The sequence below is a fragment of the Lotus japonicus genome, chromosome 2 (assembly GCF_012489685.1).
Source record: "Lotus japonicus ecotype B-129 chromosome 2, LjGifu_v1.2".
NCBI lineage: Eukaryota > Viridiplantae > Streptophyta > Magnoliopsida > Fabales > Fabaceae > Lotus > Lotus japonicus.
In genome coordinates this window covers 71,937,016-71,997,963 of record NC_080042.1, presented here as the reverse complement: position 1 = coordinate 71,997,963, position 60,948 = coordinate 71,937,016, and the positions used below count along the sequence as shown (strand labels likewise).

At 35.8% G+C, this 60,948-nt stretch overlaps 10 protein-coding genes across 13 annotated transcripts; 5 read left to right on the top strand and 5 right to left on the bottom strand.

Moving 5' to 3' along the window:
- Positions 1-1,313: 1,313 nt before the first annotated feature.
- On the bottom strand, positions 1,314-2,063 carry LOC130736986 (uncharacterized). The gene has a single exon (XM_057588760.1). The coding sequence runs from the start codon at positions 2,061-2,063 to the stop codon at positions 1,314-1,316; it is 750 nt and encodes a 249-aa protein (XP_057444743.1).
- Positions 2,064-7,788: 5,725 nt separating this feature from the next.
- Positions 7,789-13,429, bottom strand: LOC130739309 (uncharacterized). 2 transcript variants are annotated; one of them, XM_057591570.1, is made up of 10 exons: positions 13,119-13,429; positions 12,814-12,885; positions 12,310-12,534; positions 11,764-11,899; positions 11,297-11,459; positions 10,931-11,059; positions 10,595-10,789; positions 10,092-10,214; positions 8,559-9,946; positions 7,789-8,268 (listed from the first exon to the last, which is right to left on the bottom strand). In XM_057591570.1, the coding sequence occupies exons 1-9, from the start codon at positions 13,285-13,287 to the stop codon at positions 9,854-9,856; spliced, it is 1,305 nt and encodes a 434-aa protein (XP_057447553.1). In that variant the 5' UTR covers positions 13,288-13,429; the 3' UTR covers positions 7,789-8,268; positions 8,559-9,853. The 2 variants fall into 2 exon arrangements, with proteins under 2 accessions (XP_057447553.1, XP_057447554.1); XM_057591571.1 differs by having other exon boundaries at positions 7,789-8,232.
- Positions 13,430-24,002: 10,573 nt separating this feature from the next.
- On the top strand, positions 24,003-29,370 carry LOC130739307 (uncharacterized). 2 transcript variants are annotated; one of them, XM_057591567.1, is made up of 9 exons: positions 24,004-24,345; positions 24,459-24,559; positions 24,699-24,800; positions 26,925-27,029; positions 27,124-27,228; positions 27,514-27,652; positions 27,982-28,097; positions 28,182-28,238; positions 28,446-29,370. In XM_057591567.1, exons 1-9 carry the CDS (start codon positions 24,192-24,194, stop codon positions 28,545-28,547), a joined length of 981 nt encoding a protein of 326 aa, XP_057447550.1. In that variant the 5' UTR covers positions 24,004-24,191; the 3' UTR covers positions 28,548-29,370. The 2 variants fall into 2 exon arrangements, with proteins under 2 accessions (XP_057447551.1, XP_057447550.1); XM_057591568.1 differs by lacking the exon at positions 24,699-24,800 and having other exon boundaries at positions 24,003-24,345.
- Positions 29,371-30,064: 694 nt separating this feature from the next.
- On the top strand, positions 30,065-31,817 carry LOC130739308 (CLAVATA3/ESR (CLE)-related protein 25). Its single transcript, XM_057591569.1, has 2 exons — positions 30,065-30,520; positions 31,508-31,817. Exons 1-2 carry the CDS (start codon positions 30,201-30,203, stop codon positions 31,545-31,547), a joined length of 360 nt encoding a protein of 119 aa, XP_057447552.1. The 5' UTR covers positions 30,065-30,200; the 3' UTR covers positions 31,548-31,817.
- A 2,526-nt stretch (positions 31,818-34,343) lies between these two features.
- On the bottom strand, positions 34,344-36,728 carry LOC130739306 (inactive LRR receptor-like serine/threonine-protein kinase BIR2). Its single transcript, XM_057591566.1, has one exon. It carries the CDS (start codon positions 36,539-36,541, stop codon positions 34,724-34,726), a length of 1,818 nt encoding a protein of 605 aa, XP_057447549.1. The 5' UTR covers positions 36,542-36,728; the 3' UTR covers positions 34,344-34,723.
- A 5,568-nt stretch (positions 36,729-42,296) lies between these two features.
- On the top strand, positions 42,297-46,490 carry LOC130739305 (uncharacterized). The gene is made up of 3 exons (XM_057591565.1): positions 42,297-42,429; positions 42,637-42,813; positions 45,007-46,490. The coding sequence occupies exons 1-3, from the start codon at positions 42,328-42,330 to the stop codon at positions 46,195-46,197; spliced, it is 1,470 nt and encodes a 489-aa protein (XP_057447548.1). The 5' UTR covers positions 42,297-42,327; the 3' UTR covers positions 46,198-46,490.
- A 2,439-nt stretch (positions 46,491-48,929) lies between these two features.
- LOC130736985 (uncharacterized) lies at positions 48,930-50,505 on the bottom strand. The gene is made up of 5 exons (XM_057588759.1): positions 50,477-50,505; positions 50,076-50,386; positions 49,621-49,993; positions 49,131-49,482; positions 48,930-49,025 (listed from the first exon to the last, which is right to left on the bottom strand). The coding sequence occupies exons 1-5, from the start codon at positions 50,503-50,505 to the stop codon at positions 48,930-48,932; spliced, it is 1,161 nt and encodes a 386-aa protein (XP_057444742.1).
- A 12-nt stretch (positions 50,506-50,517) lies between these two features.
- On the bottom strand, positions 50,518-52,066 carry LOC130736984 (protein FAR1-RELATED SEQUENCE 4-like). The gene is made up of 2 exons (XM_057588756.1): positions 51,740-52,066; positions 50,518-51,654 (listed from the first exon to the last, which is right to left on the bottom strand). The coding sequence occupies exons 1-2, from the start codon at positions 51,878-51,880 to the stop codon at positions 50,518-50,520; spliced, it is 1,278 nt and encodes a 425-aa protein (XP_057444739.1). The 5' UTR covers positions 51,881-52,066.
- A 462-nt stretch (positions 52,067-52,528) lies between these two features.
- On the top strand, positions 52,529-56,821 carry LOC130739304 (uncharacterized). 2 transcript variants are annotated; one of them, XM_057591562.1, is made up of 3 exons: positions 52,529-52,680; positions 52,889-53,065; positions 55,278-56,821. In XM_057591562.1, the coding sequence occupies exons 2-3, from the start codon at positions 52,892-52,894 to the stop codon at positions 56,466-56,468; spliced, it is 1,365 nt and encodes a 454-aa protein (XP_057447545.1). In that variant the 5' UTR covers positions 52,529-52,680; positions 52,889-52,891; the 3' UTR covers positions 56,469-56,821. The 2 variants fall into 2 exon arrangements, with proteins under 2 accessions (XP_057447545.1, XP_057447546.1); XM_057591563.1 differs by lacking the exon at positions 52,529-52,680 and having other exon boundaries at positions 52,688-53,065.
- A 1,743-nt stretch (positions 56,822-58,564) lies between these two features.
- LOC130735639 (uncharacterized) lies at positions 58,565-59,349 on the top strand. The gene has a single exon (XM_057587565.1). It carries the CDS (start codon positions 58,631-58,633, stop codon positions 59,165-59,167), a length of 537 nt encoding a protein of 178 aa, XP_057443548.1. The 5' UTR covers positions 58,565-58,630; the 3' UTR covers positions 59,168-59,349.
- The last annotated feature ends 1,599 nt before the right edge of the window (positions 59,350-60,948 follow it).

The window sequence follows — 60,948 nt, the reverse complement described above, 5'->3', positions numbered from 1 at the left end:
CTAATCTAACAATAACCGTAATTCTATTATAATATAAAAGTGATGATAATTATTAGAGATACACAATGAAAACAAACAAATTTAAAGAGTTTTAGATACTTTTAAAATTAATATGTGGTTAAGTTTCTAACAACTTCTGTTCAAAAGAAAAAAGTTTCTAACAACTTGAATCACATTAACAATGTTAATTACATAATTTACATTTACATAATTTACATCCTTCACATATAATTATTTTTTACACATACAAATTAGTGACCTCGTGCCCCGTGCATGGCACGGGTACAATCCTAGTATCTGTAAGTGAGAGTGTGAGACCAACCCCTTCTATGAGTTCTTTCTTTGCTAGGCGGCGCCCAACTTCTCCCCATCTTTCTTTTAGGTTTTATTTTTACTATTTTACTATTTCTTTTGCTTCTATATTAAAATATTATTATAAGAATTGGTCAATTTGAGATTTGGGCTATTAGCCCTTTTTGTCTCAGGGCCTTACGGCCTGGTGTTGTTCCATCCCTATTCTTTAAGAAATATTTTTTTGGTAGGTATTCTTTAAGAAAGATAATAATAATAACTAATTACTATGTAAACTATTAATTATTTAATTAAAAATAAGAAGATGATAACAGTGCTTGTTTTGTTTCATCGTAAATATGGGATTCATGTGTCATGTAGTTACTTATTTATGTAATTCCATTATATAAATGTGTTCAATTCTTATTTTCATCAAATCTCAATAAAAACTACTCTTTTATTCAAATCTAAGGGTGGAGACTTTATACATATTTTTATTTATTTTTTGAGTTTTTCACCGTCCCACCTTGGACTCATGTTGCAACACTAAATATATGATACTTATTTTTAAATTGCTAATAGTAATTCAGTTTACAATAATTAGCCACCATTATTAAAAAGTTAATTAAAATTAAGTATAATGAAAAGAGGTATAAGGTACTTCAAACCAATATTTGCTACAAATTATTTCATCATCGAGAGCTACAAATATAAGGAGTTCAATAGTCTTTGGTTTTCCTTTAATATTGTCAAGCTTGCTACAAATATATTATACATGTGGAAATTTGAATTTTTTTAAGCAACATATCATTTGGTCTTTAGTCACCCCCACAATTATATTCTGGCTCCACCCCTGGATAGAACCAATATCACTACATAACCGAACCACCACCAAAACAACACAGTACCCCTCCTAATAAACTCCACCCCAGTCAACATTCAGATACTGTCAGCAATAACAAAATAAGGAGAAAACCAGAAGATTAATGCACACCCTGCCCGTGGACAGTTAGATAATAAAACTATAACCCTCCAGTGATAGTAAAAGGTGTCCCTTCATCACACACTTGCCATGCCACTACACTTCCATCCCTGCCACTTTTTGCTAGAATATCCGCAACCCCATTACATTCCCTCAGCACATGAGTCACACTTAAACAATTCACCAGCTGCATAAGATGATCAATTTTGCTCAAAATTTGAAACAATTTCCACGGTCTTCGCCCTCTATTTGCAACCCACCCCACCGCAAGCGTCGAGTCACTTTCAATAACCAATGTTTTAAATTTGAATTGTTCAGAAAACAAAAGAGCCTGATAAATAGCATGCACCTCTGCCTCATACGCCCACATATCCTCCACATGAAGAGCAAAGTATCCCACCATCATTCCACGATGATTCCTCAACACCCCTCCGACGCCACTGCGTCCTGGCGTTCCTAAAGAAGAGCTATCCACATTAAGTTTTAGGATTGGCTCTGCCGGTGGTTTCCACTGCTGCTGTATTCGTGTTTTTACCGGCTTTGGCAGATAAACAAATTGTGGTCCTTGTGCAAAATGAACTGCACTATAAGGACAACTCTTCCAAGACGCCTTCACCCACCAAGCTACTCTTGCAATATGCAAGTCCCACATATACTGTACACTGAATTCTTTATTATTAAAAGTCACTGCATTGCGTTCCAACCAAATCGTCCAAACAAGTGCATAAGGAAACATATCCCATACCACACGATCAGATACATTTCTCAGCTCACTCCATTGAAGCATCATATCATTTACCTTACGGGGCACAACCCAACATACACCCTCACGCTGCAGAATAGCACACTAGCTTGGCCATATCATATTACACTGAATAAACAGATGCTCAGCGGATTCCAGCACCTGTCCACATAATCCACAAGCACCTGCATAACTATAATTTTTTTATCTAACTAAAAAGAGTAATAATTTATTCACACTTCTCTTTCTCTTTCATTTCTTTTTAATTTATTTCTCTTTTTATATCTCTACATTTTCTATCACATCAAATAACACTTTTTATTTACCTCTCTTCTCCTTTTATCATACTCTTAATGTAAGTGTGTACAAACCATTATATATTATGTTCAAATAAAAAGAGTAAGCTTTACATAACATTATTCAACTAATAATAGGAAGTGGTGGTGGAAAAGTAAGGTTTTCTCATTTCTTAAAAGTGCTAGAGGCTGTGTAGTATATTACACTATATAAGGACAGGGCCGGCCCTGGGCCTGTGCAAGCAGGCCCACAACCTAGGGCCTCCAAAAAGAAGGGGCCTCAAAAAAAATTCGAATATTTTTTACAGCGTTTTTGCTTAAACAAGCGCTGTAAATAGTCCATCTTTTACAGCGCTTCGTACCGCTGTATACTATTTTACAGCGGCTAGAGGTCCAAAGCGCCGTAAAAGGTCTTTTTTTTGGTTTAGTGCACCTATTAAACTTTCTCCAAAAAAAAATTTAGGGGTCCATTTTTATTATCAACCCAGGGCCTCCAAAATGTCGGGACCGGCCCTGTATAAGGAGTGGGGGGCGAATATAGATTTTACTATGGTATACACATATATTAACTTGTATGAGCACAGGGGCCAGCGCCCCAAATGCTTACAACCTAGTTCCGTCCTGATTGCTATATTTAAGATTATAGTGATTTAGGTGTTGTCGTTTGGACTTGAAGCACTCATTCATGTCATTGGGTTCTTTGTGGTTGGGTTTTGGTTTGGTAGGGATCTTTACGGTTGGGTTCTTGTCGATTCATGGTTGTTTCGAGGCTTTTTGGTTTTTAGTAATTTTATTCGGTTTTGTTTTTTTTGGGGCTTTATACTATTCAATCTTTTTTAGGATTGAGCTTTTATTAATATATATCATTTTGCTTTTGAAAAGAAAATGATTAATTAGGCCAAACTTTGCCTAGGGTCATTAAGACAATCCCAATCTGTTACTTTCAATTTTTTTTTTCGTTATAAAAATGCCTCTAATATCACTTTTGGTTTCACCAGAACCCTTTTGGTAAAATAAAAATTTACCAAACATGGAACAAAATATATACCCCAATAATTTTTAAGCAAATTTAGTTTTTTAACTTTTTAATTGCTGCAAATCAAGATCCCATATCATTATTAGGCTACATAAAACTTCAAATTTTTGTTTTTTTTAAGAAATATTCACAAATTGAATTAACTTATTCATTGTAGATGTTATTCCCATAAAAATTCACTAATCAAAATATCAAAATTCAATCAACAATTAAAAAAAACCACAATTTCCTTCAGAATTTAACAAATGTTTGCTACTTTTATTTTTTAACTTTTAAAATTGTATATAAAAAGAAATTGAGGATTTGATGGTTTTATACATATGAAAATTGAGAGAGTCACCAAATTTCTTAGTTTTAAGAGGGACTTAATTAACACGAAAAAAAACTAGGGCCCAAAATCACAAATAAACAAAACGGCTTACCAGAAAAAACATATAAACAAAAGGGACAAAAATCAATTAAGTAAATCTTTTTAAAACTTAAACTTCATTCAAAAAGATGAAATCCATACTTAGTTAAATGGAAAAGAAGTTTGACAAAAACAAAAGATAAAAGGAAAGAAAAAAAAAACAGAGAAGGAAACACATATTGTACTGTCGCTCTACTATTATTCACATCCCTGAAATATAGCATGAACAAAACAGTAGATGAAAGAAATTGTTGGATTCCAAATATAGAGACTGAATCAGACTGAAAATTAAAGGAATCAGTCAAAATTGTATGGATAAGACATAAATATAGAAAGTTATTTACTATATTTGCATTTCCAGGCCAAATGAATCAATTAGAGCCATATCCTTATAACCAGATAAAAATGCTTTATCCAGAGCTCATGCAATCATCTTTCCTAATCAAAATCAGTTATGTAATCCGTTTATTGAAAGAAGGGTGTTTTTTTCTTCATAAAATAACAGATTGGAGGAAATTCTAAAATCATGAACACTTTGCAGAGATCATCTTTTTCATTTCGAAGACAAGGATCTTCTGGGAAGATATGGCAAGATCATTTGCAATTCATAGAACCAAAGGGTACTACTAATGTTGCTGCCTCATCCACGGGGAAGAACAAAACAACCAAGGAAGATAATGTGTCACAATTGCAAAGTAACATTGTAGGAAGAAGAAGGTTACATGATGATGATGGAATTGCCCCCCATTCACCTTCTTCATCTAAAACTGAAAATAAGGTACATAGGAATTTTTTTACTTCCCTTTTTGGGAGATGTTTGAGTTCTCCAACAATTCATGATTGATCATCAGGCTTTGTTTCTCCTCAAATGTCAACCATTCCTTCTTCCTTTCTTAATGAATTTATTCATTATTTCCAATACAATCAATATTCTTTCATAATCGTTTTAGCATCTGTTTGATTTTCAATTCAAAATAATATTCGATACGCCGTAAATTGGAATCAAAATTTTCAATGCACATTCATCCGATGAAATGAACTTATTGAATTGAACAAATGTGTTTTCACATTCACCAACACAAATTCAAACAAAGTATTGTATGTCTAAATTTCAGTTAAATTCAATGTCGATTCATATTTGGATTAACGTGACAAAATCATACTTCTCTATCAATGAACTGGGATGGGTGTTTTCCATCACAAACGAGAAACAACGTTCTACTTAGGTGGATTCAGGCTAAATATATAATAATAAATAACAATAAAATTACAATGTATGATGTAGTGGTTAGCCCACTTCGTCCCTTAATCATGAAGTTGGAGGTTCGATCTTCATTCATAAGAATAGAACGCATATTGTGGTCAGTAATTTACCGCTTAATGCAAGCATTTACAGCAAGAGAATTAGTCACTACTATTATAGTGAATATGTTGAACTCTTAATGCAAGCATTTGCAGCAAGAGAATTAGTCACTACTTTTATAGTGAATATGCTGAACTAAGAAAAATAGAAAAAAAAAAAAAAAAAAAAGATAGGTGACAATGCAATGATTATGGGGCATAAATTTAAAGTATCAATGCAACAAATGAATAAAGAAGAAGATGGAGTGGTTGGTGGGCTTAAAGACAATATACTTGCAAACAATGCAAAGTAAAATAAATATCGAGCAGCAAACAATGAAAGTAGACAAAGGCAAAAGATTTGATTAAATAGAACAAATTAATCGTTCATAACTTAATGATTTGTTTTATAAATATGGTAGAAGTTATGCATCGTTCTTTTGTTTCAAGGGAGGAGGACCCATCATGGGAATGGAGATGAGTAAGAGATGGAAAAAGGTCATAGATTTTTTTATAATAAAGGTCATGGATATTTGAAACCATTGTTACCTTTATTACATGTCATGTGACTTCACTAATTAGGTGGCCTCAAAAGGAAGCCTTATTTTAAATTTAAACTTTATTTGATTGTAAAGTGTGCTTTTTCCATAACCTTATAACCATTCAATGATTTAGGATTATTATATACACTAACATCATTTTTTTACATAAAGTTCACTTACATTATTTTGATTCCTATTGTTTTAATAGGAATTTCTTTAAAAATATAACAATTCATTTAAAGCATTTGGTACCACACTACCACCCTCTTACATTCTTATCCCAATTTTACATTTTCCTACATTCTTATACCATCCCAATTTTACATTTGTCTGCAAATAAATAAATAAAATGAATGCGGTTTGTATGTTTTGTATTCAACACTCTTAAGTGCGGAGTGCAATTAGTTTCCGCAAACATAAATGCAATTAATTAATGCCTTCATTTTATCTTCAACATTATTTTTTAGGGAAAAACTTAGGGAGTAATGATATATACACACCTCATTTTTGAAACACTTCATTTCCACCTCCTTTTATTTTTATCTCTCTCCTCTTATCATCTATCACATTTAATACTTTCTCTCTCTTACTTTTTCTTTTCTTCCTATCTCTCTCTTCATTCCACCTCTCTCCACCTCAAAGAGAGGTGTGAAGATAATATTATTGAAACTTAGGTGCAGTTGTATACCTGCTGTTGGTGCTGTTTGCTAATAGGAATAAAACACGTGGATTATAATTAAACCTCACCAAAATCTAATTATATTAAATTTCACACCGTTAACCTCCGTTATCTCTTAAAAAGGGTTTCTTTCTCCCCCTTTTCACTCTGCCTCCCACCACAACAAACACCTTCTGGCTTCTGTACACCGATTACGGCAAACACGCTGGTCGTTGGGCATGTCTTCATTTGTGATTCTGCATTCACGCTGCTTCTTTCCTTCCCCTTCTTCCAAGCCTTCCATTCACTCTCTCTCTCTCTAACTTCACGTTATGCAGCAGACCCATTTCATATTGAGGTTATGCAGCAGACCCATTTATTGTTTTATGTGGAAAAGTTATAATTTGTTTGCCTGGAAGGGTTTGTAATTGGAAACGGAACGTGGGTACTTGGGCATTATGTTATTGTTTGAGCAGATCTGTGGGTGGAAGGAAGGTTTATGGAAGAATTGGAATCCATGATTAAAGGGAAGGTTTTAGATTTCTGTTGCTGGTGTTTGGCGTCAGAAGTCAGAACCCCAATTTGAAGGTCTGTGACAGAGCAGAGTAAAATTTGAAACTAAAATTCAAATGCAGCTGGGGTACTGAAGAGGAAAATCACACAAGGAAGGTGGTAGTTGAAGGCCTATAAGCTTCTGATATTAAAAGCTTTTGAGAGTGAATTTGGACCTTTGCCGCTTTGATGGTACCTGAGCTGGGCAAGGGCACTTGAATGTGTTGCAAGTCTATTATTGAGCAGAAGGGTGTGTCCAAATGCAGCTTGTGGCACTTTGAAGAGGAAAATCACACAAAGAAGGTGGCAGTGGTTAGCAAAGTGTATGGTAGTGTTAGAAACCTCTTTAAGTGTGCGGCTGCAATTATCACAATTATGGACCTCTTCCTATTTTTTGCTGGTTTAATTGGCTGTAGATTTTTTCATTTGCTGTAGATTTTTTTCTCTTTTTATTAGTTAGAATGAACTATGATAGTGTATGTTCTATGTAATGTAGGCTCTTTTGTACCAAATGGCAAGTGATATGGCTATATCATTAGCATGTAATGAAATGATTTTTATTTTCTATGATGAATGAGAATGGAAATTGATTTATATCCCGCAAAGTGGTTCATTGTAAGCCTTTATTTGTTAACTTCCAATTACATGAGACAAAGCCAAGCAAAATGCTTTGTTAGAGTTAACATGAGTATTCCAATAGCATGTCTAGTAAAAAGCTAAGTATAATCCTTCATGTACAGGACTGAATTAGCAATAGCATTCCAATATCTTCCTCTTAAAAATCAGTTCATAGTAGTACACAACAATGTTTGTGAACGTGAGGGATAGTCAGAGCATTTTCCCCTTAGTTAAGTTGTATTTCAAATTCAATGAAAACTTTGTTGTTACTAAAACACATTAACACTAAATTACTTTGTTATAGCAGCAAATCTTGAAATCTGAGAAACCAATGATAGAAATATATTAGAAAGCCATTCATGTCAGTGCTACACCCAGCAAACAAATTGAAACACCCAAAGCAGCACACTGATATAATTCTGCAGACATAGATAGCCATATCACTTGCCATTTGGTACAAAAGAGACTACATTACATAGAACCTAGACTACCATAGTTCACTCTAACTTATTACACTACTAGAAGCTTTAATACCCAATTTTCCTTGACCAGCTGCTCACCAAAATCCACCAAGTCATCCTAGTGAAATACTTTTCAACCAGCAACTTTGTGATTAAACCAAGTCATCCTGGATAAATTGTCATGTGTGTTTATACGCTTTGATCACTTCATTCTTGCATTGATACTTGAGCATAAGCTGTAAACTTGTAATAGCAGGGATAGATTCATGGAAAGCAACAATAGCCTTTCTAGCTAGCTTATTACCTAGAAGAGGAACAAGGACATTAGACAAACTTTAACCTGTAATTGAAAAATCAAAGTCAGAATTCCAAACTCAATTAGTTGAATACTTACAATTGTACCATATAAATTTCGAATTGTTATTTGAAAGAATCGGTTCTGAAATTTTGGGTAAGACAAATCAACAAACACCTTATGTTCAATTTACAAAACACTTATTTGCACAAAACAAAACAAAACAAAACAGTGATGGTTATCAAGCAGAAACAGAAGGGTAATAGAGAGCTGAGACATAATCCATTTAAGCCATGAATACAAAAACGCAAAGGGAAAGACAAACTTTGCAGAACCTGAAGTATCACGCAGCTAAAAGACCCGCGTCCCACCTCTTTTATCAAGCAATTCACCATTATGCAGAACTTACAGACTCAGCATCATAAACCAGTTCCTTACGCACCATATCAGCTGCAGGGAATGAAGCATAACCCAGGAATACGAAGGGAGCGGAGGTCAATCTGTGAGAAAAAAGAGATAATACTCTTTCAGAGGTTAACAAGAGGGTAACGGAGGGTGACGGTGTTAACTTCCTTTAGAATTGAGCATTGATGATGTGTATAAAATTATCCAGGTGTCCTATTACCACTTGTTAACAGTAAAAACAGCATGTAAGGCACTGCACCTAAGTTTTCCCCTATTTTTTAATCCTTCTTATTCCTTTGAGCTGTTGAACTCATTCATTGCTCTTGGCAACTTGTTTTTACCTTTTTTTTTTATTTATCAAAAGATAGATTCAAAGGCCCAATTTGACTCACATAATTAAAAAACATTTATGCATTGATATGCAGATAGGAGTATTAGATTTGGCTCTTGAGGAGTAAAAAACTAACCTCAAAAATAAATTTTTTGAGCTTATAATAGTACTAACAAAAAATGGACATATATCACAATATTATTTGTTATTTTTTCAGTCAATGATGGCTCAATACTTTATCTTTCTAAATACGTCATATTTATACCTTCAATTTAGATGAAGATCTGTAAGTATCAGTTGGTATTTAAAAGATACTTCCAAAATCTGATAAATCAATACGTGGCTTCCATGAAAAGTATTTTATCTGATAAATCAATAATGCTCCATACACATCAATATCTTTGTCATAACCAATATGTTTGGTACGCAATTCACATCCTCATAATTGCATAAACTTTTTTAAAAGCAACTATTTCATGCTTTTGAAATGTGTGGCAGTGCATTTTCCAAACATGAAATGTTAACAACTTCGGAAAGTTATGAAATGACTTGAATTGAGACTATGATAAGGGATAACTATTTCAACCATAAACAAAGAGATAACTACTAGGGAATGCTCTTATCTCTTGTGAGAGGACAAAATTACTCCTTGATTATTTCCTATAAGATTAAATAATATCATTCCTATCACTGTACATCTTACAATCTGGGGCTAGCTACAGAATCTGTCTTCAAAACAATCCAAGAGCAACACACTTGTAATCATTCTGGAAAGGTTAAAAACTCTCTCCGAGCCCCCGTTTGGATACCAATCAGAAAGTATGAAAAAATAGAAAATAACATGTCCCGATGCAATTTTTGTTATCCAAACTGGCTCTATGTTGAAGCTTTGACTTAAAACCCAATCTGGTTGAAATTGCTGTGATCAATTTTATTCAACCGTATTGCGCATAGTAAATGCTCTGGCAAGTCTTCTACCTTGTTTCCCTGTATATATCATGAATGCAAAAGAAATTAGTAACCTAAATGATAAGGAAGGAACAGAGAATAAGAATATACATGGAGTGAGCTTAAAACTTTGGTTATCATAGAAGAAAGTTTTATGTTGCCAATGTAATGGTAAGAAAATTACCTGAATCGTAAGACCAAAATCAAGGTTACATAGCTTCAGCCTATCAATGAAGCCTTCAAATCCTTTTCTTGCAATATAACTAAATCTGTGTACATCCAAATCTATCTCAAGATAGTTTTCTCCCTGTGAAAGAAATAGCATCAGATTAGGAATATTCTAGGCAACTTAAAAAAGTTTTCCAAGATAACTCAAGCAATCTAAAGATGGAGAAACACATGTTCATTAGTATGTCAACAAATTTGCATGCTCAAATGAGGCTGATTCCATAGCTCGAACCTGTGACCGCAAAGTCACATGACAACAACTTTACCGTTGCCCTCAATAATGAAAATAAGAACAAATTCTAAATAACCTTCTAAAAATGCTTACAGCAGCATGCATTAAAACTGAAATGCATTTAATAATACAACTCTCAACAAAATTTCACCGAAAATAGAAGCTTCTGCAATGATTGCTGCAGTGCAAAAATTAAATACGTAACTAGCGTACGTAAGAGTATTTACCAAGTAAAATTCATGTTGAGGGCGTGAGAGAACAGGTTTTTCATTGTATGCATTCATCAGCTTCTTTTCAGCTGCACCTAAAGAAAGATTATCTACATTCACCACTCTACCCAAAATTTTCAATCTTTCTCTGAAGGGTGCAATTGTATCTAGAGGAAAGCCTTTAACTCTCTCCACTTCATCGTTGATCAATTTCTGTCAAAGAGCAAAAGAACAGGCACACTTGTTAATGAAGTTTCTAAAAACTATCAGCATGATGCTATAGAGGCAACATTTTTTGTAACATGAGGCAGGATGATAGAGTTGAAAGCGATAAAATAGCATATCCCCCCTTACACTGATATTTTCTCGGAAATGGTCAGGAAGGTCTTTAGAATACTTTTCAGATAATTTAAAGTATAGAACCACATTCATTCCTTCACCATCATTTTCACTTTGAAAGATGGAGGCGGGATACAACGGTATCTGCATTTCAAAGAGCAAAACTATGTCACAATCTTCACAAAAAAAGACCAAATTCTCATGTATGTGTATTCCATTTTGACATTTTTTGATGCAAATGATACAAGGTTAACAATGAAGTTGCTATCCACAAACAGAATGTGAAGTGATTTTGGGGTCCAGCAGAATTTTTGCACCTCAGTGATAAGGAAGAGAAATTCTTGGTTCAAATTCAATCTAAACAAGGAAATAAGCAATTACCTGAAGATTCACAATAAGAATAGAAGGGACATCCCCAGGTATGTTAATTTGAGGAATTTGTATAAAGCGAGCAATATGATCAATTTTTCGGGGAGACAAAAAGAGGTCAGCACCCAGAGGATAGAAAGCAGCACTGTTTGGAGCAAACTCTTTCTTCTTATCCCTGCCACCAATGCAACAATGAATTATAGAACCATCAAGAATGGAACAATGCTTGATTGTTTAACATAATGACCTCTACAGGAGGGTCATTCCTAACAACATGTTTACTCCAGTGTTATCAAATATCCGCCATGGCAGAATCTCATGGTGGATTTTTGGCTCTCTGCCATGGCTGATATCCCGCCATATCAACCATCATTATTTGTCAAATATGGCGGATTTTTTACTCTCCGCCATCTGCCATTAACAACATCTGTCCAATCACCCAAAGAAAATATAGTCCAAAGTATGCATTTGGTGCCTACCTAAGGTAGTTCTTCCCTCTGACTCTGAAGGTACTTGGCTCAAGTGGTGACCAAGAACCAGGGGTTTGCTTCTCTATTGGACAAGATGGAATTGTTGAACCTGCTAATAGTTTTTGTCTCAATGACCTTGGGGAAACTGAAACAAAGGAGAAACCGCAAATTAGTAACAAGAAATACCATAAAAAGAACTAGCAGCAAAACATCTAAAAGTTCAAAAGTGTATAATACAACAAGCTCAACAGAAAGAGATAATAAACAAAGTTCAATCTTAAGCGAACTTGGTATCATCACTTTCAGTCATTCTAAATTCTAATCATTCCATTCATATAGAACAGGAACTCCTATTCTCTCCAGTCATATAATTCCGAAATTCACGCAGTCACAAATCTTAAGCTAATCTCTACCAGCAGATCTTTATAAAATATATGAGTTGACCAATGGAGCAGATTTCTTGACTGCATGAATCTACGATTGCCCTAAATGCAGAAAACCCAAATCCGAGTTTCAAAAGAATTGAAAGCAATGAAAAATACTGAGAACACTCACATAATGCCATGTCAGAACTCCCTTCCCTTAATTTAAAGGACAATTTGGAAAGCGACTTTCTCCGCGAACTTTGTGCATCGGGACTCGTTGGCCTTTTCTTCTCATTTACAGCAACTGCATTAGAAGAAAGGCAAGGCAAGCAGGTGTTTTGCAGCATCCCACAATGATCTGGGGTTAGCCTTCTGTCCTCTCCAATCTCATCTCCATGACTTGCAGACACTTCTCCTGTTCAAACAGAGTTTAGATCAGCTCAAGGGCCATCTGATTTCAATGTAGAATCTAAGTTTTTCTTAATTCTTAGCAATCTTAACAATAATTACAAGGGTGCACTCTTAACACAGAACCATCCCTGCTATCACCAGCATCCACTACCCATTCATAGATACATACCCAATCTATCAAACATTAAATGATTTTTTTTTTGAAATTAACATTAAATGATTAACCATGCTGCTAATCAAAGTAAAACAAATAGACAATTTGATACTAGAAAATGAAACATACCATCATAGACACTGTAAAATTCGTCATCACATTCAGAATCCAAAGCTGAAGTAGAATCAAACCAAGCAACATCTGAAAACAGAAAACAAGAAGCTTCACTTCAAAGTCAATCAAACTCACATCAAAAAAATTTATTAAAAAATAAAAATCATAAATTTCAACTCAAAAAAATTCAAACTGTACAAAACAAATCAAGCTAACCGCTTGCATTGAACTGATGAATCAAATAAAACTAAAAACAAAAAAAAAACAAAAGGGTCCTTAAAAATTATCAGTTTATCACCGATCCACCATTAACTAAGCACCTGAAGCACGATTAGAAGTCTGCAAAACCGAGTGAGAGTGAGCGGCATCAGCTTCAATCTTCTGAGAAGAAACGCGGCGGCGGAGGATTCTCCTTCTTCTCCGGCGATGCTTGTTCTTCTTCAATTTGAGGTCTTCAACGACCTTGGGTCTAGACCCGCAAACACCCATGAATTTGTTTTTTCTCAACGACCCTTTTCGAGATTCCTGGTGTTGTTCAAAAAAATCGATGCTTTTCGAAGTGGGTGTTCGGTGAATCAACAGAGATAGCTCACCAGCATCGATGATGTTGAGCTGGTAAAGAAACAATGATGATGGATGCAAGTGATAAATAGTTGTGTGCTTTGATCTAACGGTGGAGGATTTGACACGTGGAGGATCAGATCCGGGTTATGAGAAAAAGGATAAGAAAAAGTTATCAGTATTTATTACTTGCTGCTTTAAATATATTTTTTACCAATTAAGAAGATCTTCTCTCAAAACAAATCAGCATAAATAAGGATAAGGATAAAGTAATTTTGACTTGGTTAAAATATACTTTATGGTCTTGGTGTTATTTAATTAAAATTTAAAATAATTGGAACTTTTTTTTTGAAAAGAAATAATTGGAACTTTTTTTGAAAGGAAATAATTGGAACTTTATTACAAGGAAATATTTTCAGAAGATTTTCTCTATGTGATACTCCCTTTATTATTAAATCTTATTACATACTTTCTTAAGCAGGAGATTTAGTATATGTATAAAATATTTAAAAGTTTCTACTAATTGTGCTCTTGAGTCTTGAGTCAAGAGTAAGAGGAAGACCAAACTACCAAATGTATTTTATGAAATAATTAATTTTCTTAAAAAGCAATTACCTATGTTTTTTAAAACTGTTTGGGAATGTTTTTTATTAAAAAAATAGATATTTTTATTAAACAAAAGCAGAAAATTGATTTTTTTATAGTATCTTTTGAAATAATCAATTGTTTATAATTGATTTGTATAGTGAAAAAGTAATGTTTATATTTGCAAACAAAAATTAATTAATTTCTGCTTTTTGAAAAATCAATTTTTTATTCAAATTTAAAATAACTTATTTTTTAAGTGAGCACAAACCGGTAAATTATCTACCAAAATTTATTCACTTTCAAAAAAAAAACTACCAAAATTTATTTAATTTTTGCATTGGTATGTTGAGCAGTTTGTCTTTTCTTATTTTTTTAAAGAATCACTTATTTAGAAAAATCCCTTATGGAATAATCTTATTATTTTCTTAAGCTATTTTCTTAATTTAAAAAAAAAACAATTATAATTGAGGAGAGAGAAATTGGATCATGTGTTTATGGTAACACAGTTTTTTTTTTATTTACGGGTATGGTAACGCGACTTAAATTTAAATTAAAACAAAAACCAAATTTTTATTCAATTTTTTTAATATTTTAATAGGGAACAACGCAACAAACGGGTCTGTCGTTGTTGCTTTCAACCTTTTTTATGTGACTATTAAATTAAATATTTCATATTTTTATTTTTTATGTGACTATTAAATGTATTTGGAACTTTTGTTTGGTGGCTTTATTTTTATATCGACATAAAAAAAAGAAAGCGTGTGCAATTGAATTTGAAAGGCAATGTGTCGTGTGGTGTAGACATGTACATGCGAGTGAGTTACCGACATGGTCCCGGTCCCGGTGGGAGCACGTCTTCTTCTTCTTTGGAAAAATATCGTGCACGCACTTCCAGGTCACGTTCTTCTTTTAATTGTGTCAGTATCTGCACTTAATTGTTTTCAGATCACTATTTCATTTTATTCTGATGATTAATGTTGCTTTTACATCTCATTTTAAGATGAAAAGACTTAAAAGGATAAGAGAGATGGAAAAAAAAGAAAATGTATAAGATAAGATGACGACAAAAGGATAGAAATAGAAATAAATTAAAATGAGTGAAAATGAGATGTATTAAAAATAAGTTGTGAACATATCATGTTATTTACATCATTGAACTTACTAGTTACTAGTACTACTATGAACATATATGAAGTTAGCTTAGATACATTGCTCTTTCAAAGTTGGGCTAAATATGTTTATGTTATTTGGCCGGTTTTGATTTTTGTCTTTCGCTTGAAAAATTTTAAGTTAGGTTTCTAAGTTTAGGTTAGGTCCATATTTTAAGAAAAAGTTTATTTAATCTGTCATATAAATGTGTGGTGTGCTATGTCAACATCCCCGGTGAGTATTCTTTATTTACCAACCTGTGTCTCCATCTCCGGCCAAAGCCAACCGATCCCTTCATATTTAACCCTTCAAAGTTCAAAACAGAAATTAATTGTTACTCCCTCTGGTCTTATTTATAAGCATGAAAGAGAAGAAAAATCTTGGTCCTTTTTATAAGAACCAAATGAAAGTTTGAACTATATTAATTATTTTTTTCCAATGATGCCCTTATTAATTCTAACTTGTAAAATGTGTCTCATTAATTATTCTCTCTCTTTCCCACTTTCCAACATGAATAACAAAGGGTAATTTTAGAAGTTTATTTTGATTCAAGACAAATTTAATGCATTTTATCTAGTTTTACTACATTTCTTAAACTATGTGAATTTTTTTTTGTTGCTTATAAATAGGACCGAAGCGAATACTTTCCATACAATTTCACATTCTTTTGTAAAGCAGTAACGGGACGTACTAGGTGAGATATGATAAAAAATAAGGAATGGAATAAATTAAATATGGATAAGAGATTAACCAGATACAATGACAATTGACAACTAGGGTTTTCAAATGGTGTTGAATATGCTCTGGGGATATTATTGTAGTTTCCCTCTTTAATTCTTATTGTAATACGGTGTGCAGCTTTTTAAAATCAAAACATAAATAAATAAATGTTTGTTGAGAGCTAGTGAGCTTCCTCTCGAGATATTTATTAAAGTAATGTTTTTTGTGTGTGCCAAGTAATGCTCATTTTTTACGGTGAATGGAAAAAAATACAAGTAATGCCTTTTTAAAAACAAATTGCTCATATTAAAAAAATACAATTACTAGCAATTTCAAACTGGGTGAGACAATCATAGACCACAAAGCTCTCTCTCTATCAAGTATTTAGCATATCTACTATTTTTTTGTATTTTTCACAACCGTCTTTATAGACTGACGAAGTAGGTGATTATTATCTTTGCAAGATTTGTGGGTACCAACAATTTTTTGGCAGCTGTGAATCCTACAGATGTTCCAGTGGTTATAACTTTTAAATATAAACCATTACAAATTTCATGCACGAACAGTAAATAGCCAAAGTTATCTCATGTTATAATTTTTTTGTTTTTATCCCTCTTTTATGTATTAAATATATGAAATTATATGAATATTTATAAGACTACCCACAATGGTTTCAACATTCAACAACCTCAACATTCCACTTTTTCTCTTCCCAACACTCCACATCACCTTCTCTCTCCAGTTCAACACTTCATTCAACTTTTACCCACTCCAATGATTTTTCATTCAACACCCTACCCCCTACCCCACCACTTTTATTTCATATTTTAATTTAATTTTATATTTTTCTTTTTATGATTTCATAAAATTAAAATTTACGATAAAAATTAAATTAAATAAACTGATTTGGATGTTGATAATTGTTGGGAATTTGGTTAGAAGAATTCTGGGTGTTGAAATGATACTTGTTGGGATTCATTTCAAAGCAAAGGGAATAATAGAAAGATAATAAGATGAATAAGATGATGTAAAACTTGGTTTTTTTCTGTGTCCAAATCAAACGAACCAAGTCTCTATTTATAGAGAAAAAAAAATCATGAATTTTGGTAATTTTTTATATTTTTAAAATTTTTTTTTGAATGAAATAATTGAGTTGGAAAAATTAGGGAAAAAAAAAATCGTCCGGACCAATCAACGCGTGCCACGCGTCACCCTCAGACCGTCCTCTCTCTCCTCTGACGCGTGGCACGCACGCGCCTGTCGGTGCCCAACCGACGCGTGCCACGCGTCCCACCACGGTCCCGCCTGCTGCCACAACCTGCCCGTAACGCGCCCTGTCTGCGCGTGTGTGGCACGCGCCTGGCATCAACCAACCAGGCCGTGCCACGTGTCACCGCGGGCAGGTTTCAACACAGTTGAAAATTTTCAACACCTCTCTCCTCCTTCGAACTTTCAACACTCACTTTCAACACCATTAAAACCCACTTTCAACATTAAACTACCCACTTTCAACACCGTTGTGGGTAGTCTAAGGAGAAAGATAAACACAAACACTTTAACATAATATAATATGAGAGAATTTTTACATAATAAAAACTATCATAATTGTTGTCAAAATAATAACAAGAAAATAAACACGATCACAAATTTTTACACTTTACTTGCATCATTGCATGCGGCGCATTGGTTGACTAAGTATTCTTTATCTCACAAGAATGAATCTTGATTCAACTCAGTTCACCGTGTATTTAATAATTTTATGTTATTTTGGATATTCTTTCAAATATTTTTTTGAATGAAAGTACTTGTAAAAAATAAGAAGCTTGAGAAAACATTACTTAAGACACCCACGCAGATTATAAAAAAAAAACTCGCACTTTTCAAAATAAATATTTAGATTATATCTCATATATTTTAAAACAGGAATAACAGAAGAAAGTTATATAAACTTAAAAGTATATCTAAGTGGTGGTGCATTTGTATAAGAAATTTGAGGTTGTGTAATAGTAATATTGAACTTCATCTTTCACCAACTAAAATAATGTAAGACTTACAATTACAATCAATTCCAAGTAATTTGGATAAGGTAATGTTTAAAACCTTATTTTAGAACTAATAAGCTTTTGCCATAAAATAATTGAATAGTGTGAGACAGGAATAGTTGCTCATAGATTAAATAAGACGCATTGGTTTTTAATTGTAACACATTCCAACAAAATAATTGAATCTAATAGTTTAAATAAGTTTTTTTTTCCTTTCTCTAGGGTGAGAGAGGAAAAGTTTACAACTTACTTGCAACTTGCTTCACTTCGTCAACCCTTTAGGTTAGTCAAATAAATTTTGAAGTCATATTAGCATGTGATAAGCTCATTGAACTAAAATAAAAGTCTAATTAACGATAGTATTTCGAAATACAATTGAATAAGTACAGTGGTTTAACATATCGCTAGCTCTTTAAGCAAGTAATTAGAGATTTAAATTTTAACTATGTGAGTAAAAAAAAAATTGATCAACCCCGTACATGCGTTAACTATAGTATGAGAAATTAATCTCACAATTAATGAAGGCCTTTAACATACATAAGTAAAAACTTGTGTAAAGTTACACAAGCACCTTTTGACCCATTGTAGTAGGTTTCCAGGTTTTTATTTTAAAAAATAATTCAAAAAACATATTTATTAGTGAATTAGTTAAAAACGTAATTAAGAATTTAGGTTAATCTCATCACCATCTTCAATCTTTCATCATATATCTTCATCATCTAACAACACAAGACCCAGGAAACTAAATTTATTCACCATCAACTATATCATTCTTTCTTCATCTTTATTCTCCAACAATAGAAAAAACTGAAAATAAACAAATTATTAATTATTATCTTCATTATTCTAGAATGAACAACCCATTACAATCAATAAAAAACTAAAAAATACAAGAACAGGGGAGGATGAGAGAACCAGGGAAGGTTCACGAACAACCTGGAACCCATTTGCTATTATTTCAACTGTCAAACACAAGCTCCACCAGATTCCAAAATTGAATCACTAAACCCAACAAACACCAGATTATGAGAAATATCACCTCCCCAGATTATGAGAAATTTAAATAAAAAATCTATTCTTTCTTATCATTTAACTCTGTGTGTATCTTCTCTTCTTCCCCAACCTCTATCTTGCAACCTTCTTCTATTTTTCAGATCTGGAAATCAACATCCATAATCCTCATCAGCAGATTTGAATCATAGTCAAACAAATTGTGGAAAAAAAAGAAAACAAAATTGATGTTTAAGAAGATTTAATGGATCTTAGAAATCTGGAGATTTGGAAGATGATGAGGATACCTTGCTTGGACGAAGGATTTGAAGATGGGAGGGAATTAACAGTGAGACCCAGCGGTGGTGGTTGTGGGAGATAGCGACCATGCTCGAAGTTGTCGTCGTTTGCCTCTACACGCCCCACCGACTGCGAAACCTAGATCTGAACGGGGACGATGGATCTTCAAATTGGGGGAGGGGGTTCTTCGCACCAGACCCTCAGCCACCGTGCCGCTCCTCACTATCGTGTCTCGTGCCACCGCGGAAATAACCATGTGGGGCCAGCACTTCAACTACCCAGTAACCACCACCGCTTCACTCCACGCAGATCTGAAACTGGAAGTGGAGGAGGGAGAGGGTGTTATGGTCGCCAGGAAATGCGCCGACCGAGGAGAAGGAGAGAGGGCAAGGGTTGTGCTTGGAGGAAAGGGTTGTGGTGGGGTGCATGGTGGTTGATGGAAGGGATTTGTGGTGGAGAGGAGGTCTGGAGTAGATTCAGAGAAAAGATGAAAATGTGAGAGAAATGTTTTTGAAATTTTCTGATGATTAAAGGATTAATGATTGATTAAGAAAATAAGTATTTTTATTTTTGTTTTTACTTGTGTATATTAAAGATTTCCACAATTAATAACTATAAGAATACTTTTGATAAAAAAGTACAACAATGGAGGGGTGGGGGTATAGCCCGGCATCTCCAATGCGCCGTAGCTGAGCCTGAAAACTATATATAGCAAATAGTTCTTCATAGTCAAGTGGTAAAAAAAGGAAAACTGATATGTTTGAAAAGTTTGTTATTTTGATAACTTTTGATTTACTCAAACATTATTAATCAAAGCTTGCTAATCTGGACTGAAACTATTCTGCCAACATGTACAGCTATGAGCTAACTCAAGTAGTGGCCATCTTATTTGTCCAGACAGCTGCCACCTGCCATGTTACCCTCAAACATCTTGATAAATAAATGATAAATAAATGATGAGCAAATTAATTTATAAATTGCTAAAAGGTTAGAAAAAAATGAAATACTAAGTTTATCAAATATCGTAAGATGATTTTTCCGAAGAAAAACAAATATCGTAAGATGAGGGTAGTGTTTGGCCCAATTTATTTTAGACTTTTAAATTACTTTAAAGTTAAAGTTGGGTCAAACACAATTTTAAAAAAGATCTAAAATTTTAAGTAACTTATTTTTTATAACAGAAAAAAGGAATAAGTAAGTTAGGAAGATGGACTTTTTACTTAAAAGTAACTTATTTTTCTCTTCTCTCTCGTGACTTGTGTTTGCTTCCCTGTTCATCGATCTCTGCAGAAGTAAGAATAATTCGTTGAAGCTTTGCTTACTCATTCCACAACAAAGTTCGATCTAATCACCTCATCAATTCATCCTTATTTCAGACTTTGAGATTTCTATTTTAAAGTTTCAAACTCTGTTCACCCTTTTTTCAGATTTCATCTTTTTCAATTCACCAATTCACCTTGCAGCAATGTTCAGGCCCTTTCTTCACCTTTTTTTTGTGATTTTTGCTGGCTTTTTAAAAACAAAACATGATATGAAAGAGGTTAATTTTGATGGTTTTTCCCAAGAAATTATCATGTTAATGAAGATGAGTTCTTTATTTATGGAAAATGTTTTGAATGCTTCATCTATGGAAAATGTATCAGACGTTATCAAGTGTCAACATTTATGTACATATAAGGTTGCACACCAACCATTTGATAAAATGTTTAGATGAGTATATGTGAAAATACATAGCTTATTGTCAAACAATTTTTAGCTTAAAAGTTACATTTAAGTTGTAATAATATGAAAATCACCAAACAACTTTAGTTTTATTTTTAAAGCTCTTATTTTTAATTTTAACTTATAAGTAACTTTTAAGCTCTAAACAAGTTGGGTCAAACGTTACCGAAAATTTAAAGTAATTTATTACATATTGTATACTTTTAATTTGTATTTATAACGAAAATTACTTTTATAATTAATGGTGCATGGAATGGAAGATGAAACTTAATTTTATCTAAGCTAACAATTTTAGCGGCACTAGGAGGTGGGGTTACCCCTCGAGCTTTGATCTCCTATTTTGTTTGATCTCAGAGGCGGATGTACCGCCTGGCCATCCTGGGCCTGTGCCCAGGCTCTGGCCAAAAAAAAAAATTTCTTTGGCCCAAATCACAATTTGGGTAAAAAAAAAACAAAAAAGGGCAAATGTAAAGGTAAGGGAAAAATTCAGGGACTACTTCATAAATGTGCCCAGGCTTTCCAAAATTTCTGGTTCCGCCATTGGTTGATCTGGACCATGCCGCCATGCATGCAAATTTTGTGTTTTAGAGGGTGGATTTCGATTTGCACCAGGTGCTTACTGCTGCATTGCGTAATGCAGCTGGAGCATTCTCAATGTCGTGCAACTATTCAAAATGCTAGAGGGTACCGATTGGCTGAGGTGGGTCGGACCCCTCCCCTCTACCTGGATCAAGTATAATACAGTTGGTTTAGTGCAGGGTTCCATGAGCATGGCAGCTTGTGGTGGAGTTGGTCGGTCAAGATTCCAACTATCGATGATTGTTTGGTTTTTTACCGGAATTTGGGAACGTCTAATGTTTTGTGGGCGGAGCTTTGGGGTATTTTCACAGTTCTCTCCAAAGCCTAGTCCAAGGGCTTCCCCAAGGTGACCGTTGAGAGTGATTGAAGTGTTGCAGTCGGTCTCATCAACAACGGTTGCGACCCGAGTCATCCCTATGGTGGCCTTGTCAATTAGATTTGAGCTTGGAAGGAGATGGATTGGGAGTTCCTGTGCGTTCATGTTTGTCAGGTGGTCAATCAGGTTGCTAATTGCTTAGCGGGTTTGGCTCATGACTTAGGGCTTGGGAATCATGTGTTGGAGAGTCATCCGTCTAGCTGTTCCAACTTACTTTTGTATGATGTTGCATGTGTTTCGTTCCTCCGAGCTACCCGCGTGTAGTTTCCTCTTTCGAGCTTAGACCCTCCCCTCCAACCCAAAAAATAAGTTAAACACATTTTTTGAGGGATCAAATTAAATTTCACTTATATTACAAGGACTAAAAACACATTTTATTATCAAATTAAATAAACACTTTTTCTTTTCAACATCCATCTATTTGGTTTGATAACTCGCGCCAACAAGTTGAGTTCGTGAACATCCATAATAGAGATCTCAAAGTGCCGTGATTTTATAGATACAGACGACTAGAATTGTGACCTTATGTACACCAGGCTCCCTGAGGGCATAAGGGATGTGATCCTTTCCTTGAACAACACCATGAACCTGCACGTAGAGGATTGTATCATTTGGAAGGGTGAGTCTTATAGGATTTACTCTGCGAGTTTTGGTTATGGCTGGGTTAACCGGAAATATTTGAGTTGTATTAGGGTGGTGGTGGTGCAGATATGTCCTAGAGCTGGATTTGGAGGCTCCATGGCCCCCTTAAAGTAGTGTTGGTAGTATGGTTAATTTTCCATGATGCCCTGAATGCTAATGGTGTTCGGTTTCAGAGGATAAGACACCATCTCCAACCTGTAGAAGATGTAGTTTCTATTCGGAGTCCACTCTTCATTGCCTCAAAGATTTCTATATCGCGAAGAGGATTCAGGTTGGGCTCAGTCTTGGAGTGCATTATGCGAGCTTCTCTTTGGCGAACCTTGTTCAGTGGTTGAGGTGTCTCATTTGGGATATTGATTTCACATTGCTACTATAGCCCAGGTGCGTGAAGTGGCTTGGATTCCTCCTTCCCACCCTCGTATCTTGAGCTGTGATGGCAACAAGGTTGCCAACTTGAATAGTTATGGTTTTGGTGGGTGCCTGCAAAATATCAAGGGGGATTGGTTAGTGGGCTTTTGTGAATCGAGTTAGGATTGTTCCATCCTTCATATGGAGCTTCTAGCCATCCTGCATGGCCTTCAAGTGGCTTGAGACATGGTTTATAAGCAGGTGGTTTGTTACTCGGACTCCGTTCATGTGGTGTCTTTGATTGCGAGCCCCTCGAGTCCTCATATGTTAGCAGTCTTGATTTGGAACATCAAGGATTCTTTGAGTCGTCGGTGAGAGATTAGGTTGACCCACATTATGAGGAAAGGAACACGTGTGTTGATTTTATGGCAAAAATTGGAGCCAACAAGCTTTAGATTTTCTCCTTGTTTAGAACCCGCTACCCCTTGAGCTAGAATCTTTGCGATAGAGACTAGATATGTTCGGGGTAGTTGTTTGGGTGTGTTTCTTTTTATTGTTTATTTGTGTTTTTCATTCTATTCTTGTAAAAAAAAAGACCTTAAAACAAACCAACACTACATCTACATGAATCATCAATAGAATTTGGAATTTTCTATTAGTCGCTTCCTCCTTGAAAAAAAAACATCGCTTAAATATGTTTATGGTCCCTTCAAATATAGCTAATGTTAGACTTAGTCCCTAAAAATATATTTCTTAGTTTTTAATTCTAGAAATTAAGGAATACATGTTATACATATTGTTATCTGTTTTAGATTTTATCATTCACTTTTACTTACATGTTCAGAGAACGATGACTCCCCTCTCATACTTGATGTTTTTATCAAAATACTCACCCATTTATACAACTCATCGCTACCTAGGTTTTTGTTCATGAAAAACACATGTGAGTCACGTAAGTAAAACTTAACGACAATGATTGTGTTGGTGTAAATGAGTGAGTCACACAAAGCCAAATTAGATAAAAACACCAAACATGAAGCAAGAGTCATCATATCATTTTATGAGTTCCCATAAGAAGAACTTAACGACAAAAACTAAAACATATAACAATGTATATTTGTAGGGACTAAAACCAACATTAGGGACTAAAAACATATTTAAGCAAAACGACCATCGTTTATAAAAATGCTTTTGGAACCAAATGATGTTCTTCCTGTTGGTCGCTTGAGGTGGTTTTATCCAAACTCAACAACACTGGTTTCTCACAACGGTTGTGTCCACTGTTGCCACCGTTCTCAGAGTGAAACCATTGACACTGAACCTATCAACTCACACTCACTCCACTTCCAACAACTTCAACAATCTCACTACATTCAATGGCGGTTTTGTCCCCTCCAACACCATCACCACTCCTTCTAAACACCAAAGCAAATTTCGGGTCACCATCATCACCTTCACCTCTTCCTCTTATCACCTTCTCCTCCACACCCACCAACTACCCTTCTTCGCTACTCATATCCTCTTACACTAGTAAGTTCTCTATTGCCACTTCACAACACACAAAAAAAAGCAAAATTACAATTTTTACTTGAATTTGTTGTTTAACTATGGTTGCACTGTTGTGTTTCTTCATTTGTTTGCAGAATCCGGAAATGGGTTGGCGAGTGAAGACAAAAAAATCTTACTTGAGCGGTATGGTTATGATGCTGATGCTGACGAGTACTTTTCTCAATCATCTCCAAAGGTTCAATTTTTCTCTCTTTTTTCTAACTTTCATGCTTGAAAAATGAAAATACTGTGTCATATTGTGTCTCAATGAAAGCTTTGTGAGAATGGTGAATTTAGCTTTGTGTTTTCTTGTTCTTGGGGGTGTAACTGTTTAGTCTAAGAGGATAAAGGAGCAGCCAAGGACTAGAGGAGGGAAGCAAGTGCAGGACCCACCAGAGGGCCCTAAACCTCATCGTACTACGCATAAACTGCTTCAGGTACTCTCATTTTAGGAATTGGATCCTCTAACAGTGCTAATTGATAAGGAAATTAAGGAGGTTTGTTTTTGTATGTTTATAGACATTTTGCTTGGAGGTTGCTTGTACTTCATTAAAAAATGTATAGTGGAATTGATACATTCCATTTGAAGTGTGCCCCACAGTTTAGAGTAGCTTATCAGCCTTTTTCTGCAGCCTTTGCCTTCCAATGTCATTTAGGATGGATACACTTTACGTGTATGACGAATTGCCAACATTCTTAAAACTTTTAAGATGATAGTGATAAGCTTCCTTGCGCAGCATTGGGGGTTCTCAAATAGTTAGAACTTCAAAGCAGTGTTTAAATTTCGGATGTTTGACATATAGTAGTAACATCTTTGAGTATTAATTAACTAGTAAAAGTATTTGATCATTTATTAGATGGAGATGACAGTGATAACAGTGAATCTGATGAATTGATATTAGCCGGATGTGCTCTTGGACGGTTTTCTACTTCCTTGAGAAACTTATAAGTTATAACCTTTGTCTATACTGATAGGAGAGGATAAAGTAGAGAGGCTGCAAAAGAGTGGAACTTGATGAAATGCATTACGTTTCATTTCATCCAATATCTTTTTTTTTTATTCCCCCAATCCGGGAGATATGAAATGGAACTGCTCTATATGATGGTTAGCATTCCATCCACTTTCCACATAATGGAATGGAAATTTTACTACGTTCCATCATAAATATCCAAACAATGACACATAATTTTATTCTTCATTTCCATACCACTCCATCCCATCTTATTCCATCTAGGGCCGTTTATCTCTTTCTTTTTGTTTATTTTTAAGGCTCTCACATCTATTTAGGTTGTAAATCAATCTTTTGAGCTTGTTATCAACTTGTCAAGCTTTATCTATTGAACTTCTTACAGTTCTATTTCACCCTGAATATTATGCTTAAATGGTTAATTTATACTCTGAATATTATCCAAGTGGCGAGGAACTCGGTTCCTCTTGAATAAGATATCCGATTTGAGTCCTGTGTATAGAGAAAAAGATGCTGGAGAGCTTTACCCCTTTCGACTCGGCTCGAGTCAGATTCCAATGTGACTTCCGGATACTGAGGCTTCGTTTGGATTGATGGAGGAGGAGGGAGTGGAGTGGAAGGGAAGGGAAGGAGGGATGGGTCCATTGTTTGGTTTATTTAAAATAGGATGGAAGGGAGTGGTAAGTAATGGTCCAACATCCATCATGCTCCATTATATTCCATCAGATTTACTCCCTCCCAAATTGGATGGAAAGGAATGGAAAGGAAAATTGGTCACTTAATTAAATTATGAAAATACCATTCTACCCATGATAACCTCCATACATAATCACTACAACTAGATTTTTTCTTATATATTGTGAGGACAGGGAGATATATATACATTTATTTACACTCTGCAAGTATAGTTGCTCTTCAAATGTTTGCAACTGTACGGTTGCTGGTGATATTGGCCTCTTAATTACGTGGTTCTTGTGGCTGCTTAGTGTGCATCTCTCTTTTCAATGGCTGGTGGTGTACGTTGTGGCATTGTGACTTCTTCTCTTTGTCCAAGTGGTGGTGCCTTTGGTGACTGTTGCTGCATTTTTGTCCTTGTCTGTACGTTGCTGGTGATATTGGCCTCTTAATAGGAGCATTCATGTTCAATATTTAGACACACCAGATCTTAAGATATTGAACATTGGCTACCAATTTTTAACTGTTTTTTCAGCTTGTCTTTTATTTTAAAATGAGGGTAATATAGGAATAATAAAAATTATAACTCGTTCCGCTCTGTCCATTATCCAAACAACGCAGTGGTAACTTTGTTCCGCTCCGTCATAAAATATCCAAACAATGGAATGAAATTTTTATTCCATTCCGCTCCGCTCCATTCCGTTCCATTATATTCCATTCCGCTCCGCTCCGCTCCATTATGTTCCATCAATCCAAACGAAGCCTGAGGGTCTAGAACAAAACAGGGAAAAAAAAACTTTAAATAGTTTGATATTTCATTGTTGTCTTCCTTTTCTGAATTCTGATGTTAACGCCTTTCCTCAGTTAGTCATATGCTTTTTAATACCTCTTGCACATTGTAACCTTCCAATGATATAGGTTCTTGGGGGAACAGCTCGAAGAAAGAAGCTACTCTCACCTAAGGGCATGGATGTACGCCCCATGATGGAAGTTGTAAAAGGTGCAACGTTTGATATATTACAGGTACCAGTTGCATTTTTTATCTCGTAGTACAGTTGTTTGCTCATTAAGTAATAAGTATTGTTCATAGTAATAACTTTATTTTGTAATGCCAAAGGCGGCTGGTGGCTCTCCTGCATCCTTGAGACCTGGACGCTGGTTAGACTTATATAGTGGTACAGGTTCTGTTGGAATTGAAGCACTTAGCCGAGGATGTTGTGAGGTATTAATGTTTTCAATAAGCAGTTTGCAGTAACTCTATCATATGGACTGTGACCACATGTTGCAGTAACCCATTTGTAAAATATTGTGATCACATGTTGAATACCTAAGATATCTCCTCACTACTAAGTGATTGAATCAGCCTTCTATTAAGAAGTGGAATTAACAGATTTTTCATCAAGTTCAATGAGATGCACAAAAGGAATTTCAACAATTTGTTTTAAAATTTCCCGTTGATGCAACTTTTACTTGAATTCTTTTGTTTTTATGATTTAAAATATTTCAGGTGCATTTTGTCGAGATGGATCCTTGGGTTGTATCAGATGTTTTACGTCCTAACTTGGAGGGGACTGGATTCCTTGATGCTTCAGTCATACATACTGTCACTGTGGAAAAATTCTTTGAACGTGGAAAGCAATTTGTAGGCATGTACATTTTATCCCTTGTAATTCAGTTTTATGTATATCCACAAAGCATCTTCGTCAACTGGTACTAGGATTATGGAAAATTACAGGGTTACAAAATGATTTATAACTTCACCCTTCCCCTAAAAAATAATAACATATTATAGTCTGACATATGAGATATTTGATGCAAAAGTATTGCTGGCTGAGGAATTACCAGAAATTATTCTGGAAGCATTGTTTTTCTATGCAGTTATTTGCTAAGCATCTCAATGAAGGGAATTCAATGAATATTTCCATTGTTAGTAAGGGAGTGACTGCTTCTGTAAATTTGTCTTGTTTACATGCAGGAAACTATGGCCCATTTGATTACATTAGTGTCACCCCTCCATATACGCAAGTTGACTATGGGGTGCTGATGAGGCAAATCTCAGAATCATCCTTGGTTGGAGAAGACGCTTTTATTGTATGTAGTAGTTTCTTCCTTATTCTTGGTCTAAATGGTCTTCTGCTTACTAAGTTTATATTGAACTATCTTGTTCTGATATAGGTAGTTGAGTATCCTTCAAAAACTGATATGCTGGATTCTTGTGGACATCTTGTGAAGGTAACTCAAATAACCAACAGTACTGTGTTTGCATATCATCAACATGTGAAAATGTTTGGTATTCTTATTTTATCACATATAATCTAATTTCCAATCATTAGTTTTACTTGAAATTCTTTTGACCCTCCTTTCATGATTTTATTATGGATGTGAATTATAATGATATGCCCAAAACTTGAGCTGTGAAGCGGTTGTATGGAACTGCAGATAACTGATAGAAGGTTCGGCCGGACGCTCTTGGCAATTTATGGACCAACATGGGCCCAAAAGAAGAGGAGATCACACTTTCAAGTAACACAGTTGCAGTAAAGGCTGATGAACTTGCTGGTGGAATTTTTAATCTGTTATAGGGTTCAACAGGAATTAGTTTTGCACCTACTCACTTCTTCAAAAGGTGTCACAGGCAGTCCAATATTGGTCCCTGCCACATGTTATGTCATATGTGATGAATTATAAAAGCTTGAATTCTTTTCTACATGTAATGTGGAATTCCTCAGCTGAAAAATGATTTAGTACTTGTAGATTGAGGTCTCATTGCTAAACTTTTGCTTTAGTGATGAAACAAAGTCCACAAAAAGGTTTAAATTCGATCAGTTAACAGCTTTGCGTCCATCGAATTTTGCCTAAGTGTAGGAATAGGTGAATTATGTCACTAGTTGAAACTATGTTGAATCTCTGACGATTCATCTCAAGAAAGAATCATTGCCTATCATGTTGCTAAAGTAAACTCTGTCCATAATGTAAAAGCATCCTCAAAGAACTTCAAATGCCAAATTACGCTTGGTATTTGTGGCTTGTGTGCCTAATAACATGCTCGGTTCTGTGATAGGAAATTCTATAATCGCTTATAAGAAGAAGTTACGTAATGTAGTTTCTGTAGTCATTGTGTTTTAGATTGTGTCCACTGTAATTCCAAACAGGCTATTTCTTAGTTAGCACATAACCCCAAATGGACATATGTGTGAGAGAATCAAAATGTGAAGATTAAATCATGTAAAATTTTAGTATGATAGAATCTGTTTCCATAAAGGTGCTTTAAATTTTACTTTAATGAGATGTTGTAAATTTTTTTTAGCAAACTTCATGAGCATGAGTTAATCAAAGATTTCCTTTGTACTTCAAGGAAACAGGTACTGTCATCATTCTTTTACAATATTTAACTGTCATAGAAATAATGAGACCGCTTGAACTATATTTCTGCTGTTTATCCAACTTTGTTCCATAGTTTTGAGTGAAACATGTGGGGGAACCTGCATTATATTATATGAATCTCTGCTCTAAGTTTCATTTTATCAGCACTTCACATAAATAAACAGCAGACAGAGTATGTGAGAGTTAGAGAGATCATAGAGAGATCCCCTTTCCTTGTTGCATGAAAATGCACAAAGCCAGTAAAAGAGAGCTCAAGTGGACCCTTTTTTCACACCTAAAGAAGCTCAAATAACTAACTTTTCTGATTCATTGGCTTTTTATGTTTGTCCATGCTCTCTTCACCCTTTCTCCAATTACACTCTTTCAATGTCTCTCTCTCCTTCCTCACACACATACTTATCCACACACACCCGGGATTTGGATTTCGTGTCGTCAAAATTCCCTGAAGTCACCCGGTCATGGCTCTACAGCCGTTTGATCTTTAACTAACGGCTCAAATTTAAAGAGATCAATTTTATGCGTATAATTGTCATTTTAAATCTCAGTCATTAGATCTTAATCCGACGAATGCCAAACTATGATGCAGTGACTTTAGGAACTTTTGAGTGCAGGGAACCCGGATCCCACACACCACATAGAGAATAGTTTTTGGTGTCTGCCTTTAAATAGAGACACTCACTCCAAGCCCGCCAAGTCAGGAACCAGTTCATTAATTTGTCCTTTCATGTTGCTCTCTATTTATTTTCTTCTCTATCAGCTTCTTGTGTCATCTTTATGTGATCAATGCCAAAATGTTGTTGAAACACTCTAATGCCTTTGCCTTCAATTTCCACCAGCCATTGCCATTGGGTGGAAAGTCATAAGAGAAATCAAGATATGGGTGTTGGTGGTGTTAGCCTTAGAAGGTTGCTTCTTGGAGCTTTGGTGTCTGTGGGAGTTATCTGGTTTATGTTCCTTGTTGCAATCTCAGTGAACAGTAAAACCAAAAGGACAGTTCTAGTTCCAATAAATGTTATCTCCAAGCATTTGAAGTTGGTTGGCATGCAGAGACATGCCCTGCATTCAAATTCTGGAATGATCTTTGTGAGCAAGAGAAGAGTACCCAATGGACCTGATCCAATACATAACAGGTATACACTCACATCTATCAAATACTTTCTGATACTTTTGTTCATATGATCTGCATGGCCTAAGGGAATTGGGGTGATTAAGAGCCTTAGTGCATGTTTGGATACACAATGGAAAACCATGGTGAGACAAAATCACGTTGGACAAAAGCAACTTCCGTTAGCTTTTGTGGCTGTCTACCGTGATATCCAAACATGCACTTACTATAGATCCTGAACGAATGTACTAAAAATTCTTGGAGGGTCATAGTAGGGTAATTCAACTTGGGTTGAGGATTGAACTTTGTTTAGTATTGTTTATTCTGATTACCACAAGATTGAAAGACAAGTCCACTGCATGATATTTATCTGTCTCATTCTAAATTTGGTTTTGTGGTTAATATGCTAACACTAGCAGGTTGGTTTTCTGTACGTTCATAAAATGGTAAAACAAGAATAGACAATCTTGAATTGAAATCAATTTCATTTTATTCACTGTCATAAGCTTTTACAGTTTCTTTTGCTACTTAGCTAAAGCCTAAAGAGAAGCTGAAGCATGATGGGGGGGGGGGGGGGGGCTACACTTGAACACTCAAGAGAGGATGATAATATTCACTCTTTATCAAAAGCTTCTTTACCTAACAATCTTTCTCTTATTTTCATGAGAAACACAAAAAAGACATTGGGTGAAGAACTGTATCACTTTAGTTATTGGAGGGAAAAAAAGAATTGGGTAGCTCCTTTTCTTTCTATGGAAAGCTTGATTAATTTATTGGAGGATCATGACCAACTTTTAGCCACATTTGAATTTAACAATCCAATTCAAGTCTCAGGTCAAAATGGAAATTGCTACCTGTTGCTGATAAGTACTCTATTTTAGGACCCTTTGTGAATGATTACCTACCATGATTGCAGTGGAATTTCATGTCATTTCATTTCTATTCACATATTTTAGCTCACCCCTTCTTCTCTCTCATAATCTGAACATCATCATGTCATATATGAATTCAGGAAAGCAGTGAAATATAGACAGCCACCAACGCAAGCCTGATCGGTGTGAAGTTCCACAGCTAGTTTCAGGAAAAATCATAGAAGAAATCCTGATTTTTTTTGCTATTCTCTTATGGAAGAATTCAGTGTGTTCTATAAGATAATGTTGTTACATAGTATTGCAATTTGCAAGTGTTTTTGAAGGCTACAAGTGTGATCCTAATGTTCTCTTTCTGCATTATTTTAGAATTTGTATTATTTTAGAATGTACCTTTCATGTTGTTGTAAATCAAAGCCTTAGGTAATGAAGTAACCAAAATTTTGGATGCAATTCATATCTTCTGATTCTTAAAATACTTAGTTCAATTTATGGCTTCTGGAGAATGCATGAATAAGTGAAATTGTGGATGTTTTTATCACCATCCTTATCTTGCAAATTAGTATTACACTTACACGTGAGAATCTTGAGAAAGACTATACTTTTAAAGGCTACACAGTATACGATTTACTTTTCCCCTACTCAAACAGATAGAGAGAGATTTATGCATAGGAATTGGATTATACTATGTGAAAAAACAAGGTAAAAGAAAAACAAATTGGATAATTGGCGCGGCACACAAGAAAAAAGGCCTAGTCTCTCCATGTATCATGTAATTAGGCTTTAATTTTTTAGTAATCTTTGGGAATTCCTTTTATAGTGGCACCCTCTTTTAAGTGCCTTGTGTTCAACAAAGTACTTTCCTTATTTTAAAGGTTGCAATTTGCAAAATTAACAATTCTTTTTCATTCTCATGTTGCCTTGATTCCTGCATCAAAACAACCTGAGTTCTCTGTCTTGCCATGAGGACCTATAGTGATGTCACTTAGTGCATGTTAGCAAATCCTTCTACCAATAATTTTGAAGCCAAAGTCAATTCCGGGAAGAAGCTTATGTGAGTAGCTTTTGAGTTTCAGAATTTAATTTAGAGAAATAGAAGTTGGTCCAAACATGTCATGCATAATGAATATATAAATTATAAGCAGAAAATACACTGCATAACTGCTGGTCCAATTATAGGTTTCCATTGGCAGGAAGGTTCCTAGTTTCATATTTTATCTTGTGTCTTAATAAGATTTTGTTAGTTAAAAACTGAAAACCATATCTTTTGCAAGTCCTAAGCAAATGATTACAGATTAAGAAGAGATTGCAAATTCAGGTATCCCACTAAAGCCAAATCAGCAAAGGAGCAATCTCTGCTGCAACCTGCTTTTTCTTTATCTTTGCTTTTTCTTTCTGGTCTGATTTCAATTAGATTCGAGAAGGATGTGACTTGGTCCAAAGTAACTGAGATTCAAATCAAGAATCTGTTTTTCATTTTTTTTCTCCATTGCATGGGAGACAGATTCTCACCCCATGGCAGTTTATGTTTCTCTTTACTGAATATTTTGACAGATGCAGGAAACCAGAAAACTCTGCTCAATTGGATCACAAATTGTCATACATGTGTATGTTTATGGAGGTCCCACATCCTGGCTTGTCTACTTACTAATTAGTGCAACTTAAAATCAGGGTAGAATTCACTCAAAAACTTTATACTAAAACTGAATTTCAATTTTTTCTTTGTTTAAAGTGTCCATAGGTTCAAAATTCAAAGTCATTGGTTTGTTTTTATTTAAGTAATGGCTCAGCTAAATAACAATGGTCCACTTAAATTGCCGTCTTCCTTTACTTTTCAAAGCTAAGCAATTGAACATTGACTGCTTGATTTTCAATTTTTTATAGAAGAATTTTAACTAACTATGGTCTTGCCTTCTACACTAAGTATGTCTCTGACTCTATGCAAAAACACAACAGCTTTCACACAAAAGAAACAAAAAAAAGGTGATTTTCCATGCAATTTAAGTTAGACCAGCCCCATTGCTAGGTTTCTGTTAGGAAATTGAATCAACAATTCCCTCACAAATTAGAAAACAAGCCACTTATATGTTTGAGAATTCTTCTTTGCATTAAAGTCAGAACCAATCCTGGAGAAAACTCGTATGATTAGCCTCTGAGAAAACTCGTATGATTAGCCTCTAAGCGTTAGAATTGAATACAAGGGAAAAGAAGTTGATCCAAGAATGCTATGAATAACACCTCTATTGCACTGGAACATTTTCTAAAATGGTTTACATATTCTTAGTGATTGTAAAAGTTGACAAAATCTATCACAAACATAGTTTAGAAAAATGTTTTTCTTTTTATTTTCTGCTTTTACTAGAGATTTATGTTGTTGTTACCATTTCATACATAGCATTGAAAAATGAAAAGCAAGAGGAAAAATAGAAAAAAAGATAACATTTTATTAAAGATTTCACTAGTTATAGCAATTAATCAAACACCAAACTGTTGTGTGAGTCTGAACTAACATGCCTATTCCTTTTGGCAATAATCAGTGAAATTTCCCTTTAAGGGACATAGGTGACCTTCACAATGGCAATGATGAATTTGATCTTGGTTCATGTGGCAGGGTTAAGTGATTCAGTGGGAAGGAGTTTCGACTTTCGATCATCAGGCACAAGTTAAATAGATCAAATTAAGTTCTAACCCGGCCAAACTTGAAATCAAAGTTCTAGTTATGCAGAGTCCAGAATTTGAGAACAAATTTTCTACTTTCACTTTATATTAGAAACATAACACCTTAATTTTATGAATTTAATGTGTACGGTATTTTTTTTACTCAATCATCCAGTGATTGATTGCAAAATAAGAAAATAAACTTGTAGTTTGATTAAAATAAAACAGAATGTAGCTATTTTTGAATATGTGGCATTAAATGATTAGATATCAGTGTAAAGAAGTACACGTCATCAAAATGTGACATTTTTACACAAGAAACAACAAAAAGCCCTTAATGCTTCAAACTTGCAAAAAAACAAGATCTAGATGAATTAATCATCTAAGATTAAATATCTTCACAGAGCACAAGTAACATCCATTTCTTAATTTCTCAAGGACATAATATTAGAGGATTCAAATCCGAACCATGCTCCAAATATCTTGGACCACATTTGAGGTTGCATCTTCGTACAACAGAGAGAAATAAATAGATTTTCATAAAACGCATGCATAACCTACCATAAAGTTTATTATACCATATAAGTACAACTATACCTGATTAGTGTCACCCATTGAAATGCTCAAACCATAAACATTAGGATCAATCTGCAAAATCCCCACCATTAATACCTTTACATATTCCACACTGCCATCCATAGCTAAGCTGGTTCATTTTCTGGCTTACCAAAGATCAAGGGAAATTCATCATCATGTTCAGAGAAACTGTGGTCTTTCGATAAATTCTTCAACGCATGATAAACCTGGTACATAGACCACCTATCCTTGGGGCGAGAAAGCACACAATTAGATGCGATTTTCAGAAACTGCACAATCTCCTCATCATGTCCCCTTCCATATATGGCTTTATCAATGCAATCCTTGAGTCTACCGGAACTAGAATGCATATTCACCCAATCCACTAGGCTACCCTTAAATTCTTCCTCGTCGGCGGCGCTCACCTCAAGAGGCTTGCACCCCGTGACCAACTCCAAAAGCAAAACTCCGAATCCATACACATCCCCTTTCAATGAAGCAACCAGAGTACTTGGATATTCCGGAGCGATATACCCGAGCTCCCCTAGATCCCCATTCACAAAACTACCATTAGCGTCCGATGTCATAAGCCTTGCGAGTCCAAAGTCCATTAACCGCGCATCGAATTCTTCATCAACAAGAATCACATTGGAACAAACATTTTGCTGTATAATCGGAGGATGGCACCCGTGGTGCAGCCAAGCGAGGCCCCTAGCCGCGCCCAACCCTATCCTGAACCTCATCGGCCAATCCAACTCGTTATTCTTATGCAGCAACGAATAGAGAGTCCCGTTGGACATGTGCTTATAAACCAGCAGCTTCTCCTCTTCCACAACACAGTACCCCAGCAAAGGCGCCAAATTCGGATGCCTAACTTGGCCTAGCCGATTCATCTCCATCCGAAACTGCTTCTCCCCAATCTTACACGTGTTCAGCCGCTTCACCGCGAGCGTGGAGCCATCCGAAAGATCAGCCCTGTAAGTAGTCCCTGTCCTCGTGGCAATCAGAACATTCTCAGCACTGAAATTATTAGTCGCAGCCATCAAATCCCCAAGCTTCACCTTCACAATCGGCTTCTGAAAAAGAGTAACCTGAGCAAGCTTATGCCCCCTCAACCTCACAGCCCAATCATCAACCCCCCCAACCTCATACCCTCCTTTCCTCCTCCCACCACCACCACCACTCAACCTCAAATGATACCACCACCACAACCCAAAAGCCAAAAGCAAAGAAGCAGCAGCACCAAACACCCCAGCAGCAATAATAATAGCAAGATTCTTCTTACTCATCCCACCACATTTAGAAAGAGGACCCCCACACAACCCACTATTCCCAGCAAAATCCTCCTTATCAAACCCACTGAAAAACTCAGGAATACTCCCACTAAGCTTATTATTAGCCACAGAAAACCTCTTAAGCCTACCCAAACTCCCAAACTCATAAGGAATAGAACCAGAAAGATGATTATCAGACAACACCAACTCATTCAAATAAGAACAATTCACAAGAGTAGATGGAATAGGCCCAGAGAGATCATTACCAGACAAATCCATAGTTACCAAAAACGGCATCCAACTACAGATCTCAGCTGGAATCACCGAGGTAAACGAGTTCGACCCAAGAACCAGTTTCTGCAGATTCTTCCCACAGTACTTCAGAGACTCCGGGATCTGACCAGAAAGCTTGAAGTCCTGAAGCTGCAAACCCAGAACTCGATTCTCCCGGAGGTTCCAGCAGTCGACGCCGACGAAGTCACAGATGAAACCCACGGTGGTGTTGTCGAACCGCCACGTCTCGAGGCGATTACCGGGGTCCTTGACAGTGTCCTTGATGCCCTTCAAGCATCTCACGTCGTCTTCAACCTGCGATGAAGCGAGCGAGATGCAGATACCCAACAAGGTGAATAGGAAGAGGAGTGAGGGAGTGTTGCTCCGGTGATCCATTGAGGTGAAACGAGGTTGTATGGTGATAAAGTTCGGATTTTTATGGTGGGTTTTTTTGGGGTGTTAAAGGGAAGAAGAAGAAGAAGCCATTGACTTTTTGGGTGTGAAGAGAAGAAGGAAATTCAGAGAAGTTTGTTGTGATGAGAATGAATTTGTTGATTGTTGATTTTTTTTGAGGTTTGGTGTTCAAAAAAAATGATTAAATTGGTGAGGCTTAAATATGTTGGAGGCCCCTATAAAATAGGGTTCCTTTGGTTTAAGCCCCTACAAAATTTTTTCTTGGGAATAAGCCCCTAATGAGAAAATAATATATAGTGATAAGCCCCTGCCGTCAACTTCCGTTAAAAAATATATGAGTCAGCAAACGGAGCTGACGTGGACCTTTGCCACCTCATCAAGTGGGCCCACAAGCTGTTGACGTGGAAATGAGAAGAGAAATATGAAAATGTCAAATGTGGGATTTGAACCCAAGACCTAGAGCATAATGGGCAACATCCTTCCCACTAGGCTACAAGCTGCATCTTTAATACAAGTGCAAAATTTGATATATATCTCATTTAAACTAACAATTTTTTTTAAAAACACCATAATCAGGATTCGAACACCATAAATGGAGGATCATACTCAATGTCCTTACAATTGAGCCACTGGCTCATTTTGTTATTCATGCGCACAACAATATATATATATATATTATGTAAAAAAAAGAACAAGAATTCAACCCCACTTAAATCATAAAAAACTATTATTTTATTCTTTCAGTATATATACTCATTAGTACTTAAAAAAAGTCAATATATGAACTCTAATAAATTTGTAAGATTTAACTTTTTTACGTTTTAAAGTTTTGTAAATATGTTTTTCTATTTACATTTAATATTTTATTTTGTTTCAAATTGATACATTATATAAGAGCGTCTAAGAGCCTAAAAATGTAATTTTTAGATCTACCACATCAAATTTATTTAGCATTATCAGTTTGTTTTTAAATATATATTTAGTTTTGCGCTAAAAATACATGCATAAATTAGGCATTGACTTAGTGGTTAGAGCCTCCTCCATGAACCTCTATGTTTTGGGTTCAAATCATGCTTAGGACATTTTTAAATTTTTGGTTGAAATATTAGCAGCTTCAGTTTAAATAAGATATATATTAAATTTTGCACTTATACTAATGATGCAGCTTGTAGCCTAGTGGGAAGGATGTTGCCCATTATGTTCTAGGTCTTGGGTTCAAATCCCACATTTGGCATTTTCATATTTCTCTTCTCATTTCCACGTCAGCAGCTTGTGGGCCCACTTGATGAGGTGGCAAAGGTCCACGTCAGCTCCGTTTGCTGACTCATATATTTTTTAACGGAAGTTGACGGCAGGGGCTTATCACTATATATTATTTTCTCATTAGGGGCTTATTCCCAAGAAAAAATTTTGTAGGGGCTTAAACCAAAGGACCCCTATTTTATAGGGGCCCCCAACATATTTAAGCCAATTGGTGATTGAGAAGAACTTGTTTGACTGAAATTGGGTTTGACTAGGGTTTGGTTCTTTTTGGTTTGGTGCTGAGTCTATAACTCTATCCTGATTCAGTGATTCTTGAATCATGAGTGGTTTGGTACTTTGGTTAGTTGTACAAAACTACAAATGGAAATGGGCATTGGAATGGGTTTAGACCCTCTCATGTGTAAAAAATCTTGAGAGTGTCAAGTTTCATCATTTCACCATTAATTTTATTTTTCATTTATTATCTACACAAAAATTAATGGTGAGATAGTAAAACTTGACACTCTCAAGTTTTTTTACACTTGAGAGGATCTCGGCTCGCATTGGAATGGGCACACATTGTTCTTTTATCTTGATTTTATAGTTTTGGTTTTTTGAAATTAGTAAACAAGTTTTTCAGCTCAATCACCTTCTATTGTTGCCTAAAATGAACAGATTCTTGTAGTAATCTCCTAGAAGTAATTTTGAGCCCAAAATTATGTTCTAATATTGACCAAATTTTGTTTATCGTTTTAAGGATTTAGCTCATTTAATATAAGAAAGTGGTGAGTAAGTAATGTTAAACATTACTAAAAATGATTAGATGAAATGCAAGAGAGGCTGATTTATCACGTCATAAGAAAAACTTGGAAATTGCTAACTATTTAGGATGGTATTTGAAAACAAAATCGGATCGGATAGCTGATTTGTAATAACTGTGATTTTCCAAAAATGATCATTATATAGGCAAATAAAGTAAAATAAGTCAATATAATCATTAATATTAATTATTTATTTAGAAAAGTCAATAATACAAGTATACAACTCAATTAACTGTTATGATATTACAAAAAAAAATTAACTGTTATGATAGTTTTTTTTTTGATGGGAAACTGTTATGATAGTTATTTTATCATATAAAGTGTAAACTCTTTCTTTTTAAAATTTAAATATAACAGCATGGAAAAAGTTAAAATTAGGATAATAATATAACTCATCACGAAAAAACTATAGATAGCATCTCACGTTTATCCACACCCACCCTTATTTATTTCTCAGTTGAAGGTAGTCCAAATTAAACACCCGTTTGACCGATCATAGTGACACATAATTGGTTTACATGTCATAGAATGATAATCTTAATTAGGTTATATAGATGTTCATCTTTTAAACAAACAAGTTTCAAGTTGGTGAAGCAAAAAGATGTGGGCCGTGTTATCATCGTTGATTGATCATCTGCTATCATGTATTCATGTCCCGATCATATGCTAGCTGTAGAGACTCATTTTAGAGTTCCCCAACAATTTGATTAGTTTGCAACCTAAAATAAGGTAATAGCTCACCATCAAATATTTCACTTTTGATATCTTATGCTGATAATTCTCACTCTTGGGTAAATTATAAGATGTCTATATATACTTACCATACAGAGAAAATTGAACTAATTAATATAAACAATTTTCTATATATAACAATTCAATCACTTTTGGAAAGGGGATCAATTTATGATTGTTGTAGCTAGTATTAGAAATTGGGAGGCCTATACTCAACCACAAAAGCTAGCTCAAGAGTTGAGGTTTGCACAACCCTTATAAACACTTGATTGGCCTTATCTCTAGCCAATGTGGGACTTCTAACACACCCCCTCACGTCCAGGATTGAACAGACTGGAACGTGGGATCAACAACGGGTGGCCCAAATATGGGTGGTCTCCACAACAAATGGATCTAGGATAGGCTCTGATACCATATTAGAAATTGGGAGGCCTATACTCAACCACAAAAGCTAGCTCAAGAGTTGAGGTTTGCACAACCCTTATAAACACTTGATTGGCCTTATCTCTAGCCAATGTGGGACTTCTAACAGCTAGCACGTGAAGCGCATATGTTGAGTGTTTTATTACCAAGAACTAGTCCTATGCTTGGAAGATGGCCATGTGATTGGAGTGGTTCTTAAGTAAAGAAAATATGGAAGTGATTGTGATTTGGTATATAGAATGAATAATTGAGTAGAGACTGCTTTAGTGATCAGATTTGTATTCTTGCGAAATATATGGTTGTCGTCTTGTCGACTAAATGTACGGTTTGATTTTTAGTTTCTGATTTTTATGGTCTTGTAAACAAACCTCTTTCATCTGGATTTATCGGTTATTACTAATTCTTGTCTTGTTATCATCGGATAATTTATAACATAAGGTAAAGAAAAATGTGGGTTTTCCTCTTCCACGGTTTTACCTCCTCTTATATATATTCGTCTCTGTAATACATACATGATATTAATTTCGTTACTTTTGTGGTCACTAATTGTGCAATTATGTGAGATGTTTCATATTTGTTGTTAGGTTGTCGTGTCGAAAACCCAGATAAAAATTAGAAGAGGATGGCATTTGAAGAAAACTTTATGGAGTCTATTATTTTAATTTGTCATGGTGACTTCAGGTCTTTTGTTGACCAAAAAGTTGAGTTGGCCAGGCAGGTGAGAACGTAGAAAAAATACTTTAGAGTTTAGAAAAATAACTTATTTTTTTACAAGTAAATGTTAGTTGTTATAAATGTTAGTAAATTAATTTTTTTCCGATTTTAAATCCGGAACCCCTCACCCCACCCAAACTTTATCTCCCTAGTTCTTACTACTTGAACCTCTAGCTCTTACCACACTTGAGCTATCCTTCGGAAACTAGAAAAATAACTTATAAATTGGTGAAGTGAACAGTCAAATGCAAATGAATTTGGAGAAAATGTTAAACATGTAATATGATTTTCTTCAGAAATATATATCTTATTTTTTAGGGGTTAAAGAATTATACATCTGATGTACTTTCAATGATTAATTTTTTGGAGCATAAATAAGGAGTTTTTTTTTTTGGTCTGAAGCTCATTATATGATCATCGTCTTTTTTTTTTAAAGTATTATATGATCATGTATTGATATGGTTAGTGTTAGCAATGGGCCAAGTGGAGCACCCAAGCCCAAACGAGTTGTTACGAAGTCTTCTTGGCTGAGAGACTTCGTTTAATAAATTATGGGCTTAATTAAAAGGCCTAATTACATTTTTAGTCTCGAGTTTAGTCCCTCATTTTTTGTAGTTAATTTAGTCTCTTGTTGCTAATCAAGCCTGTATTATTATTATACTTAAAATTCTCAATTTCTTATTTTTATAGAAAAATCTTCACAAATTGAACGAAATTTATCATTGTAACCAATTTCCCACTTCTTTAAGGCCTAATCTCATTTTCTTGAACTTTGAGCACCTCTAATTTTCGGGTGGTGGTTGTATGCTTAATGCTCTATATGTGGTGGAAATGGCTACGACGAAGCATGATGAGGAACGACGGTGAGTATTCTTGCAATCGACATTCTAACGCTCTAGTAAGCTTCTATATCATAGATAAGCTCAAAGTCTAAGAAGAACTAACAAATTAACAAAATGAGTAATGCTTGATTAAATGTACAACCAAACCTATATTTATATACACATATCTTAATGTGTTAACCACATCCGTTAAGCCAATTCTTAAATGATGTTCTCTAACTTTGTCATCTAAGCTGATTTTTTGTGTGATAGGCAATGTTAGTTAATGTTAGTAAATTTCTTCACCAGGATTTGAACCCTAACCTCTTCACTCTTATGTCCCTAACTCTTATCACTTGAGTTAACTCGGGGACAAATTATTTGCTGATTATCATTTTAGACAATGGTTTGGACTTTGAAGGGACCTCCATGTATTAGTCTCAACAAGGAGCCTAGTCCAACCGCCAAAACCATACAAAATCACCAAAATTCAAGAATGTGATGAGCTTCCTCCAAATTTAAAACTTGAAATTTGAAGAGGAAATAAAAGAGTGTTTCAACTTACAATATACAGAATTCAAATAAAGCCTCAATCTGAAAAAAAAAGTGAGAAAAACTACAACCTTTTTCAAAGGCTTAAATAAAGTCTAAAATATTCTAAATCCCAGTTTAAGTATTTCACTCTTCTTAGAACAACCAAATTCATACTTGATTCAGCTAATTAAATTTAGATCAAGATTTTTTTTTGGATAAACATATTTTTTTTTTTTATACATCGGAAAGATAAATTGCAACCGCCAGAGATTGATCTCTGAACCTCCCCCACACAAACCGCATGTTTCATAGCTCTTACCACTTGAGCTAACCAACTACAGTTAATTATTTTATTTATTTTTCTAATTTTTTTATAAAAAATATTTCAAACCCAGAGATGTAAGGGCATAACCGTAAAAACACACTCACCCCTTTTATTCTTCAGTTAACATTCAAACACTGGTACAGAAGCAGAACAGCCATGGAGGGAAGAGAGAGAAAATCGTCTCTCATCTCACAAACCGCACCCATCAACAACTCCCATTCCCACTTCTCCACTCCAGCACATCAACACGAACCTCAGGTACAATGGGTTCTCTTCAAAATTTGAAATTTTCATCTCCAAAAAAATAAAATAACAACTACCTAGCGCCGCCGTTGCGGCCACCGCCATCTCCGTCGCCGTCACCGCGGCCACCGTCTCGGATGGCCTATTTTCCGTGATTCTAACACACCCATTTACTAAAAATTTAATTTTTTGAATTAATTTTTGATGTAATTGATTTTGCAGAAAATGATGGCTCTGAAGAAAGCTTATGCTGATGTGATTCTGAATACTGCGAAGGAGGCTGCGGCTCGGGTGATGGCGTCTGAACGGAGAGCTCTTCAGTACCAGACTGAGCTTGCTGCGGTGAAAGAAGAGGCTCTTCACATGTTACTCCGCTTGAAGCGCATGATTGATGCTAAGGTTTCATTCTTAAACCCAAATCATGTGGCTTTTGTGGTTATTTGATGATGTTTTTATGTTAACAGTTGATCAAATTGTTGGTTGGAAGTTTTAGGTTTTTATTTATGTGATTAGTTTAGATTTTAGTTGAATTGATTTTATCTGTGTTTTAGCAATGGTATTACTGAAGTTTGTTGACAAGAATTGGTTTTGTGATGATGGTAAAATATTAATGAAACCCTTTTGAAATACAAATTAGTTACTTTTGGAAGAGAGTGATTTGAGGACAACCAAGCAAATACTAAAGAGCTCATTGAGTTTTTTATTTGTGGTGTCCAACTCAAATTTTCTGTTGCTGTCTGTTTTTTGAGTTAGATTATGAATTTGAAACTGGAGATATTAAGGATCACATGTATATATGATCGGATGCAGATTTTGATTGTTCAAGTGAAATTGTTATGCATATGATTTTCTGAATGAAATGTTTTATGAAAATTCTTTGCTCCATTATTAGTTGGCAAATTGTATTTTGGCTTTTTAGGGACAAACTGTGGACTAGACTACTGGCTCTGATTGTATTCTGATCTAACTTTTTTCTTGTGCTTGCCTATTCTCCTGTGAATGTGATTAGTCTGTTTTGTTATCCTCAGAACTAATCTTGTTCCCCTTAAGATGCTTGATCTTGGACATGTGTCAGTAGTAACCTCTAAACCCTTTACTTGTGTCCATCGTATTTCAGGATATTGCCTCTCACCTTATCCATTTCCTGGCTACTGCTAATGGGCACATAATATACCTTTTATTTTATTAACTAGATATAAATCCCTTGCATCACGCTGACAACACCAACTTATCCTAAACAAGATGTGTATAGAAGGACCATTGTCAATTGAAAAATGGATTGGCGTCATTAAAACTTCCAAAACTTCTCCTTGAAGTGGCAAGTAGAGTGATACATTGAGCAATGCTATTATTATATCTTTTGTGATTGATTTTGTCATTTTTGGTCAGTCTCTCATCTGATAAACTACAGATGCCACAAAGCTAGGAAGAATAGGTTGAGAGAAGAGAATCCTTCTTCAAGATAAAGAAGTTACAAATTTAGCGTTGCCAACCTAAAAAATAAATCCTCAGTTCCTCACATTAACAGCTAAAAAATAACATGAATGTTGAATACATATTGCAGCCACCATGTGTTCAAGTATGCAAGGCACTCATCACAAGGGTATCAGTTAGTCTTTTTTCCCCCTATTTTAGTTTAGGTGGGAAGTTGGCTCATCCTAGTGTGCCTTTTTCCCTTTTCATTGTGGACAGGAAGAACTTACATTATCAAAAAAGAAGAAAATGCAGGTAGGAAGTGGAAAGGCTGGTACCTGCGAGGAACAAATAGAAATAGTTGACCAATAATTACCGGTCAAGTGAAGAACAGTTATTTAAGAGAGTAACTGAAGATATATGATAGAACTGGCTCATACTAATCACTAATCCTCAGCCACCTGCTTATCATGCCCAGACCCTTTAATTTCTAATTTCTTATTTGTTCTATCAATATTTGAGATTTCAAAGAGACTAACAAAACTCAGATGCATCATGCATGTCAATTTAAAGGACAGTCAATTAGGAGTGGAGAATGATCACAAATTGCAACCGTGTCTATTAGATAGGGGCATAATGTTGCTGATTTGTGATCTATACAATTTGTGCTTCAGATCTAATGCTTTAGCAATAGATTAATAGATTTATTACGTAACCTTCAAATCCAGTGAAAGCAGAGCATAAAGATAGGTTGACTTGACAGCATTGCATTATTTTCTAATCACTCTTTTGTTTTGATTAGTCAATGTTGTTTTCCCAGAAATGTCATGATTTAAGCCCTCTGGAAAGACACATTTTGGAGTGTTAGTGTGTGTGGTTGGGGTAGTCAGTAGTAGACAAGAAATTATGTTATTCCCCGGTCAGAATCTGTATAGCAAATAGCAATATGAACAATAACCAAGTCTTATAAAAGTGTGTACTTAGAAGAAAATTCAGTTTATTGCGAGACTCAAATTGTCAGTGTTACTGTACTTAAAATTTCCATCCTCATTAATGGAAGAATCTTTCGATATTTGCTTTGAAAAACCACTCTAACTTGCATTTCTTACTCAGACATGCTTTTGGGTATTTTATGTAATGCAGTACCAATACCATAAATAAATTTTTCTTCGTTTACAGACAGCTGAATCAGAGACGACATCATTGAACCAGCAAAGTAAAATTGAAGAGCTTGAAGCACAATTGAATGAGGCTGAGGATGTCATAACAGATCTTAGGGCAGAATTGGAACATGTACATCGTGAATTAGAAAAGACCAAGAATATCCAGATCAATTCCTTGGATGGACAAAGTGTAAAGCAAGTTGCATCTTTTCAGGACAGTGTACAACCTGATGCTTTGGCATTGTTTCCTAAGAAAGAACTTGAATGTGTCACAAGCTGTGATGTGAAGAACAAATCATTGACTGTGAATTCTCTAGATGAGAAGTGCTGTAATTCGAAAAAACAAACTGAGCAATTGTGCTGGTCTAATTTGGATGACTCTGACTTTGCTTCATTCCTCATGAGAAGCAAGGAAGCTGAACTTTGCAGAAATGGAGTTACTCAGAGAATCCTTGCACTAGAAGGAAACTTGCTGGATGAAAAGCTGCTCCCTCGAGATGTGCACAATCAAGATTACGGTAAAAAGGATGGGCTTGCCAAATATATTGAAGGGAAATTTGCTAAATTTAATGCACCGTCTGCCAAGACTGAGAAAATGGAAATTAAGAAGCACATTAAGCTTCATAAAAGACCAAAACGGAAGATTCTTTCGTATTGCAGGTATTACTTGCTTTCCTCTTGTAAAATACACACAAATGAGAACTTTAAATCTAGCAAAGGTGTGTGTTCTCTATCGACTATCAAGTCTTGTGCCATCAGTAAATGGAAAAGAAAGAAAAGAAGACACGGACATGTAGGAATGGTATCTTCTGTTTTAAAGAGTAGTAAACCATCATTTGTTCTCAGTGGTGTTACTGAAAGCATCGAGGCTGTTAAGAAATTTGAAATTGTGAAGGATCATGAGTTACTAAGTTTAGAAGGTTGTGCTGTGCAGAATTCAGCTGGCCCCAGTTCTAATATGATAGTTGAGGTTGTTGATACTCCGTCTACAAATACTGACTTGGAAGATGCTAAAGCATTTGAAGAAAATTATGGTTCTCCTGGTCAAGCAGATGACAATAGGCTTTTGAAGTATACCTTTCAAAGGAAGCGAAAAAAGGAATCCTTGGTAAACCTGTACAAAAAGTTTGATTCTGAGAAGAGCGCAACAAAGATGAAGGTGGAGGACAAGCAAAATGATGCATTAGGTCCCAAGAAATGTGCATGATAAATGGACCTTCTAGTGATATTCAGCACCTGGCCCAGGTCACTCATCAGGTCTGTCGAATTCTCCTATTGCAAAGTACCCTCAGCTGCTTGATTCAACACTTTGAACTTGGCAACGAAGCTTGATGGATGATAGTTAAGTTATTAGGATCTTTGTTAATTTTTCTTGTTCCTATTTTTGAAGTTTCTTCATTGTGAATTATAAACTTTTATAGGAAGAAAAGGCTTATTGCTGGTAGATTGAAACTTGTGCTGATTGTAATTGTCTCATTTCAAATGAACATCTCCAGAACACTTATTAGGTCTTAAAGAGAGCTTAAAAATTTGAAGCCACGGCGAGGGCGACAACTCGCAACGACGACATGGCTTCTCATAGGGTTTGAAGGTGAATGAGAATGTTGGATTGAAATGAGATTTCAACCCTATCTTTCTCTCGGTCTTTGTTGAAATATTTTCATGAAAACCTAAAATTATCCCTTTATAAAAATTCAATGATATAGTGCGTAATTCATTTACTCCGTGACTCGTAGACCCGGTGTGGGATCGTGAGTCGATGCAAGTTTACCGAGTCAGCTAGAGTTTGCTCGGTTCTAGGAATTTTAGAGTTTGCGTGCGAGTTGACTCGTTTTGGAGCCTAGAAATGTAGAATCGTAAGATTCTAAGAGTCAACTCGCGAGTATGACAACCATGGTTGTAGGCTTAATGCTCTAGATGAGTGGAAATGGCTACGACGAAGCATGATGAGGAATAACGGTGAGTATTCTTGCAATAGACATTCTTAACGCTCTAGTAAGCTTCTATATCATATAGATAATCTCAAAGTCTAAGAAGAACTAACAGATTAGCAAAATGAGTAATGTTTGATTAAATGTACAAGCAAACCTGTATTTATATACACATATTGTAATTTTTGTGACTTGAGCTCTTTATGAAGTCTTGATGATCTTTCGAGATGTGGTTATTTCTAGACAACCTTGTGGTGTTTCATTTAATGTGTTGACCACATCAGTTAGGTCAGTGCTTGGACGAGATGTTCCCTAACTTAGTCATCTCAGCTAGCCTACATAGTGTTCACTGAAATGCTATTAGATCTTGTGGTCATTTGAGCATATGGAACACTATTCTTTTTATATCCAAAGTTGCATTAAATTGTTTGCTGATGATCATTTTAGACAATGGTGTGGACTTTGGAGGGACTTCCATGTCTCTGTCTCCGTAAGGAGCCTAGTCCAACTGCCAAAACCATACAAAATTACCGAAATTCAAGAATGTGATGAGCTTTCTCCAAATTTAAAACTTCAAATTTGAAGAGGAGATAAAACAGTGGTTCTAACTTCCAATATTCAAAATTCAAATAAAGCCTCAAACTGAAAAAAAAAAGTGAGAATAACTACCACCTTTTTCTTTTTTTTGGTGACATGGAGGGGCAGAACCCCCAAAGCAAGAAAAACGCTACAAAACAGGAGCACTTAGTGAGGTCAGCGCCTCAGAAGCGTCCTGAACTAACAAGCTACGACACTCAACAAGAGGATAGTGCAGCATGTGAACACCGAAACCAAACACATGGGCATACTTCACTAAGCAATCAGCTACACCATTAGCCTAACTACCACATTTTTCAAAGGCTTAAATAAAGTCTCAAATTTCCAAATCACATGTATTTAACTCTTCTTAGAACAACCAAATTCAGCTAATTAAATTTGAATTAAGCTTTTAATAAAACACAACTACAATCATAGTTAAATAACCACTACGGAGAGTTAATTATTTTATTTATTTTTCTAAAAATTTTAAAAAATATTTCAAACCCAAAAACGCAAGGGCATATCCGTAACAACACACGCACCCTTTTTGTTCTTCACTGAACCTCCAAACACTGCACCAGAAGCAGAACAGAAATGGAGGGAAGGGGATTTGGGTTTAACACCCCACCCATTAGGCCCCCCGCCCCACCTTGGGGGGCGAAATTACCAGAAAACCAGTTGATTAAAAACGGTAAATGATTACCCGACTCTATAACGGGTAATCATTTACCGATCGTGTTTAAAACATATAAACACGACAGTTTGGGTTTTGAAACCCATTATTTCAAAACCCAAATTTCCCTCCCTCAATCGCATCCTCTCTCAAAGCTCGGTTCCACCACTTCAATCATCTCAAAGGTCGGTTCTAATCATCATCAAAGCTCCCACAAAGACCCATTCCATTACATTCAAAAGGTAAGTTTTGATTTCAATGATTTTCACATTTGAAGTTTGAATTAGGTCAATGGTTGAACACTAGGGTAGTTGATTGATGATTAGAGGTAGGTTTTGTTGTGTTTTGTTGCCTGAAATTCCATGAAACGAGTACGGGCACGAGTGGGGTGCATTTGGGTCTGTTTCTAGGTTTACTGTAATATCGGAAAATCAATTTCCGATATGATAATGGAAAATGATTTTCCGATATGGTAATGGAAAATGATTTTCCGATATGACAGTATGACAGTGCAGACTTCCAAAATTTATTTCCAATATTTAACCATGACATGTATTTAGCTTCCAGGATTACTTTGCTGATTTGTTGAGAATTGGAAAAGATCAAGATAGATTTGATGTGTTGTGATTAGGAAAGTTGTTTATTGTTTATTGGAAAAGATTAAGCGCTCAAATCATATGCTTCATGTGTTGTAATTAGGAAAGTTGTTTATTGTTTTTGTTTGCTTGTGATGATGGTTGTTTGACCTTAACACAGCTAGAAATTTAATTTAATCACATTCACATGCAAACTAACAACTAATTCCCACTGGGGAGCAATAGTCGGCATAGGATGTCCAGGAGTTAATTGGAGCTGCATTTTAGAGAATAACCATAAAATTAGATAACTTCCACATACAAAAATTAATCGACAAGCTAGTAGGCAACTAAAATATTAGTGTATTTGGTCAAAATATACCTGTACCCAGTGATTTATCACATGTCCAATAGCTATAACAGAATGCTCATATCGTGGGCCGGCTCCTATCAGTGGAAAGTATGTGTTACAACCCATAGAGGATAAGGATACGAGAACCAATTGGTACTTTGTGGCAACAAGGTATCCCATCTCTGGCAGTTGAAACCATTTGTCAGGGGTGGCCGGGTCACCAATAGGAAGAGTGAGACGATTATGTAAGCCATAAACAACATCTGTGCCCCACATCCTATTATACATTACCACATTGGTCTCAAGTTCTTGTATCAATGTAGCCCTAACCCAAGGCCAACCGTCCTGACCGGCGGAATGCCCCATTAATGCAGCAATGGATCTATAGCCACAGTTACCATCATCCTCAACATCTGTAATTGTGCCAATATATGGATGGAGAAAGGCTGGAAAGTTACACATGAAATGGCTTGTATCAGACTTCTTCACACGCTTCTTCCTCTTTGCTGGTTGTGAAGACTTCTTTTCCTCTTTAATATTCTTGTCTGTAAGTTCAAACGCTGAAGGATCACGAGTCAAGGATCCTATTGCTCGACCCTTGGGTTGTTTGCTCTCTTTCAACCTAGGAGTGCGGTTGGACTTTATCCGAAGCTCAGGAGTACATAGTGTACTCCTTTCAGGACAATATATCGCTTGAAGCTTCCTCCTTACCATACTCTGCCCTCCAGTATCCAAAGAATGGAAATAACGTGTCAGTGCCTCAACTTCTGGGTGCATCTCTCCATGGTTTAGTCCGCAAATATCTGAGCTGCCAGTATCTGCAACAGGTACATGCTCCCAACTTAGGCTCTTCCAGAATGGATGAATGGCCTCGTACGGAATCCTCTCATAATCTGCAAGTTCACAGACATGTTACATTGAATCACAAATATAAATAATTGGAAGTAGTTGAGAGGAGAGTGGTTGACCGGTAACCTGCAAGTTGACAACCGCAAGGTAGTCCATGAGTCTCTCTCAATAAGCAATCGCATCTGCCGCCGCAGGCTCGCATTCTTGTCAGTTCAGCATCAATGAGTTTCAGGCATTTGATTGACACAAATCCCCTAATATTTGTGTAGAAAGGGGTCTTGAAAAGGTGATCAATTTTATTCATACTGCGCTCAAACGATGCTACTATCTCAGTGTGGCGATTGGTGGTCAAACTATGCGACGCATCCCATGATGTGGCCAGGTCACCCTTACTGTTCCGCAACATCAACTTCAAGCTGGCATGTGCACCTTCAGCCCTGCAAACCAACAACGCACATGTAAGAATTAATATTGTAATAATCTATGAAATGAAATACATATAACAAGTCATAACATAATTTTTGTACCTGTTACTTGTTGTTGTTCCAAAATGCATCACATAATTTGTTCATGCCTTGGCAAATTTCTGCTTGTGGACCAACCATGTAGTAGAACAATAAGTGGCAAATTTCAACTTGTGTTTATGCTTGCACATGTTAAACAATTCAATCCAATGAGCTTCAAATTCTGGAACTGTTGGAGCATCTACCAATTCGGCCCACTTGTCCATAACCTCTTGAGCAAAATCATCCGTGCCAACATACTCTTTGCACTTTGCCAAAACACACTTGTTGATGTGCCACAAGCATAGTAAATGGGTGGTGGTGGGAAGGCTTTGTGAAGCAGCACTCAATAAAGCAAGATCTCTGTCCGTCACAATCACTCTAGGCAACCTGGATTGGTCGGAAATCAGAGACTTCATACACTCCAATGCCCAAATGTAGTCCTCTGTGGTCTCACTGCCAATGTAACAGAATGCTATTGAGTATGTTTTATCCGTGGAGGTCAGGCCAACAATCTCGAGCAAGGGTAGTTTGTATTTGCTGGTCTTGTATGTGCAATCCATGATCACTACATATGGGAATGTGTTGACAAGTTTGACGGCATTCGGATGAGCCCAAAATATATCTCTAATCACTTCCGATCCGGGTTCATTTCGTTCGAAGTGAACATACTTCTCACCGTCCAACTTCTTCAGCAAGTATTGTATCTCTGTCAGTGACCCACGAACGGATTGTCTGAACCGCTTGCAAACACCATAAATTTGTTGGATGGTAGTCAAGTTTGAAGGATCTTTTTCCTTCAAGGACGCCAACATCTTTCTAGGTGGAACCCAAGTCTTAGCCTGATTTATCACGTCCTCCTTCGCCTCACTATTCAGTCTACCAGCGTAATTGTGGCCAACTAGTGACTCAGCTGCGAGATGGATGTGTCTACCGTCCATCACCTTCAACCACCAACCTTTATCATCTTTCGTACGTCGTCCTTTTAGCCTAAAAGGACAACCTGTCTTTTGTGTTGACGTTCCTTCAACAAGATCCGGTTCTCTGTAGGGAATATACGCACCATGCTTCTCACACCCCAGAATGACATATTCTTTTCTTCCCTTCGCACCACTATCAGACTTTGTTGTCACCAAAACAAAATTATTTGCCATAGAAATGTCGCGAACCCATTTCATAAGATCATCTTTCAAAGGGAAACGCTGTTTCAGGATAAACAAGGCATAAGGCATAAAACAAGGCATAAACAAAGCAAACAAAGCATGCAAAAATTTGTGCAATGAGTACCTGATCAGTATGATACAAATGAGAGACATCTATAGATATAATCGGAGGTTCAGCTAGTGATGGTTGCTCCTCTGGATTATCATTTTCCAATCCAGCAGCATGTATCAATTGTGATTCACCAAAGAAAAAGGACTCTGTCATCCCTGGAACAAAAACGGTAAATCAATAACCGACCCTATAACGGTAAATCAAATTCCGGTATAATAACGGTAAATCATAATCCGATACATTAACGGCAATTCATTTACCGATTCGATTCACGATTCAGCAGCCTAAATTACCAACTTAACTAACTAAACTAACTACTTAAACTAACAACTAACTACTTAAACTAACTATAAATAAAGTACCAAAGCTAACACCACATACCAGAAGTTAAAAGCTTTCCCTTGGTGGTGGTGGTGTTGGTGGTGGTGGTGGTGGAAATGTGGAGATGGTGGTGGTGGTGGGAAGGTGAAATGTGAGGGAGGAGTGGAGTAATGGTAGAATAAGGTAGTTTGGGCGAGTTATGGGGGGCTGGTGGGGGGTTGTTGGAGGGAGGAGTAATGGTGGAGGGGTTGGTAGAGGGAGGAGTAATGGTGAAAAGGTGATCAAACTGCCAGATTACCAGTCGGTAAATGATATACCGATATCAATATAAGAATCGGTTAATGATTAACCGATATTGTTCTTCGTGTTCTGGGTAATGGGATAAAGGTGTTCATACTGAGGAACAATAACGGTAAATCATTTACCGATTGTTATTTTGACATCGGCAAATCATTTACCGATGGGTAGTTTTGGAATAAAAAAAAATGCTGGGGCGCGTAGCCTAAAGGGTGGGGTGCCAAACCAAAATCCCGGAGGGAAGAGAGAGAAAAACGTCTCTCATCTCACAAACCGAACCCATCAACCACCCCCATTCCCTCTTCTCCACTCTCTCGCAACAAGACCAACCTCAGGTACAATGGGTTCTCTTCAAAATTTTAAATTTCCATCTCCAAAAAAAAAAAAACCTTAACTACTTAACGCCGCCGTTGCGGCCACCGCCATCTCCGTCGCCGTCACCGCGGCCACCGTCTCGGATGGCCTATTTTCCGTGATTCAAACACACCCATTTACTCAAAATTTAATTTTTTGAATTAATTTTTGATGTAATTGATTTTGCAGAAAATGATGGCTCTGAAGAAAGCTTATGCTGATGTGATTCTGAACACAGCGAAGGAGGCTGCGGCTCGGGTGATGGCGTCTGAACGGAGAGCTCTTCAGTACCAGAGTGAGCTTGCTGCGGTGAAAGATGAGGCTCTTCACATGTTACTCCGTTTGAAGAACATGATTGATGCTAAGGTTTCATTCTCAAACCCAAATCATGTGGCTTTTCTGGTTATTTGATGATTTTTATGTCATTTGGTGTTAACAGTTGATCAAATTGTTGGTTGGAAGTTTTAGATTTTTATTGATGTGATTAGTTTTAGTTAAGATTTTAGTTGAATTGGTTTTGTGATGATGGTAAAATGTATGTGAAACCCTTTTGAAATAAAATAATTACTTTTGGAAGAGTGATTTGAAGCCAACCAAACAAGTACCAAGAAGCTCATTGAGTTTTTTTTCTTTTTTTTTGTGGTGTCCAACTCAAATTATCTGTTGCTGTCTGTTTTCGAGTTTGATTATGAATTTGAAACTGGAGATATTAAGGATCACAGGTATATCACTGGATGCAGATTTTGATTGTTCAAGTGGAATTGTTAAGCTCATGATTTTCTGAATGAAATGTTCTATGAAAATTCTTTGCTCCATTATTTGTTGGCAAATTGTATTTTGGCTTTTTAGGGACAAACTGTGAACTTGACTATTGGCTCTGATTGTATTCTGATCTAACTTTTTTCTTGCCTATTCTCCTGTGAATGTGATCAGTCTGTTTTGTTATCCTCAGAACTAATCTTGTTCCCCTTACGATGCTTGATCTTCTACTATGACAGCTTGGACATGTGTCAGTAGTCTCTTACCCCTGTACTAGTGTCCTTCCTATTACAGGATATTGCCTCTCACCTTATCCATTTCCTGTCCTACTGCTAATGGGCACATAATATACCTTTTATTTTATTAACTAGATATAGATCCCTTGCATTGCGCTGACGGCACCAACTTCTCCTAAACAAAATATGCATAGAAGACCAGTGTCAATTGAAAAATGGATTGGCATCATTAAAACTTTCAAAACTTCTCCTTGAAGTGGCAAGAAGAGCGATACATTGAGCAATGCTATTATTTTATCTTTTGTGATTGATTTTGTCATTTTTTTATCAGTGTCTCATTTGAAAAACTACAGATGCTACTAAGCAATAAGCATTTAGTACCAGATAGTAAAAATGAGGCAATATAGATGCTAGTTACATTTTCCACGGGCATGAAGAATAGGTGGAGAGAAGAGAATCCTTCTTCAAGATAAAGAAGTTACAAATTTAACCTTTTCAACCTAAAAAATAAATCCTCACATCAACAGTTAAAAAATAACATGAATGTTGCATACATATTGCACCCACCATGTGTTCAAGTATGCAAGACACTCATCACAAGGGAATGAGTTAGTCCTTTTTTCCCTCCCTTTTAGTTTAGGTGGGAAGTTGCTTCATCCTAGGGTGTCTTTTTCTCTTTTCATTGTGGTCAGGAAGAACTTACATTATTAAAAAAGAAGAAGATGCAGGTAGGAAGTGGAAAGGCTGGTAGCTGCAAGGAACAAATAGAAATAGTTGACCAATAATTACAGGTCAAGTGTGAAGAACAGTTATAGTAACTGAAGGAATATGATAGAACTGGCCCATACTAATCACTAATCCTCAGCCACCTGCTTATCATGCCCAGGCCCATTAATTTCTATTTTCTTATTTGTTCTATCAGTATATGAGAATATGAAATGCAATTAAGTTTCAAAGAGACTAACATAACTCAGATGCATCATGCATGCCAATTTAAAGGACAGTCAATTAGGAGTTTGCAACCGTGTCAATTAGATAGGGCATAATGTTGCTGATTTGTCATCTACATAATTTGTGCTTCAGATTTAATGCTTTATAAATATATTAATAGATTTATTATGTGCTCACCTTCAAAGCCAGTGAAAGCAAAGCATAAAGATAGGTTGACTTGACACCAGTGCATTATTTTCTAATCACTCTTTTGTTTTGATTAGTCAATGTTGTTTTCCCAGAAATGTCATGATTTAAGCCCTCTGGAAAGACACATTTTGGAGTGTTTGTGTGTACGTGGTTGGGGTAGTCAGTAGACAAGAAATTATGTTATTCCCCTGTCAGAATCTGTATAGCATTAAGAACCATTAACAAGTCTTATCTAAGTCTGTACTTAGAAGATAATTCAGTTTATTGCATGGCTCAAATTATCAGTGTTACTGTACTTACAATTTCCATTCTCATTAATGGTAAAATCTTTGGATATTTGCTTTGAAAAACCATTCTAACTTGCATTTCTTACTCAGACTTGCTTTTGGGTATTTTATTTAATGCAGTACGAATACCATAAACAATTCTTTCTTCATTTACAGACAGCTGAATCAGAGACGACATCATTGAAGCAGCAAAGTAAAATTGAAGAGCTTGAAGCACAATTGAATGAGGCTGAGGATGTCATAACAGATCTAAGGGAAGAATTGAAACATGTACGTCGTGAGTTAGAAAAGACCAAGAATATCCAGATCAATTCCTTGGATGGACAAAGTGTGAAGCAAGTTGCATCTTTTCAGGAGAGTGCAAAACCTGGCGCTTTGGCATTGTTTTCTAAGAAAGAATTTGAATGTGTAACGAGCTGTGATGTGAAGAACAAATCATTGACTGTGAATTCTCTAGATGAGAAGTGCTGTAATTCGAAAAAACAAACTGAGCATTTGTGTCGGTCTAATTTGGATGACTCTGACTTTACTTCATTCCTCATGAGAAGCAAGGAAGCTGAACTTTGCAAAAATGGAGTTACTCAGAGAACCCATGCACTCGAAGGAAACTTGCTGGATGAAAAGCTGCTCACTCGAGATGTGCACAATCAAGATTACAGTAAAAAGGATGGGCTTGCCAAAGATATTGAAGGGAAAGTTGCTAAATTTAATGCACCGTCTGCCAAGACTGAGAAAATGGAAATTAAGAAGCACATTAAGCTTCATAAAAGACCAAAACGGAAGATTCTTTCGTATTGCAGGTATTGCTTGCTTTCCTCTTGTAAAATACACACAAATGAGAACTGTAGATCTAGCAAAGGTGTGTGTTCTCTATCTACTATCAAGTCTTGTGCCATCAGTAAATGGAAAAGAAGGAAAAGAAGACACGGACATGTAGGAATGGTATCTTCTGTTTTTAAGAGTAGTAAACCATCATTTGTTCTCAGTGGTGTTACTGAAAGCATCGAGGCTGTTAAGAAATTTGAAATTGTGAAGGATCATGAGTTACTAAGTTTAGAAGGTTGTGCTGTGCAGAATTCAGCTGGCCCCAGTTCTAATATGACAGTTGAGGTTGTTGATACTCCGTCTACAAAAACTGACTTGGAAGATGCTAAAGCATTTGAAGAAAATTATGGATCTCCTGGTCAAGCATATGACAATAGGCTTTTGAAGTATACCTTTCAAAGGAAGCGAAGAAGGGAATCCTTGGTAAACCTGTACAAAAAGTTTGATTCTGAGAAGAGCGCAACAAAGATGAAGGTGGAGGACAAACTAAATGATGCATTAGATGCCCAGAAATGTGCATGATAGATGGACCTTCTAGTGATATTCAGCACCTGGCCCAAGTCACTCATCAAGTCTGTCGAATTCTCCTATTGAAAAGTACCCTCAGCTGCTTGATTCAACGCTTGAACTTGAACTTGGTAGCAAAGCTTGATGGATGATAGTTAAGTTATTAGGATCTTTGTTAATTTTTCTTGTTCCTATTTTTGAAGTTTCTTCATTGTGAATTATAAACTTATATAGGAAGAGAAGGCTTGTTGCGGGTAGATTGAAACTTATGCTGATTGTAATTGTCTCATTTCAAATGAACATCTCCAGAACATGGCTGTGCTAGTGTTTTAATTTGAAAGCTCAAAGCTCATTATTTTTCTCTTGGATGCTGACAAGTGCATGATTATGGCTTTGTAATATGTTATGCTTATACTATAAAGCGATAAACTAAAGGAGGTTGTATAATATTCTGAACGAGGGTGTATTGTTGGTAATTACGATGTTACATGTTATCACTGATTGGTTTCATACGAATTTGGGTTTATTTCTAGATATTGTTTTATATTATCATCCAATTATTATTGATCACATCATTGGAAGAGTTTGATCACATTCTTTTATTGATACATGATGTCAAGTTCAATAGAATTTTACACCACAGTCGATAAACACTTCTTTATGGGAAATTACCATTTAGCAAAGTTATTTTGTGAAGGGGTAAAAAATTTATTTGACTGTAGCAAGCAAGTTTTGCTCCTATGTCTCCATGGACTTTTGAAAAGCAATACATGGTGGGCATGTTAGGTTCCATCAATGACACTTTTTTTTGGCATGATCATCGATAGCACTAGAATAACCGCATCAAGATCACATGAATTTTTCTCAAGCATGCCTTGTGCCAATCTAAAGCACACCACTAGGAACCCAGGTACTCTAGGCAGGTTTCCTGCCTTACTAACAAGAAAAAGAAGAACTTTCTAACGGATCAGGACACTCTCATGTGAAAATTCTCTCATCAAAATTTTGTGTATATCTCTCTCTTTATACCTTTTTAATAGGTGAACCCTTTGAATATTTATGAAGTGAGAGATATACATAATGTCAAGTCACATTAGAGAATCTTAATCCCTTTCTAACCTGTGTACAGAGTCCTTTGTAGTTTGTCTTATGGTTGGTAACTTTTGGCAGGACCAGCACAAAAGGAAGAAGGCTACAAGATTAAGAGCTTACATCATTGGACATGTGGGGACATTCGGTGGTCATGTGTGCAAATCAAGCGTGCTTTTGGTCTATCACGTTTCTACCTCTTTTGTGTCCTTCATACAGTAACTCCATTGCTTTAATCTCCTGTTCTCACAAAAAGGCTTTCAGTTCATTCACTTCAGCAGGAGATTCTAATTCCCCACTTCTCTATGTGCTTTTCTAAGCCTTAGTGCTACCTACGTTACTTTCATCTCAATACATAAGAAGAGCTCTACTTATTTTTTGTCTTAAAATAAGTGTTAATATTCATTTCTACTAGTACCAACCGGTATCGAAACATAGGCTACATCATTATGCCCATTTTACTCCGCCAATTCTGTTTCAAAAATGCATACTCCACAGACTTCAAAATCAAAACAAGAAGAAACTTGAAGTAGGATGAATATAAGAAATTGTATTAACTAGCACTATTTGCACCCACGCAACACTGAACGAACAGAGCTTCCGAGTTCAATCCCTAAACAATACACCTAGGGTAGGAGTGATTAACTTTACTTGTGACTAAATTCCAAATTTGAAATAATCGACATTTGACGGGTGATCGGATATCAAGTGGTTTATATATAAAAAAAAATAGCACTGTTTGCCAATGTCACAAGCCTATATCACTCCTATAAGGGTAGTGGCATTTGGTGTGCACGCCAAGTCCAGACATGCTCTAACTTACAAAGCTAAATCCAAAGTTGGATCAGGAAATCACCAACACATGTAGCAGTCCTTGTTTGTATTATGTTTGCTTGTCTCCTCAGCACCTTACACCACTTACATCTTGCTGTGATATTCTCCCATCATCACTACTTTACCCATCATTTTGGTTATACAGTCCCCCACATCACTAACAAGACCATCATTCTTGCTTGCACATGAGCCACTTTCTCCTTGTGATTTAAATTCAGCTTCAACCTCAGCTCTAACCAACATCAAGATTCAACATGGAATTGAAAATGAGGGAATGTGAGAGAGAAACCAAGGAGGATTGTATACACACTATTTTGTTCACAGCTGGTACATTTCTTCTAATGGTGTACCTAAAGAGCTTTCTAGTTGAGCAATGGCGTGCTTGGGTGTTCCTCATCCTCAATGTCATTTTATTAGCCATTCTATTCATGTCTATGAGGCCGGTCTCTTGGGACCGAAGCGCGGAAAGCGAAAGCGATGTTGAAGAAGTAAAAGATGATGATAAAGAGAAGAGAAGGCCATGTGTGTGTTCTTCACAAGAAATTGAAGAAGGTAAAGAATGCCACAAAGATGTCCATGTTCTTCAGAGTGAGACAGAAGAGGATGAGGAAGAAGAGGAGGAGGAGGAGGAGCAGGTTCCAATGTTGTCCAAAGAAGAATTGAATGCGAGAGTGGAAGCTTTCATAGCCATGTTTAGGCAGCATTTGATCTCGGATGTGAAACAAGCTGAAGATTTCAGGCTCAACAAACCAGCAAACTTGACTCCTAAGATTGAAGTTCCTTGCTGTTGAGGCTTAGGTTCTAAAGACAGCTACACATTTTTTTTCCTTTGTTTCTTCTAAATTGTTAAGGATGTCTACTACATTGTTTTGTTTGGATTGTTCCAATTTTCTGGCCCTTTGTTCACCTTATATCTTGAAATTGAATCCTTTTAAATGACTACTGATAATCTCACCAGTGTTGAAAATGTTCATTCACATTTCACAATTGTGCTCTTCCTCTGAATTACAATTTATAACTTAAGCAGTATATCCCACCTCTGAGAACTTTAAGTGCATGTTTGGAAATACTTAGGAGAATCAATTCTGATGAAAATTTTTAGTGAGTAAGTTATGTGTTTCAGAATTGATTCTAAAAAAATAAAAACTAATTCAAACATGCTATAAATTCGAAGCACATTAATAATCTGATCCCAATGAATAGTTAACACCTGTTTTCCTTCTTCTTAATAAAAAACAATTATCTCAAATCTCTATGCACTGCTGTAAGAGATTTTACAAAGATAAAGTCTTCAATGATATATTAATATGTCTTCCAAATCCCAATGCTTCAGGAAAAGGAAGAGAATACTGGTGCCTTACTGTAATATCTCTGATCACACAATTGTTAATATAAGAGCATCTTCAGTGGTGAGATCTTATTTTGGGACTTAACTCATTTTTTGTAGGTCCAGATTGCCACATAGGATTTAAGACACTCATAAGGTCCTTATGCACATTTCACTCTAGTGGTTGAGATCTTATTTTACTTTTGACTGGACCCACAATACCCAATATAGTTATATTATTTATTTTTCTCCCTATTTTTCACTTTGGTTCTTGTATTGAAGGAGAAAGAAAAAAAATATTATTTTATTTAAGATCCCACATTTGAGAGTACCTGAGCTAAGACACTGATCTTAGCAAAAACTAAGATCTCATGCCACGTAGGATAGCTCCAATGATGAGATCTAATAAGATCCGGATCTTATTTTAAGATCCCAAAATAAGGACTCCATTGGAGATGCTCTAAGACCATGAGCAATGGTTGGTTGAAAAATGTTTTGTTTACCCCTTTTTAACCCCACTTTTTCTCAACCCAACACTCCACATCATCTTCTTTCTTCAATTCAACATTCATTCAACTTTTACCCACTTCAATAGTTTTACATAACTCTCAACACCCTACCCCACCACTTTTTTATTTCATATTTTTATTTAATTTTATATTTTTGTTTTTATGATTACATAAAATTACAATTATCGATTTAAATTAAATTAAAACAATAAACACTTAACAATTTAATTTTTTTTTTTTTAAATATAGACTATAATGACGTTGGTTGGGAAATTGACCAGGATCTTGATAATTGTTGGGATTTTGATGACGTTGGTTGGGAAATTGATTTGGATCTTGATAATTGTTGGGATTTTGGTTGTTATATGGGTAGTTAGATGAATTATGAGTGTTGAAATGGTGATTGTTGTGATACATTTCAAAACAAAGACTAACAGAAAGATAGTAAGATGGTGAGAGAGTTAATAAGAGAGTGAAAAACTTGGTTTTTTTTTCTGTCCAAATCAAACGAACCAAGTCTCTATTTATAGAGAAAAAAAATCATGAATTTTGTTATAAATTTTTTTTCCAGAAATTTTTTTTTGGATGAAATAATTGAGTTCAAAAGATAAGGGAAAAAGAAATCCGGCGAACCGATCAGATTTGGACACGTGGCAAGGGAAAAAGAAATCCACTCTCTCTGCTGTGCGCAGGTGCGTCACGCGCCTTGTCTGCGCGTGCACGCCACGCGCCTGTC

What these genes read in the sequence shown, in the direction of transcription:
- LOC130739305 (XM_057591565.1), top strand. Translation starts at nt 42,328, where the DNA reads ATGGAGGGAAGAGAGAGAAAATCGTCTCTCATCTCACAAACCGCACCC. An exon ending in CACATCAACACGAACCTCAG is followed by an intron (nt 42,430 to 42,636) that starts GTACAATGGGTT and finishes TTGATTTTGCAG; the next exon opens with AAAATGATGGCTCTGAAGAA. An exon ending in AGCGCATGATTGATGCTAAG is followed by an intron (nt 42,814 to 45,006) that starts GTTTCATTCTTA and finishes CTTCGTTTACAG; the next exon opens with ACAGCTGAATCAGAGACGAC.
- LOC130739306 (XM_057591566.1), bottom strand. Translation starts at nt 36,541, where the DNA reads ATGGATCACCGGAGCAACACTCCCTCACTCCTCTTCCTATTCACCTTG.
- LOC130736984 (XM_057588756.1), bottom strand. Translation starts at nt 51,880, where the DNA reads ATGACAGAGTCCTTTTTCTTTGGTGAATCACAATTGATACATGCTGCT. An exon ending in ATTTGTATCATACTGATCAG is followed by an intron (nt 51,655 to 51,739) that starts GTACTCATTGCA and finishes ATCCTGAAACAG; the next exon opens with CGTTTCCCTTTGAAAGATGA.
- LOC130739308 (XM_057591569.1), top strand. Translation starts at nt 30,201, where the DNA reads ATGCCTTTGCCTTCAATTTCCACCAGCCATTGCCATTGGGTGGAAAGT. An exon ending in CCTGATCCAATACATAACAG is followed by an intron (nt 30,521 to 31,507) that starts GTATACACTCAC and finishes ATATGAATTCAG; the next exon opens with GAAAGCAGTGAAATATAGAC.
- LOC130739309 (XM_057591570.1), bottom strand. Translation starts at nt 13,287, where the DNA reads ATGGGTGTTTGCGGGTCTAGACCCAAGGTCGTTGAAGACCTCAAATTG. An exon ending in ATTTTACAGTGTCTATGATG is followed by an intron (nt 12,535 to 12,813) that starts GTATGTTTCATT and finishes CTGTTTGAACAG; the next exon opens with GAGAAGTGTCTGCAAGTCAT. An exon ending in TTCTTATTGTGAATCTTCAG is followed by an intron (nt 11,060 to 11,296) that starts GTAATTGCTTAT and finishes TTTGAAATGCAG; the next exon opens with ATACCGTTGTATCCCGCCTC.
- LOC130735639 (XM_057587565.1), top strand. Translation starts at nt 58,631, where the DNA reads ATGGAATTGAAAATGAGGGAATGTGAGAGAGAAACCAAGGAGGATTGT.
- LOC130739304 (XM_057591562.1), top strand. Translation starts at nt 52,892, where the DNA reads ATGATGGCTCTGAAGAAAGCTTATGCTGATGTGATTCTGAACACAGCG. An exon ending in AGAACATGATTGATGCTAAG is followed by an intron (nt 53,066 to 55,277) that starts GTTTCATTCTCA and finishes CTTCATTTACAG; the next exon opens with ACAGCTGAATCAGAGACGAC.
- LOC130736986 (XM_057588760.1), bottom strand. Translation starts at nt 2,063, where the DNA reads ATGATGCTTCAATGGAGTGAGCTGAGAAATGTATCTGATCGTGTGGTA.
- LOC130739307 (XM_057591567.1), top strand. Translation starts at nt 24,192, where the DNA reads ATGGCGGTTTTGTCCCCTCCAACACCATCACCACTCCTTCTAAACACC. An exon ending in ACTCATATCCTCTTACACTA is followed by an intron (nt 24,346 to 24,458) that starts GTAAGTTCTCTA and finishes ATTTGTTTGCAG; the next exon opens with AATCCGGAAATGGGTTGGCG. An exon ending in CTACGCATAAACTGCTTCAG is followed by an intron (nt 24,801 to 26,924) that starts GTACTCTCATTT and finishes CCAATGATATAG; the next exon opens with GTTCTTGGGGGAACAGCTCG.
- LOC130736985 (XM_057588759.1), bottom strand. Translation starts at nt 50,505, where the DNA reads ATGCATTTTGGAACAACAACAAGTAACAG. An exon ending in GGAACAACAACAAGTAACAG is followed by an intron (nt 50,387 to 50,476) that starts GTACAAAAATTA and finishes GTTGGTTTGCAG; the next exon opens with GGCTGAAGGTGCACATGCCA. An exon ending in TTGCGGTTGTCAACTTGCAG is followed by an intron (nt 49,994 to 50,075) that starts GTTACCGGTCAA and finishes GTGAACTTGCAG; the next exon opens with ATTATGAGAGGATTCCGTAC.